At 39.3% G+C, this 72,089-nt stretch overlaps 1 protein-coding gene across 1 annotated transcript; it reads right to left on the reverse strand.

Annotated features, from left to right (window-relative positions):
* Positions 1-8,493: 8,493 nt before the first annotated feature.
* On the reverse strand, positions 8,494-46,730 carry LOC126418700 (coiled-coil domain-containing protein 86). Its single transcript, XM_050085596.1, has 3 exons — positions 46,475-46,730; positions 8,883-9,087; positions 8,494-8,798 (listed from the first exon to the last, which is right to left on the reverse strand). The coding sequence occupies exons 1-3, from the start codon at positions 46,654-46,656 to the stop codon at positions 8,709-8,711; spliced, it is 477 nt and encodes a 158-aa protein (XP_049941553.1). The 5' UTR covers positions 46,657-46,730; the 3' UTR covers positions 8,494-8,708.
* Between the last annotated feature and the right edge of the window lie 25,359 nt (positions 46,731-72,089).

Below are 72,089 nucleotides of genomic sequence, written 5' to 3' on the forward strand. Positions count from 1 at the left end.
GTTGGTTCTATTTTCAGTAAAATTATTGGAGCCAAACTACTTTCAATCAAACACGTTTTGTGTTTTCTCCTACAATCTAACAATAAGGCAAAGTGCAGATGCGTAAAACTATAGAGCTATATCTCTGACGTCGATCTGTTGTAGAATTTTAGAACATGTTTTTTGTTCGCGTATCATGTCATTTCTGGAAACCCAGAATCTACTCTGTAGGAATCAACATGGATTCCGGAAACAGCGATTGTATGAGACCCAACTCGCTTTATTTGTTCATGAGACCCAGAAAATATTAGATACAGGCTCCCAGGTAGAAGCCATTTTCCTTGACTTCCAGAAGGCGTTTGATACAGTTCTGCACTGTCGCCTGATAAACAAAGTAAGAGCCTATGGAATATCAGACCAGCTGTGTGGCCGGGTTGAAGAGTTTTCAGCAAACAGAACAGAGCATGTTGTCCTCAATGGAGAGACGTCTACAGACAAAGTAACCTCTGGCATGCCACAGGGGAGTGTTATGGGACCATAGCTTTTCACAATATATATAAATGACCTAGAAGATAGTGTCGGAAGTTCCATGCGGCTTTTTGCGGATGATGCTGTAGTATACAGAGAAATTGCAGCATTAGAAAATTGTAACAAAATGCAGGAAGATCTGCAGCGGATAGGCACTTGGTGCAGGGAGTTGCAACTGACCTTTAACATAGACAAATGTAATGTATTGCGAATACATAGAAAGAAGGACCCTTTATTGTATGATTATATGATAGCGGAACAAACACTGGTAGCAGTTACTTCTGTAAAATATCTGGGAGTATGCGTGCGGAACAATTTGAAGTGGAATGATCATATAAAATTAATTGTTGGTAAGGTGGGTACCAGGTTGAGATTCATTGGGAGTGTCCTTAGAAAATGGAGTCCATCAACAAATGAGGTGGCTTACAAAACACTCGTTCGACCTATACTTGAGTATTGCTCATCAGTGTGGGATCCGTACCAGGTCGAGTTGACGGAGGAGATAGAGAAGATCCAAAGTCACAGGGTTATTTGGTAAGCGTGATAGCGTTTCGGAGATGTTTAGCAAACTCAAGTGGCAGACTCTGCAAGAGAGACGCTCTGCATCGCGCTGTAGCTTGCTGTCCAGGTTTCAAGAGGGTGCGTTCCTGGATGAGGTATCGAATATATTGCTTCCCCCTACGTATACGTCTCAAGGAGATCACGAATGTAAAATTAGAGAGATTCAAGCGTGCACGGAGGCTTTCCAGCAGTCATTCTTCCCGCGAACCATATGCAACTGGAACAGGAAACAGAGGTAATGACAGTGGCACGTAAAGTGCCCTCCGCCACACACCGTTGGTGACTTGTGGAGTATAAATGTAGATGTAGATGTACTGGTACTTGAGGTAAGTTTCCATTCTTCAGCAAACGTCACAAATTCCTACTATAAGAACAGACCGCTGCATCAAAAAGTTTCTCAGTCTGAATGATAAATGGTTCTACAGAAAATTTGACCAGAAATTCAGGCAAGGAGGGGGGAAAAAAAAAGATATATTTTTGTGAAAACATGAAAGAGCCCTTTAGCACAGCCCATTCCAATGCTTTGGAACAGATGAAAAATGATGAAGATAAGAAATTTTTAACAAATCAGCACCAAAAAGGATGCTCTGGCTACACGGCTGGTGTTAATCATAAACTAAATTGCCAGGAAGAAAAAACACAGAAGTGAACTGCAATTCAAATTACCAGAAGGAAAAGGGCATATGAAGAAATGAAACCTGTTGCTACTTATGACATCACAGTGCCAGAAAGTGATCATTTAACATCAAGAAGGCAAGAAAGTCATAGCAAAGTCAGTGATAGAAATGAGGTTCACACAGTAATGGCTGCATGGCTTTATGGCAGGAAACTGAAAGCTTGGTTATAAATCAAACTTCTTTTCAACATGTAAAGAAGAGAGATGTGCAGAAATTCAACAAAAATTTAACCTAAATGATTGTCAATAACTAATGTTGCGCAGAGATGGAAATTGCTCCCAGCACTTAAAAGATGTTGGAAAGTAGATGGACTGGCAATATATGTAACCTTTTAAGGTAAGGAACAATTGTTGGGAGTCCCTAAAGTCCCGTCACCTGGGGATGATAAAGCCATGGCTGTTTACCAAGCAGTACAGAAGTGGGGTATAGCTGACAGTTCAGGCATTTTGCTAAGATACGACAGCAAGCAATGCAAGTTGAATAAGCTGCTGCTGCACAAATCTAGAAAAATTGTTCCGTCGTGATCTACTGTACCTCCCTTGCATCATTACATTTGTAAACTGGTGTCAAAGACATGTTTCGAATCACTGATGGGGGCAACTTCTGACCCAGGCATGGAACTGAAGCATCCAATGATGTACAGTCTATTATTCTCGGATTTCTTGAAAACCAACTTTCTATGTAGAAACAACCACAAGATGCTTACCAAGAATGGTTGGAGTAAACAATGATCTTTCTTGGTGGCATTCTAAAGAACGGGATATCTTTTCACATCTCAGGAGCTGAAACTTATTGTAGGTGGATGGCAAGCCATATACTCGTATGTATTCAAGTTATACAAGTTTCATAATGATTTTCTCTTATCTGATATGGAGAAGAAATCATTTACAAGAATATGTATTTTTTTCGTATGTGTGCACATTCAGGCCTGGTTTCTCTCAAAGGAAGCAATTAAGGGCATCTTACCATGATTTCCGATTCATGACTTAGTTGATAAATTATCAGATATTTACTCCGATCGTTGCTGGAGACCGTAAAAAATACCCTTAGGAGTAAATAATTTCCAGTGTTCATTCAATCAAAATATATTTTGATTCAACAGAAATGAATATTGTAAAATGACTTGCATAAAGAAAAAGGTTTTTCAAATTGAAAATGTGTGCATTAGCAAAAATAAACTTGATGTTTTATAGATTTCTGGTGGTGTTTTTTGAATGCCTCACATGAACTTTTCAGTAATATGAGTCAAAAATGATTTTAAACGATTGCTTGATCTGCTGGAATGTGCAATGTCCATTGTTTTTAGGAAAAACAAATGTACAGTGAATATCAGGAAGAATACAATGCTTTTTAATGGAAACAGGCGTTATGGATGCTATGTTCCAGCTTCAAGGCATTTGATAGTTATCTACGATTTGTTAAACTGAGATGAAATTTTCCACAAACTGTTTTCTGTCAATTAGAACAACACTAGGGGTGATAAAAGCAAAGTTTTAACTTTCAGAAAATTTATGTATAGCTAAGGGGCATCCTCTTGTGTATTTTACAGACTATAAGACACACCTTAATGTTTAAGCAACTTTAAAAAAAAAATACCATTTTTATTTTTAGACTGCAAATACAGACGTAAGAAAAAAGGAAAGAAAGAAATCTTAGTTTATAAAACCAACTGACCTTTAAAATGCCTGAGAACTGTCATCTGAACTTTCTTCTTTTCTTCCTCCTAGTCATCATCATTGTCCTCTTCATATACAAGATGGTCTTCACTGCCATCAAGAGCATTAATTATGGTGCACATCTTGAAAGATTTAATAATAATGTCTTCTCTCACTCTAGATCACAACTGCTCTATCCACTGACACAATTGTTTGATTGTAGGTTGTTTTATTTAACATGAATTCCATGTTAGGCTTCATCCATCATCCATTTCCTCTCATATACACATTAAATGGTTTAATTATAAACACATCAAGAGTTTGCAATTGTGAATTTATTAAAGTCTTGCCGGAATAACAGCAAGCTCTGTATTTCCCTGTTACAACTCCTCTTTCACAAAATTTTTCAAATGACTACTAAACTGACCTAACACAAGAAGAGAACTATTCTTCAATAAAGCACCTTTCCTTCTCTCTCATACTCTGTTAATCCATAATTTCAAACCAGCGTTGTCCATCGAACCCTGTTAATCCATAATTTCAAATCAGCGTTGTCCATCGAACCCTTGTCATGTACATGAACACCACCTGGCAGTATTTAACAAGGTTTTGCTCATAGAAATGATCACCGGATTAAGTTCAGTACTGTCAGCACAACAGAGAAGGACACCAATGTAGTGGATTTTTTCATGTCCACTTGTTTTTATAGCTGCAGTTTTAGCACCTTTCATGACAATAGTTCTGTTACTCGGCACATCAATAGTCAAAGGAGTTTTGTCCATATTCGCTGCTTGGCTTAGTTCCATACTGGTTTTCTCTCAGTGCTGAATAATAAAGTGATGGAAAGATAATATTGTCTCTTCATACTCTTGCATAATTTTCTGAGATAGTTTGGTTTTCATTCTAAGTCCATGACACTTCATAAACCTGTAGCACCAGCCAACTCCACCCTTAAAGTCTGTTAATTCCACTGTAGTGCTGGCTTACGAGTGTGTATTTGAATCACTTTTGTACTAATTCCAATGCCATTTTGACAGTGACCTTGAATTCGTTTAAATACTTTATCATCTAGTTTTGGCCTTTTTGCACTCAGACCTCTATTTGAACATTTAGTCTTCCTCATTTTTGTCAGTTGTTCTTTACTAGCCGGCCAATCGCGAATGTTTCTTTCTTTTTTTTTTCTGTTGGTGGAGGGCCGAAATGCTGCTAGCTGCTGTGTTTCCATGTTCTTCTGCATATGCTACAACTTTCAGTTTACAGCCTGCATCATATGAATACCTAATGTTTTTTCCATTACAAAACTAGCTACTAAAATATTGTACTGTTACCAATAACACAAATCACTTCCAATTCAAATTCACTGGCACCGTAGACTGTAATGATGCATCATTGGCTAGACAGTGTTCTGGGTTTGTGATGGTGAGATGGATGGGAGACAGTGGTAGCAAGCTAGTGAATGCCCAAAATTCATGTTTGTTGCATCCTGCACTGCTGCTGCCAGTTGAATCTAACGTTGCCAGATAGAGATACGTTTCCCACAGCATGGAATATATGCTATTTTTAAGACTGGTGGGAATTATAAATCAAACACAGGATATTTTTGTATTAATTCTGAGTACAAGATGCACCTGAATTTTGGAAGAAATTTTTCTAAGAAAAAAGTATGTCTTATGGTCTGTAAAATGTAATAATTATTGCTGATTATATTTTATGCACAGATACTACTTACCTGCACCTGGTGGCCGAAATAAAATAGTCACATAGTGTCATTAAATAGTGCTGATTCCACAGGATCCAACTGTGGGCCTCAGGGTGTTGCACATTAATTATTTTAGGCACATTAACTTTATTGAATTTGTTGATCTTGAATTAACTTTAATTATCCAGTGTGTTCTACTGATGGCACCATCTTAACATGATCCAGTTTAAAATTCTGCATCTGATAGTGGTTCTGCATATTACATGACTATTGGTGTTCCCACAATATTAATAACAGTATTCTCGAATTTATGCGTTTTCATCATTTCTGCTATTTGAGAGGTGGCAACGATTGACGCTCCACACCATGTACTAGCTGGGTTTTAGCTACTGGCCACAACAAGTCACATATAATTCATGGCTTTGGCTGCATTCTTAGCAGGCAGGAAAGAGGGACTGCCTCTTGTTGACATTATCAATCTTGCATGTTTACCTTGTTCAGCCCTCTGCCATTGGCTGTCTTTCTACATTGTGTGAGGACTTGTCATGTTACGAGCACAGACCTTGCCTAAAGATGATGGCAGGTTACAGCTTGACAAACTGGATGATTACAAGAATGAGTGCTTGAGATTGGGGTTGCAGCCCCAAAACTGATCACAAAGAATGAGATATATGCAAATAAAATAAAAACTATAAAGTGGAGCTATCCAAATTCTATTATAAAAAAATCTACTACTAAAAGCTTGACGATTATATGATGCTGTGCTTGACACGACTGACATCTGGCTGTTTCAGTAGTGTCAGTAATCAGTTTTTTAAAATTGTTTTAATTACTTTGGGAAGTCACTTATGTAGGTAAAACATATGAATTAGAATATTAAATCTAAGCAATTTTCAAAAAAAATTGCAGGTTTTACTCTTGTGAAAAGTGGATCAACTGATAGGTGTTATTCCTGCACTTTGGTGGTCAATATTTGGAAAAGGCTGGGTGATCAGGAAGATTTCTGCTAGATTACATCATGTCAGACAGCAACTCCGAAATCAGATACTGGATAGTAAGGCATACCCATGAGCAGATATAGACTCAGGTCACAATGTTGTAGTGATGAAGAGTAGGCTGAAGTTTATGAGATTAGTCAGGAAGAATCAATACGCAAAGTGGGATACAGAAGTACTACGGAATGATGACAGAGAATTTCAGGAATACAGAAATACAAGTCCCTGAGGAATGAAATAAATAGGAAGTGCAGGGAAGTTAAGATGGAATGGCTACATGAAAAATATGACAAAATTGAAAAAGACATGATTATCGGAAGGACTGAGTAGCTTATAGGAAAGTCAACACAACCTTCAGTGCAATTAAAAGCAAGGCTGGTCACATCAAGAGTGCAACAGGAATTCCACTGTTGAATGCAGAGGAGAGAGCCGACAGGTGGAAAGAGTGCATTGAAGGCCTCTATGAGGGGGAAGATTTGTCTGATGTGATAGAAGAAGAAACAGGAGTCAATTTAGAAGAGATATGGGATCCAGTATCAGCATCAAAAATTAAGAGAGCCTTGGAGGACTTAAGATCAAATAAGGCAGAAGGGATAGATAACAGTCGATCAAAATTTCTAAAATCATTGGGGGAAGTGCCAACAAAATGGCGTGTAGGATGTATGAGTTGAGAGACATACTATCTGACAATCGGAAAAATATCATCTACACAATTTCGAAGACTGCAAGAGCTGACAAGCGAGAGAATTATCACACAATCAGCTTAATAGCTCATGCATCCAAGTTGCTGACAAGAATAATATACAGAAGAATGGGAAAGACAACTGAAGATGTGTTATATGATGATCAGTTTGATTATAGGAAAGGTAAAGGCACCAGAGAGGCTATTCTGACGTGGTTGATAATGCAAGCAAGACTAGAGAAAAATCACGACAAGTTGCTGACAAGAATAATATACAGAAGAATGGGAAAGACAACTGAAGATGTGTTATATGATGATCAGTTTGATTATAGGAAAGGTAAAGGCACCAGAGAGGCTATTCTGACGTGGTTGATAATGCAAGCAAGACTAGAGAAAAATCAAGACATGTTCATAGGATTTGTCGACCTGGAAAAAGCGTTTGACATGGTCAAATGGTGCAAGATGTTTGAAATTCTGAGAAAAACAGGGGTACGCTATAGGGAGAGACGGGTAATATACAATATGTACAAGAGCCAAAAGGGGATAATAAGAGGGGACGACCAAGAATGAAGTGCTCAGATTAAAAAGGCTGTAAGAGAAGGATGTAGCCTTTTGCCCTTACTGTTCAATCTGTATATCGAAGAAGTAATGGTGAAAATGAAAGAAAGGTCCCGGAGTGGAATTAAAACTCCAGGTGAAAGGATATCAATGATATGATTCACTGATGACATTTACTATCTTGAGTGAAAGTGAAGAAGAACTATACAACCCCCTGAATAGAATGAACAGTCTAATAAGTACATAATTTGGATTGAGAGTAAACTGAAGAAAGTAATGAGAAGTTGCAGGAATGAGAACAGCGAGATACTTAACTTCAGGACTGACGGTCACATAGTACATGAAGTTAAGGAACACTAGTACCTAGGCAGCAAAATAACCAATGAGGGATGGAGCAAGGAGGACATCAAAAGCAGACTAGCAGTGGCAAAAAGGGCATTCCTGGCCAAGAGAAGTCTGTTGCTGTCAAACATACGCCTTATTTCTGTGAATGTACATTTGGAGCACAGCACTGTATGGTAGTGAAACATGGACCGTGGGAAAACCGGAACAGAGAATCAAAACATTTGTGATATGTGCAACAGACATATGTTGAAAATTAGGTGGACTGATAAGGTAAGGAATGAGGATTTGCACTGAATCGGAAAGGAAAAGAGTATGTGGAAAACACTGACAATGAGAAGTGTCAGGATGATAGGACATCTGTTAAGACATCAGGGAATTACTTTCATGATACTAGAGGATCTGTAGAGTGCAAAAACTATAGAGCAATACAGGGATTGGAATACATTAAGCAAACAATTGAGGATGTAGGTTGCAAGCGCAACTCTGAGATGAAGAGGTTGGCACAGGAGAGGAATTCGTGATGGGCCACATCTAACCAGTTAGAAGACAGACGACTCAAAAAAAAGCCTTTGCTGAAGAAAAGAATTTATTAAAATTAAAGCAAATGAAAACAACAACTCAATATGCAATCTATTTTCTGTATCACTAAGATGTGTCATGCTTCTTCAGTTATGCTTCTAGTTATTTTTACTGATTTTTTTTTATTGTTTCATTACCAAATAAAACAAAGATTTTTTAATCCACATACCAAGTACAGCTCACACAGACATTAAAAGTTGTATACTGATGTGAAATTTTATTTTAAAAATGAAACTTTAAATAAAAATATCATTTTATTGAATATAACAACAGGATTTACAACTTAAAAGTATTTGCTGACTCCTCATAGCCAGGCCAACACCCCAATACTTGGAGCACTGCAGACATGTCGTCGCCATCGTCGTCGTCATCATCATCATCATTTTCATCATCATCGTTTATCAGCATCATCTTCATACGCACTACAGCATATAAAAGTTATGGGGAGTATTAATGTTTCATTAACTCTGTTGTGTCTCGTTTTTCTATCTTCCTAAGAAGCTTCTTCTTCATCTTCTTTATTTTAGCTGTGTTCTTGATCTGAAAAATTCGTGTTCCATTAAATTTATTTAAATTACAATAGAAGAGTGCAACTACAAGTTACATCTCAAGTTAGAATCTTACCACTTGGACTACTTCAGATTTCCTTCTGTTTGCCTCCTGTCTTTCAAGATTAAGCTTCCGCCTCAGTTTCTTTGCTTTCTTTTCCTCCAAAAACTGTTCTTTGCGTGCTTTTGACAATTCTCTTGTTTGTTTGATAGACTCTTGTAATGCACGTCTCTTTTCAAGAGACAATTGCAGACCTCTGGTTTTCACAATAGATGAAGCTCTATTGAAACAAGTTAAATCACATTACCATGTGTGTGGTTTTTAAATTTTTTTTAAAGAATTGAAATTAACTTAACCATTGCTGTATGAAAACTGAAGAAAATGAAATATTTATGCATACAAACTGCATTACTAGGAAAAAAATCTTTTTGAAACTTCGGGTCAGATTAAAACCTTATGCTGAGCCATTTCTCGAACCCGACACATTTTAATTCGGTAATACTAATAGCACTAATTGGTCCACAAAATCATTTTTAGTACATTGTTTGTACATATGATATAGGACAAAGGGTAAATGCAATTAAATGATGATTGCAGTAGTCATCGTAACTACATGACACCACATAATCAAAGTACATCATATTATGAAAAGCCCAGGATGCAATAATGACAATATTATGAAAAGGATAAATTGCTACTCACCTTATAGTGGAAATGATAAGTCACAGATAGACGCAACAAAAAGGCTGCTAAAAAATTAAGCTTTTGGCCAAAAAGCCTTCTTCTGAAGTAGACAAAACACACACACACACACACACACACACACACACACACACACACACACACACACACACAAGTACAACTCTCACGTGTCATCAATGTCTCTAGCTACTGTGGCCAGACTATGGACTGAAATTTCACCTGATGGGAGAAGCAGTTTGGTATGGGTAGTTGGGGTAAGGAAGAAAAATGGGGTGGCAAGGGGAAGGAATAACAGAACAGGGGTGGGAAAAGGTGTAGTGCTGCTTGTGGGAGTGTGCAGGAACGTGGTGGAGCTGCCAGGTGTAGCAGCGAGGTTTGGGGGGAGGGGGTGGGGGGTAGAGAATAGGAAAACGACCAAGGTGGAACAGAAGTTGTGTAGCACTGGAGTGTAGCAGATATTGCACAGAGAGTTCTCACATGTGAAATTCAGAAAAGCTGATACTGGTAGGAAAGATCCAGATTGTGTTGACTTTGAAGCAGTCATTGGAGTGAAGTACATCATTTTAGCCAGCATGTTCAATAACTGGGTCATCTAGATGTCTCTCTGCCACAGTTTGGCAGTGGCCATTCATGCAGACAAACAGCTTGTTAGTTGTCATGCTCAAGTAAAAAACAGCACACAGTTTGCAGCTTAGTTTGTAGAGGAAATGATTGCTTTCACAGGTAGCTCTGCATTTGTTGGGATGGGTGCTGCCTGTGGCTGGGCTGGAGTTGGTGGTGGTAGGAAGATGTATGGGACAGGTGATGCATCTAGGTCTATTGAAGGGATATAAGCCATGAGGCAAGGTTTGGGAGCAAGGTTATGGCTTATGTTTGGTGGGCAGTAGAAGACCACTGTGGGTGGGGTGGGAAGGAGGATAGTTGGTATGGTTTTGACTAACTCTTGTGTCCTGAAATGAGGAATCCTACGCACTATCCTTCCTACTTATAACAGCTTTTCTAAACTGCACTGCTGGGAATTCTCCTGGTAATATATCCTATGTTCCCGTAACCCTCTGGTCTCAACTTTCACTAGTCCCGGTCCTTCCCCTCTGCTCAAATCTACCGCCTACATCTAGCAGCCCTACCCTGTGCCCACCGTGTCCCTGTCTGCTTCCACAAGAAGCATTACACCTTCAACCATCCCCATCCAGCTACCCCTTTCCCTACTCACCCCAAGCCTCCTCCTTACCCCCTTCGGCCACACCTTTTTGCTTCTCTCATCAGGCAAAGTTGCAGTCCCTAGTCCAGCCAGAATGGCCAAAGACATTGGTCATGTGTGGATGAGTTGTGCTTGTGCGAATCTGTGTGGTTTCTATTTCAGAAGAATGCCTTTTGGTTGAAAGCTTAAATGTAATGTAGTCTTTTCGTTGTGCCTGCCCCCAACCTAACATCTCTATACAGTGAGTAGCAATCTATTCATTTCATACTATTGTTTTTATAATGTCCTGCACTTTCCATTGCTTGATTTTACATAATAATATAAACTGACATATTACACTGCTTGTACATATGACACCAATACTTATAATATGAGATTCAATGCTTAATACAGTTGAAGCAGGTTAAAATATAAAGTAACATAATACACAATTATTTAATTGGACAGATAAAAAAAAATCTACTCACCAAGTGGCGGCAGAACACACACATAAAACAACCTTCCTCTTCAACCCTTCTGACTGAAGGAGGAGCCACTGACTCCGAAAGCTTGTCTAATTACAACCCCCTTTTATGTGTGTGTTCTGTCGCTGCTTGGAGAGTATAGTTGTTATCTATCAAATTAAATTACTTTGCCAAAAATTGATTGTTTTCATTATTATAATACATAATTAACTATTTTTGATTAATGATATTTACTTATTCAGATATTCCAAAAAATCAGAGACAGTAGAAGCAACAGTCAAGAAAGAACTTTTTAACTTTACCCAAAATGTAGTTCAAGTCAATGTGCATTTTAAGTAAGAGGTCACGTGTGGTTATATAACGGAACTCTAGTACGGTGCACTCTTCTTTCGCATACGTTTGTACTTATTGTGTCGGTGTTAAGCTTATGTCATGTTTATATGAGTGTAAATCATAATTAAGTTTCACAATGTTTTCTTTTTTAAGGTGCTCTCTTCCATAAAAATTAATATTTCAAAACATCTACAGGAACCCCTGATAAATCTTTTTCAGCACTTTAATTTTGTTTTTGAAATTGTGGAACTTCCCCCAAAAAAAATATTCCATGTACCAGTATTGACTGTATACTACCATGGTGCACTGTCATCATCAATAAGCAGCTCATATTTTTAGTGAGAATCCTAACAGCATAAGCACATGTAAGAGTATTGAGTATTTTATTGAGATTGATGAAGTGCATCGTCCACTTTAGACCTTTCTGCAAATGTATGCTTAAAAATTTTTGTAGGACTCACACTTGAGAAATTTTTTTCTTCAATGGTGGAAAAAGGGTTCGCAGGCTGGAAGTTTTGTATGGCGTGAAAGTTAACTGCAACAGTTTTTTCAGAATTTATGATGACACTATTGGTACTGAATCACTCTACTAAACTACACATAAACAATGTTCTATTTTCCTGCAGATTTTCCTCAGTGGGTGATTTACTTAGAATATTAGTGTTATCTGCAAAGACTACTGTGGTTCCATCATGTGTTAGTACACCACTGTATGGGGGCAAATGTTTATTGCTCAGCATATTTTGTGGAGGATAATAATATTTGTCATGACCATTTCACACATATGTGCCAGGGTAGAAAGAGACCACAGTACCATTATCAAATCATTCGGTAGTGTGCTATCACAAAGTTGGACATATGAGCAAAAATTCAAATTTATTGGGATTTATATGCAAAGTGATGAAGCCTTGCATACTACAGAAGCATCCAAAAATAAATGCAACATATGAGAAGTCTGAATGAGGCATTTTAGAAAAGTACCAGGGGGTGGGTGGGTGGGAGGGGTGTATGGGACAAAACTACATGAAGTTGTATTCAGTACTGAACAGCACAACAAAAAGAATGGGAGCCTGCAACAGTATTTTGAAAAGCATGCAAATAAAACAAAGTACTGGGATGAGGGTTTGCCCCAGGCACACATTTTAAGAAGACTAAAAAGTAAGCTGCCCCTACAGATTAGTGACAAAAATGTGAACACGAGATGGAGAAATTTACATTTTTATTTGATGGAGGATGTCTGAAGAGCAGAGAATGTCCTAGTCTGAAAGCCCATGCACCAACAATACTCATGATGATCTGGCGAGTCTGCATACTTGAATTATAGGGGGGGGGGGGGGGGGGGAGTGCAACTCTCACTGCCACTGGTGTACATGGTGGAATGTGCTTTACCAGTCAGTTAGCAATGGAATGACCACTCTAAGACTATATGAAACAGAGAATAAAGCATACATGACTCCACAAACTCGACTGGCAAACAAGTGAAAAAGTTCGGTGTGAAAGTATAAGCTGCAAGCAAGTGGCCCAATGGACTGACCATCAGAAATGAGAGTGGAATAAATTCCGTACATAACTTGGGCAGTTTAATCATGGTAGATCAATGAAAGAAGAGTTATGTGATGAGTAAGCAAGCTGTAAAGTTAAGGAACAGAGGAAATTGACAGTAAACAGGAAAATAGGTGTACTAGCTGTTGTTATTCTGGACACGGGGGGAGGGGGGGGGGGGGCAAAGAAAAGCACTGCCTCATGCAAATTATTCCAGCAAATCAGGAAACTGAGGGAAGAGAGAACCCTTGCTGTGAGCAGGATAAAAATAAATGGCACAGTTGGCACAAGGTCAAAGCCAGTGGTATTATGGACCATTTTAGAAATGAGTAGTGGGTATGTCACAGAGCTCAGGTTTTCAGTCACACTGGACAAGCAATCCATTTATTTAGGAAGTAGATTTTCTTATAGAGAAAGATGCAATAACCTGTTTCTCTTAAGCTGTATTGACTACTTTGACACACGAAATCCTTTATGTTTACAAGTTACTGAGAAAACTGCATGTCTGCTGTACAGTTTCAATATTTGAAGATGCTAATAATGCATCCTACAAAATTAACAGGTGTTTTAGGGCAGAGATGTTATTAGCAGTACCTTCAAACGACGAGGTCCTGGACACCCATGCAGCACAGATGCCCGCCCTAGTGTCGTATTCTAAGGGCAGCGGTGGCAGATAGTACAACTACCATAGCACAGATGAGGGCTTGTGAGCCCAGATGTGTCAACACAAACTATTGCGAACCGGTTATAAATAGTGGGACTACAGGCACACACAGCTCTAACCTGTCTTCCACTGATGCCACAGCACTGACATGCACAGCTCGACTGTGTGTGGTGAGCACTGTCTCATCGAGTGCATTTGTCCAACACACTGGTCCCACCCCAGGCCTCATGGTCTGCAGTGCAATAAGCTACAACTCTCATTCACCTTTAGCGGTTCTGGGGAGGACACTAATCAGCACTCAGTACTGGAAAATGTTGTTAGACCCGTTCTTTTCCTGTTCTTGCAACAAGAAGGTGATGTATTGTTCACTGCCCGTGAAACTCAATGTGCTCCGCAAGACGTGCAGCTCCTTCCCTGGCCAGCAGAATCTCCAGACCTGTCTCCCATTGAGTATGTGTGGAATATGACGGGATGAGAAGTAACTCGGACAACTTGTCAACTGACAATTCTTACAGAACTACATGAGCAGGTTTGGCAGGTGTGGAATAAAGTATCCAAAGACAGTACTCGCCATCTGTACGATTGGGTGGGTGCCAGAGACAATGCCTGCATTGTCCCCCATGGAGGCTACGCCATGTACTAATATGGGTGTTTCGACCCACTTGTGCTACTGATCTGTAAACGTAATCATTTCATGTTCTCCATATGCACTGTTGCAACAATAAATCTTAAGTGAACTAGAAACCTCTAAATGGTATACTAACATTTTTTCCATCTTTATATTATGCTCAAAGCTACACACATATGATCACTTACTTTCAAATTTTTTAATTACCAGCAAAGCAGAACATCCTTGTTCGCATAAATAGCATAATATAGCGCAAGGCAATAACTCAGATCTTAGTGCATGAAAGCGGTTTTTTACACAACTGCTCAAGGGAATCGGATTCAAATGCATCCTTACAGTTTCCATTGAATTAGCTATTTTGGATTTCTTCTGCAACTTCTCCAGCATTGGTGCTAAAAGGGTTGAGAATCAGTTTTTGGTGTATGTTAGCTTCTGTTCTATCCTGGTAAGCAATGAATGAATTCATCAGCCAACATTTGCTGAGGTTTTCTTGTGCCGTTGCCCTAATTGTGTCATACTTTTTGTCATAAATGCGCGCTTTTAATGTAATTAATGCAGAATAGTTTTTTTATCAGTTTTCTCTATCCATAACTTAAGTTTAAATAAAGGCACGAAGTTTATCTTCATAGATAAGTGTATTCGCCACATGTTGTAAATGTCTGTTTCCAGAATCTAGCAATTACAAGTTCCACTTATTCAAGTGTGTGGAAATATCCACAACATAAACCAAATGCGTCTGAGATGGCAGTTTAGAACATTTCTTTAGTAAGTCTTCCACTTTTTTTCTCATCTTGAAACAACTCAACCTCTCCTTTGAGTTAATAATATAATCTTCCCAGCATGTTGACTTTCGACATGCAGCGAACTGCTGTGTAAAAGAGAAGGATCTTAAGGTAGGAGTCAATTTCAGTGCACAGAATGGCGTATATTTAAGGTGCTGCTTTTGACAACATTTACCATATTTATGGCCAAATTCATCGTATTATTGAGGCACGCGGGAAGAGTCTTTGAAGGTAGCGCCTGGCGACGTATGATACAAATGCGTTGTCAATGCCGTTTTATTAGCGCCGCTGGAACGAATATGGTTGTGCTGGAGCGCCATTCGTTCATGTCACAGGCGACGCTACTGATGTTTTCTCCGATGACGCAAATCTTGTACCATGTTTCTTTTTCAGATTATCTAATTTTCCTTTATAGAATTGTGGTGGTCAGTCAAGAGAAATTAGAAAGGACCGCTTCGAAGTGGAATTTTAATTTCGCTGACACTGAGGAATTGTTCGTGAGAACGGCTGCGCATTTAACGTACCGTACTGTTTTATGTCTCCATTAATCCGAATTTAATGTAACTACTATCGTGTTTTCTCTTATGCGCCGTATCCGAAAATAAAACCGAAATACAATCGAATGTAAGCATAACATGCAAAAGTGTACGTATTGTGTATTTCTCGTAACAAAATAAATAACTAATATAATAACAAATAAATATACTTTGACTATGTTTATTTTTAATTGCATATCGCTATGTCATGCGGTACTCTCACTAGGTAGTCAATGAAATATATCTAACTGTTGTGAACTTTTTGTAACACACACACACACACACACAAAGGTATCCTGATGCCTATATTAGCTTTATACTTAGTTTTGATTAAAAGAGTTTAACATAGAAAATGTGTACTTACATCTTTTATGTAAGTCATAAATTGATGGGAATATCACGGGCTGACAGTCAGTGAACCTACAGATGCCGTCGAACCATTAAAGGCCAAACAAAATCACTGACACCACCGAGCAAGATAAAAGAAAGCGTTCGATTGACTGACCGGCTCGTGCCATCCTGTCATATCGATCGTTACCCTCTCCCGGGCCATCAGCACCTGGCACTACTTAACTGGGCCGCGGCTTTGCACCGCCCGCGTAACAAGGAATTTATTATTTAAAACGAATAAAAGCTCGACGTTTTAAATTTTTCGCAGACCATACTTAAGCTCTTGCTGACACTAAACCTACACGTCAAGCTAAGCTACAGATTAGTCTGTCATCAAAACCTTCATTAAAAAGTGTCAATGACGACAAGCGCTGTACCCACCACACCAATATGGACCAAGTAAATAACAAGAGCCAGGCCACTAGTCACAAGAACTAAACATTTTACAAACAAAATGCACAAACTAAATCTATAGCTGAAATATACAAATAAAAAATACTGAACGTGCCATCTGCATAAGGTATGACGTCGAACTTCAAGTTATGTGTTATACTAGACTCCAAGTATACACCCTTTCAACCAAAACATTATGACCACAAGCCACTGCGAGATTGTATGCCACTTGGTGATGCTCCTGGCTTCTGAGGTGGTAACGAAGGTGTGCATACAGAGCAGAGGCAAATGGCAAATCATTCTAGTGATGACATGCGCTACAAAAGGGGAAATCCACTGATGCACGTGACTTCAAAAAAGGTCAGATTGTCGCAGCCCAGTGCCTGGGGGCAAGAAATTTGGAAACAGCGAAGTTAATTGGTTGGTAGTTAATGTGCTACTGACATAAGCATCTATGGAAAGTGGTGGAAGGATTGTGAAATCAATAGTAGATGACAAGTTGTTGGATGTCCACACCTTACCACAGAAACTGGAGGTCACAGTTCACACTCTGTAAAAGCGGGATAGGCATATCTGACAAGATACAGAGTGCCATACTGGTGCAGGCAAAATGTTTCTTAGCACACCATTCATAGAGTTAACATGGAACAGGTAGAGGATTACCTGCTGTTAAACTCATGTTCAACAATGTCTGAACATTGTTGAACACTTGTTCCGCAGCAGATGATCCTCTACGTGTTCATGTTAACCCTATGAAACTGTCAATTACATCTGCACTGGGCGTGGGATCATTGAGATTGGGCTGTAGAACAATGCAATGTGTCGTCTGATCTGAGATATTACATTTCTTGTTATCAATGGTTATTTTTGGATATGCTGTCAATGGTCATGTTTGGATACACTGCCATCCACGTGAATGGCTGCTTGAAACATGCATCATGCAATGACTGCAGGCCAGTTGGGGCATTATTGTGCTATGAGGACATCCACCTAGGCTTCCATGGAACCTGCGGGAGTAATTTAAGTCACCATGACAGCTGTGGACTATGTGGACATTATTGCGTGCCACCTGCACCCCTTCATTTTTGATGTCTTCCATGATGGTGATGCCATCTCCCAAGTGGGACAACTGTCCATGTCAGAAGACGGAAGTGAACTCATAGCAATGTACACATGGGGACGATATCAGGTGGCAGCTCCGCACCCACAGGCCACTAGCCCGTAAATTATGGGAATTGCGTGATCCGTGCATAAACATCTGGTGCCACATACCTGCAGAAACCTTTCAAGGACTTGTTGAGGCCATTCCACATAGAACCCATGCTTCTTTATGTTCCAAGCATGGACAAACACAGTACTAAGCAGATGGTCATAATTGTTTTGGCTCACCAGTGTATAGTATGTGGGTCATTCCATGTGAAATTAACCAATAAAAGAATAAATTTGAACCTTGATGATTCAGACCTTTTTAATTTTTTGTCATTTTATTCTACCTATCAGAATAAACTGATGGAAAAAGGTCACAGCACCAAAATACAATTAATGTAGAGTAATGAAATTTCGGGAATACATTTGTCTGGGTAACAGATTTAAATGATTAACATTGAAAGACAACAGGTTAATCTATTTATTTAATCGTATGGCTAGCCCCCCCCCCCTCCCGTCGAGCAGACCATTCGCCGGGTACCGGTCTTTCAATTTGACGCCACTTCGGCGACCTACAGTCGATGAGGATGATGATGATGACAGCACAACACCTAGTTCCTGAGCAGAGAAAATTCCCCGACCCAGCCAGGAATCGAACCCAGGCCCAGAGGATTGACAATCCATCATGCTGACCATTCAGCTACCGGGGGCGGACAACAGGTTAATGTAAATACAGGATAAATCACTGCAAATGTGAAATGCTGATACAATAATAACCAGTGTAACCACCACCAGCATGCTTACAATACAGCGTGCATACAATGTGTTGTTCAGGTGTCAGAAGTAAGTTTTTGGTATGGAGTTCCATGCCTGTTGCATTAGGTTAGTCAATACAGGGATAATTAAAGCTGTTTGTGGATGACACTGGAGTTAACGTCTGATGATGTCCCATATGTGCTCGATTGGAGACACATCTGGTGATGTCAACACAATGTAGAGCATTATCTTGTTGGAATACACCCCTAAAATATTGTTCACGAATGGCAGCACAACAGGTAGAACCACCAGATTGATGAACAAATTTGCAGTCAGGGTGCATGGGATAACCATACAAGTGCTCCTGGTGTCATACGAAATTGCACCTCAGACCATAGCTTAAGTTCAGTGTGTCTACCACACAGATAGGCTGATTGTAGGCCCCAAACTGGCCACCTCCTAACAAACACACAGCCGTCACTGGCACTGAGGCAAAACCAGCTTTCATCAGAAAGCACATCAGACCTCCACCCTGTCATCTAATGAGCTCTCACACGACACCACTGAAGTCGCAGGTGGCTCAAAATGGCTCTGAGCACTATGGGACTCAACTGCTGAGGTCATTAGTCCCAAGTCGCAGGTGGCAGTGGTATCAGTGGAATGCACACTACACGGCTTCTGGCTCAGAGCTCTCTTTGAAGTAACTGATTTGTAACAGTCCATTGTTTCACTGTGGTGCCAACTGCTGTTCGAATTGCTGCTGCAGATTCAGCACGATGTGCCAGAACCACATGCCAAACAAGACAGTCTTCTCTCTCAGTAGAGTCACATGGCCGTCTGTGGCCTGGTATTGTGACCTACATTCTCGTGACCATCACTGCCAGCAATCATGTGCAGTAGCAACTTTCGTGCCATGTCTTTTAGCAATTCACAGAAGGAACATACAGCTTCTCATAGCCTTATTACATGACCTCAGTCAAACTGAGTGAGGTGTTGATAATGGTGTCTTTCTTGCCTTAAAGGCATTCTTGATTATTGTCAACTCACTACATCGAATCTCAGAGGTAACTAACACTTACGATAGTTTACGGCATGTATTTAAAGCAAATCTGATTTGCAACCTCACAGTGGTGTTACTAGCGTCACTCTTGTGCGACTGGTGCAAATTTGTTTCGATGTCCATTTTCATGTAGGAACACACCCACCACCTTTCATTTATGTCGCATAACTCCTTCTTGGTGTTGCGATTTTTTTTCTCGTAAGTGGGAGATAAAATCCAAAGTTAAAAATCATTGGGCATTTCACTTGTGAGTTAGTAACTTTTAAAGTTCCTGAAATTGTGTACTTTTTCCCCACATTTCAAAACCTTAAAATGGCCATGTCTCAAAAAGCATTTGACACACAGACTTGAAATTTATACCATTTTATTCAGTTTATTATAGGTTTTAAAAATGTGTGCTGCTTGACCAAATTAATTAAAATGCTAACTTTTTCCAAACTAAAACCTTTTTAAATTTTGAAAATTTCTAAATTGGAATAATGTTTTGTTTTGGAAAAAAATTATGTTAGTCATACACTATTTGTTAAGGTGTGTGACTAATTTCATGATGGTATTCTAAAGGGATCATATGGAAATTTATTTTACTGCTATTTGTATTGCTGACTATATCTCAACTGCAGTTGGTTTGCAAGCTGGTTCATTACACCATTGTTAAAATGATATTATTAAGTACTAATTAAGCACATTTCGCTTTACCATTTTAAAATCGTACTAAACTATGCCATATAACAATTAAGATAAATAATGAAAGGGATAGTATGCATTTTCCATTTTATACAATGTTCAACTTACAGTAGTTTTAGTTCAATTCTATTGGCAATAATTTAATTCAGTAGAGATAAATTGTTGAGATAAAATTAGGAAAGCATTTGCAAGGGAAAGTGGACCACGCTGCTTTGTGCATTACTCTTTAAGCACATGTGCTCAGGGGATAAAGTGGCAGTCATGGTTTAAAATGCTTAATCACCAAATAAAATGTTGAAAGACACACAGAGGAATGTGACATGCACCAAGTGCAAGCCACAGAGTGGAATATTGTACCTGTCATATTCTGACATGAATGGTTCAACGTTTTATTGGGAATTTAAGCATTTCAAACCAGGACACTGGCACATTTTTGTCACTTTGTCATCTCAGGATGTTCATATAGACCAACTGCTTAATAAATGCAGATAAAATAAGTCAAAGTGGTTTTCTTAACACACACATTAATCAGTTGTGGAAGCACAACACGATCAAACATTAACTTCATTCCAACTATTTGCGTAGGGTAAAGCATATATGCCCACTTCTATGTGAGAAATGATAAGCGTGGAGCATAAAAAAAGGAGCTTGGCAAATATTTCTTATAAAGCCACGGCAGTCACAGGGACACAGAAGTATCGCACATTTATTTCTATGAGCAAAGCAAAGGGTAAAGCAAAAATTGTTTCTGATTTTTAAGGATTTTGATGTTTGTAAAATTCAAGAGGATACTGATACTTCCGAACAGATTACAGGACTTGCTGCTTGTGCCTACGACAGCAAATGGTGGATGGCTTCTGTGCTATCCAGACATGAGAAAGGAGATGTAAACCTTTTGTTACACATCACTGGGGACCAGCTCTTTCTTTTTCATAATCAAGAAGACCAGATACATTAACTGTAATAAAAAATTCACACTTCTAAATTAAATTCCTCAGCTGCCACTGGAGGAAAACAAGACTATCAGATGAAGAGCTGCAACAAGCCTCAGATTATATAGGAAATGAAGGTGTTCTTACATCAATTATGGCATTCCTGCTTGGGAGAACAAGGTACTGTAATTGAAAAGAAAAATGCAACACAAAATTTTAGATTTTAATAAGATAGTTAGTGGATCACCATAACATCTTCCTTGCTGAAGATGACCACAAACTTTCTCTTTATAAGGCACTCAAACAACACCATGTTATATAAGAACAGCTACACCACTATTAATGATATTGACTAAATATCAACGCATCTGTAAAATGAATGCATCTGCAATTAAGTAAATCATTCATAGTGTTTTTTGAGCACAAGTCATCGTGGTGTATGTTAAAGCATCTTCACAGTTAACATAGAAAATCCAAATGTGAATTTAAGTGTGTAATTCTAATAAAGTAATAAATTGACTGGCACTAAATAAAAAATAATGATTTGACAGCCTTAATTGGTTTTTGACATATTACTTCTCAGAAACAAGTCCAATGTCCTGCAGACTATGCACAAGGTGCTGCACTTACAAGTGAAATAAAACTTATTTTATTAATATGTTCCACCTGAAATGATGTCCTGAAATTTGACACACACATTAACAAACAATGTGCGAGTAACATACATTCTCCCCAAAACAAAATTTCAGTTTTGAAATTTTCAAAATTAAAAAATAACATCATCTGGGAAAATTCAGTTAGGAATATCATTAACTATACTTTTAAAGCTTATAAGAAACTGAATAAAATGGTACACATTTTAGGTCTGTAAGTCAAACAGCTTTTGAGATACGGTGATTTTAAGATTTCAGAATGAAACAAAAATTGCATAATTTTGGAAGTTTTAAAAATTACCTAATAACTCATATGTGAAAGGATAAAAAAATTAATTTGGGAATTTCACGCCAACGGCTATTACTATAAGTGTACAAAAAATTATAAAAAATCTGAGATGTCAAGAACCAGACCACTGGCTGACTTCACATGGACTGACTCATGTTGTTAAATGAACTGCAGCCTGAGGACCTTAATGAAAGCATGAATGGTAAAGTGTAGGGGAGGGGTAGGGTGTGGTAACATTTCAGTAAATTTCAGGTTACAAATTTTGCCTATGGAATATTTTTTTAATTACCACTTCTAATTTTCTAGCGCAGTCCATTTCAGCTTTTTCATTTACAGTCCAACTGCTTTGCAAGCTTGAGCCCAGCCGTTGGGCATACATCTAAGCAAGCTGTCATTTTTATTTGCAAATCAATCCAGTTCATATTTTTTTACTTCTAATAAAGTAATCATAATGCCTACATCCCTCTTCTGCAGTGAAAACTTGTGGCTTTATACTTTGAGTGATAATTTAGTGATGTCTGATAACTGGGGCTAGGATTTTTATGAGCTAAAAATTACCATAACATGCACAAAAAAAGCTGTTATGATCAAAAATTTTCAAAAATGTGTACAATATCATGAAAATTATGCCGTAAAAAACATTAATGTCAGGTAAAATTTCTGTTGTAAAATAAATTAATAGGTCACTTGACGTAAAATTTGAAATTTTCCCGGCAAACAGGTCACTTGATGTTAATGAAGCACAGATTTAACAACAAAATGCACAGGAGAAGCAAGCTAAACTGCGGACTTTAGCCTATTGTCAACCAACAAAACTTCTTTTTATTTCAGCTGACACAAGAACAGCATATATGAAATGGATAATTTCATTTGAATTTACATCTATAAGGATAAGAGAGAACTTTTTGCCCTACAAAATCAGTGAGATGAAACACAGTGCATGAGACGCTTCAATTTTTGCAACACCTTCCGTTCTCTTAGAAACATCTGTTCCCTCTTTAACACAAACAACTTCTAATTTATTCACAACTGTTTTCACTTACTCTACCTGCTTCACTAGTAGCACTTCTGATTGCTCCAAAACAGTTTCTGCAGGAAGAGTAAATCCAAAATTTTATTTTATGTATGAAAGTTTGCCTCAAATTGATTCACTGTTATCAAATGAATCAACAATGCTGGTTGAAGTTCTCATAGTAACAGTAGCAGGCATTAATCCAGGAGTTGCCAGCATGTCGAAATGGAAAATGATGGTAACATGTCATGAGCTAGAAACTGTGATGCTGCAACACGTGAAGGGGTGTTCCAAAAATACCTTTCTGGCACCCTCAATAAATTTGTCAGCATCACTGAATTTACTTAGAATCTTTTCTGCAATGCTGTGTAAGGCCTGAGCTAAACAAGCCACAAACACTATTTTACTGTACAACACTTTTAGTGAATCAGCAGCTTCACTATACAGGGTGAGTCACTTACTATTGCCACCTAGAATAGCTCCAAAAGTATGATAGGAGCTGAAAAGTTTGTGAGACAAATGTTGCATGGGACAACGGGGACCATAATACGAGGTGTAATTGGAAAGTTTTAAGAGTGGATCCGCTACTACTTACTAGTTTGACGGGCATCTATATGGAGGGTGGGGAGTAAGTCATTGCCTTGTCCAGTTAACACTCTGTGACAGGAAACTGTGTTTCCTTTATTCAATTTGTTGTGGCAGATGGTTGAGTGCAGATCTGTTAGGGCTTGATGATGAATTCTGTCTGCATGAAAATGGGATGCAAAAACGGAGCAATGAGTTTGTATGAAATTTTGTTTTAAAACTGGGAAATCAGCTTCTGAGGCTTTTGGAGATAATTGTATGAGCCAGTCCAATGCTTTTGTTCAAATGTTTTTGTCTCGTTCAACAGATTTAAAAATGGTCACAAATCATTTGAAGATGAACCACTGTCCTGCCTTCCTTCCACCTCAAAAACAAATGAAAACATTGTGAAAGTATACGACTTAGTGCACTCTGATTGTAGACTTACACTTACGATTAGGGAGATGGCTGATGAAGTTAATTTACGTTTCTATTAAGTTCAGTCAATTTTAACTGAAAATCTGAACATGTGTTGAGTGTGGGCAAAATTCATTCCAAAAGTGTTGTCAAGTGACCAGAGACAATACAAACTTGAAGTGTGCCAAGAACTGACTCATCAGACTAAAAATGACCCAAATTTGTTAAAAAGAGTAATTACAGGAGACGAATCGTGAATATATGGATGTGATCCTGAAAGTGCAGTATTCACAGTGGTAGACTCCAAGTTCACTACGACCGAAAAAAAAAGCACAGCAAAGTCGGTCAAAGGTGAAGACAATGTTTTTTCGATTCTACCGCTATTGTGCATCATGAATTTACCCCTGGAGGACAGACAATTAACCAGGAATACAACAAATGTGTTTGCACGAAAAGGTGCAGAAGAAAAGGCCTGCATTGTGGAAAGACAGGACTGGGTGCTATACCATGACAATGATCCAACTCATCGTACCTTCTCCATTGATGAATTTTTTACCAAATTCAAAATTCCTGGGCTTCCACAACCACCATATTCCCCTGACTTGGCCCCTGCGGACTTCTACCTGTTTCCTAAACTGAAATTTTCACTGAAAGGGAAGCGATTTGGCTCGATTGAAGACATCCAGGCAAACACAGAGCATCCTTAACACACTTCAGGAAAAAAAATTCTAGGAATGTTTCCAAAAGTGGAAACACTGTTGGAGTTAGTGTGTTCAGTCAGACGGGGACTATTTTGAAGGAGACGCATCACAGTAGCATGTAAGTACCACCACAGTACAATTACAAGCCCATTCTTAAAACTTTTCAATTACACTTCGTATGACGTTGGTTTTTTGTTGCTAGGTGGGGTCGCATCAGAGATATGGAGGTCAGTTTTTTTTTTTTTATGGGATGCTATAGTTTGGTACTTATTTTCTGATAGCAGCTATCGAGATGAATCCAATGATGTGTAAGAGTAACGTCTTTGAAGATCAACGAAGGTCAAAAAGGTGGCACAAACGTCCATTTACAGAAGTGATGACCACTGGTACCAATACAGCGCTGCAATCTTCTTATAATGGATTGAGCAGTATTCCTTATCACTTTGGCACTTATCGAAGCACAGGCTCTGACAATGCTCTCTCATATATCATGCAAATGATAAATACGAGGCCTGTTCAGAAAGTAAGCTCCGATTGATTGCCAAATTGAAACCACAGTGAACATCAGAAATGTTTTAGTTGTAACAATTAGCTACACCTTTCAGATACTTCTCTACGTAGTCGCCGTTCTGACTTAGACTTTCGTCATAGCGTTGTACCAACTTTTCAATAGCCTCATCATAGAAGGCAGCCGCCAGTGCTTTCCGCCAATTCTCCACGCTGGCCTACACCTCGTTGTCTGTGTCAAAATGTTGTCTTCAAAGACAGCGGTTCATGTGACCAGAGATGAAACTCAGGGGGAGACAATTGCGGACTGTATTGTGGCTAATCTCACATTTCCATTTGAAAACGATGCAGGAGCATCTTCATTGCCCCTGCAGAATGCGGCTGAGAATTGTCTTGAAGAAGAAACAGCACGACAGTTATGTAATGTTAGCTGCATAGCTTCAGGCGAAATTTCTCACCAGGCCCTCGTACTTGGCGGCAGACACTATTTTCTAGACATCTTTACGCACTCACTGCGAGCTCAGAAATGAGAAGAGCGACGTGATGCTAGCTGGGGTTATACTAGAGACACTACTCAACACATCTGTGCAAAGCTTTATCGGATTTTCATAGTCGTTTCCATTTCGCGACCGATCGGAGCTTACTTTCTGAACGCCCCTCGTATTTGCCGACTATGGCATATCTGTCTAATGTGCCACTGACTTGTAAACACCATTCGACAGTTTTGCAGTACAACACTAATAGGAATTGTAAGACTACTATCATTGAGTCAAGCAAATGTGAATGATGTATTCCTTTGAAGAACAAGTCAATATGCTTCTCATTTACAGAGAATGCCAACGAAATTCAGTGAGAGCTAGACTTATACGCTAAAAGATAGACTTATACGCTGAAAGATATCCTCAATGTACTCACCCTACACGTCGAATATTTAAACATGTGTATGATAAATTGAGAACAAATGTGTCTTTAAGGAATCGGAAACATATCCGGCAAAGGAAAGTTACTAATGAGGAAACAGAAGTTGGTATTCTTGCCACTGTGGTTCGAGATCCTTGTGTTAAGTCGTTTCAAATTGCACGGGAATCTGGCATGAGCCAGAGTAGTGTTGCTTGTGTTCTGCATCACCATAAATATCATCCTTCCCATATCAGTTTCCACCAAGAATTAACTCGTACGGATTGTATGAGCCGCATTGAATTCTGCCGATGGGCTCAACTTCAGATTCAGAGGGATGACTCATTTATTTGATTTTATTTACTGACGGGGCTACATTCATGAACCATGGAAATGTTAATTTGGATAACATGCATTATTGGACAACTGAAAATCCATGTTGGCTGCGGCAAGTTGCACGCCAAAAACCGTATTCGGTGAATGTATGGTGTGGGATTCTGGAGGACAGAATTATAGCCCCTATTTCATCGAAGGAAATCTTAATGGTAGGAACTACACCATATTCCTGCAAGAAACATTAGGTCTGTTATTGGGAGAAATATCTTTAGGAACAAGGAACAGAATGTGGTATCAACACGATGGGTGTCCGGCACATTTTTCGCTGATGGCTAGAAATCAGTTGCAGAGACAATTCCCAAATCGTTGGATCGGACGCGGAGATGTGTCATGGCTGGCTTGTTCGCAAGACTCGATGCCTCTGGATTTTTTTCTTGTGGGGATTCGTAAAAGAAATTGTTTGTGAAGACGTTCCAACAACACCTGAAGATATGCGAGAGAGAATTGTCAAAGCATGTGCTTCGATAAGTGCTGATGTGATTAGGTATAGCACTCAGTCCATGATAAGAAGATTGAAACACTGCATTGACACCAATGGTCATCACTTCGAACACCTTCTGTAAATGGTCATTCACGCCACCTTTGTGCCCTTCGTTGACCTTCGAAGACTTTACTATTACACATCAATGGATCTGTCTCGATAGCCGCTATCAGAAAATAAGTACCAAACTACAGCACCCCATTTAAAAAAAAAACAAAATTCACCTTCACACCTCTGAAGTGACACCACCTAGCAACAAAAAACCAACCTCATATTGTGCCCCCCCCCCCCCCTGCCCCCGCAACTTTTGTTCCACAAACTTTTCAACTCCTAGCCTACTTTCGGAGTTATTCTTGGTGGCAATTGTTAGTGATTCACCCCTCACCCCATATAAGGTGAAGCACCCATTACAAAGAGTACTACATTTTCATGCATAATGTCTTCAGCCTGTATTACACCCACAGATCTGTTGGACAATTTATTAACGGTGGAAAAATGTACGTGTGTAAATGTTCACACAGTTTATTACAAACTTTTTTTTGTCTGGGCCATCTTGTTTCAAGGTTCCCACAATGACATCAGCAATACATATTTGAACAGAATCTGCTTTCATCAATTGAGAGGCTTTTTTTAGCTGTACACACTATCTAATTTGTTGCATTTACTTCCTTTTGTAGCTTCAGCTGATGGTCCTTTCTTAATGTGGAAGAATCAGGAAAATATTTGCCTGTTCTTTTTTCCTATTCCTTTTTTTATGTTTTTAAGAACTCACAAAATTTTGTATGGTTCAGGTTCCTTAATGTCATCACAAAGTAAAGCTGTATGAAGTTCTTCACAGAATATCGAATAAAACTGGTGTGTGTGTGTGTGTGTGTGTGTGTGTGTGTGTGTGTGAGGGGTCCTCTAGGACCATTTTCTGTAGCTTTTTCCTATTACCAGACCATGAAGTTTGTGTTTTTCTGTTGCCTCATTGTGCTAAGCATTAAATGACTTCTCCGCTGTTACCCTTACATCACACAGTTTTCAATACAGCAATGTTTCATCAGTCAATAATACTTTCACCATATTGAGACATGAACTGTTGTAATTTCACTTCAATACTTTGCTTGAATTAGGCTTTTTTCTGAACTATACTGCACACACACTTCCAACTTCAACAAGATTGAATAAGACAATGAGACACTGTTTCCATTCCAGCATTCAATACGAGTTAAGCAAATACTTGCTCACAGAGTAATAATAGGCTGCACAAATTCACTGTTGAGTAATGTTTAAGCCCATACTGTTAACTCAAATGCACCAGGGGAGGAAGATAGATACTTGCCATTTTCTGGGAAACAAAATGTTATGCTGATTCTGAGAAATGTACCACAGAAGATAGAAACTGCATGAGAAAAGTTCTTTACTTCCTGTAAGAGCGAAAATATAATGAATGTGACCATTTACTTACTAAAGTGTGTTCAGTTGGATACAAATGACCATAAATACGAGTTAAATTACAGTAATTCATTTAGTTTTTCATAAGAAGCATTTAGATGCAATTAAGGAACATGTAAGTCTTAGTGAAAATTGCGTGTCCTATCACAAAACTCTTGAATATTACAACCCTTATAGATCTGTGTTAGTTCTATCAGACATGCCATCTTTTACTGCTTTCATGGCCTTTGCAGTTTCTTCCTCAGCCACATCTAAAAAGCATGATAAAAAATGTGAAACATCCAGAATGGGGGAGGGGGTGGGTGGAGAGGGAACTAAATGAAACTTTTCAGTCGAGGTATGTGGTGTTATTTCAGTGATTACAAATTGAGTCAGATTTACAATGAGCTTGGAAGTATGAGCCCACTTACCAGTATGACACTGCAGACGCCTGGCCAGGATGCAAGAACTGGTTTGGTTGGGAAGCAGGCAATAAAGCCTTTGTATCCTCTCCTGAAGCAAACTAGCTCACAACTGTTGTAACTGGTTCTTGATATCCTGGATACTGGCATTGGGATGGAGTTGATATCTGAGCTGGGCCCACGCATTCAACTGGGGTCTGATCTGGAGAGCTATCTGGGCATAGGGGTACCTCAACATTGTACTGACAGTTAACAGATGCATGCCATATATGGCTGAGCATCATCCTGTTGAAAAATGACACCACGGTACTGTCACACGAGAGGTAACATGTGAGATCGCAGGATGTCCGTGACGTACTATTGTGTCATATAAGAGTATCGTATCTCACAATCACCCGTGACTTGAATGTAAGCCAAATGCTTCGTCATATCATGATGGCAGGAGCGATGGAACTGTGATTCCATGCCTCCTGCTCATGGCATTACTCCAAATACAGCCCTCTGTATTAGGGTGTCAACAGTAGCCTACAAACTGGGTGGTAATTCTCTAGTCCGACTGCTGCTAGTATCTGATCAATTGTGTAGGATCACGAAGACTGGTGCAAGGAGTCCATTATTTGCTCTTGGATGGCAGGTGCAAATGTGAAGTAGCTATTATGTACTTGGTGCACAATACGGCGATCCTGCCTCGCGGTCAGATGTTGTCAAATGGAACTTAGACACGTACACCTTCCCTCACGTTCTCACACAGTCCATTATCAAACCACTGTCTCATGTGAATAGCCCACAAATCTGGGTACTGCATGATTTGCTCAGCTGGCTAAATGGACACCAACAATGAGACACTTTCAAGTTCTGTCAGGTGCTGATAACACTGTCTCACATGAGCATGCATCACCTGTATGTCCTTCACAGTGATCACTCAATATCTGACACTGTTCACACTCCTTTACACACTGGAATAGGCCTGGAACAACTCTAAATATGAGCAACACTAATGCACTCTGGTGGACATTCTACCTGTCACAGAGAATTGCAACTCTAATCATTTATATACCCGCCAATGGTGTGTACGTGTGCAACACTGCATTGACATAAAACCATGTCTTCCGAGTATTTCACTTTTCTGTTTGTTGGCCATTTAAACATAGGATCCAGTCATGAGAAATTCAAACTGTTGAAAGGCACCCATAGTTGAAATGTGTCCCTTCCCCTCATATACTTCAGGCAATACACACCAGCTGCAGTGGGACCATTCTTCTTACTTCACAGTTTTCTTTTTAATTATGATCTGTTGCATGATCATAAAGTGCAAAATTTGTTTTCACTCTTCTGCAATCATTTACAATTCTGAGCAGGATGTCTGTGAAATTCCTCCTCACCTTCTTCAGACTCTCTTTCCTGGCAGTTTCATGAACATATGGATTTGTGTCATTGCCATGTCCTGTACTGTATGTACAGGACATGTCAATGACACAACTCCATGTGTTCATGAAACTGTTTGCAGCTGTCCATAACAAACATTACAAAGAATATAAAAAAAGTGAAATTACGTGTAGTGAGACACTGTATTTTCTGTCCCTACTAATGGTTAAGGTATGATAGGGCACTCCCCACAAACAAAAATAATCATAGTTGTGGTGTAGCCTGATAGTCTATTTAGGTTGGAAAGTAAAATATGTTGTGAGTTGGTGGTGAGAAAATGAAATAATGGTTCTGTAGAAGATTGAAATGGAGCCCAAAGTCTATGTTAGCCATGGGCATAATTTGTTCAATATTTAATACAAGTTATGTGGTGATGTGCAAACCCTGCTTTGTATTGTTTCACCCATTTCTAATTTTAGAATGAGTTTGCCATAGTCACTCACTCAATATTTAAAGATTTTTTTTGTTTACAGCATCACTTTAGTAGTGTTTGTCCATTTCATTTCTACAAAATACCAATTGATTATAAACAAAAAATAATTATAAATATATTGTATTATGTCAGCAACTGAAGCAAATGCTTATGTCAACTCACTTCGTGAGTTTCTGCTTATCCTGTGACTAGGTGGTATATTAATTTACATGGCATGCCATGCATGTACCAGAAGTAGTCTACTCAGACACGAAAGCAGCTAATGTAAAATAGATTTTACACCTCAAGAGACTTGTGTCTGGACTACTAACATTTAAAACAGAGCAGTGTTTGGTATGCAAGGTGTATCCTGTTTCCTGCTCTGGATGTATTTGGATATGGAATGAATGTTGGTGATTTAAGCAGCTTGCAGTTTATCGTTTCACTAACCTCTCATCTTCCTATTTCTATTACACCTACTACGCCCTTTTGCGCATACACGGTACAAGAATATTAAGCAATAATATTAAGTTTGAATTGCCATATAGTTCTGTTAATATGTTTTATGGTCCTATTCAGTTCATTTTGCTGCTGTCAATGTTGGGGCATTTGAGACGTAGATGTTGCAATAAGAAAATATATGTATTTTAATTGCTTGGCAAACTATAAATAATTTTGGAATATAGAAAACTGGTTTCCTTTACAAACTGCCTTTACCTCTTTTCAAAATGAGAAACATATTCTGGGAAGCAATCTGTCTTTTGTTACGATGTCCACTGACTTTTTCAAAGGAAATAACCATGCCTTTGGTTGTTGTTGATACTTCTTAGCAGGCTGTTCTCATTACTGATCTGGTTTAAATGCTGTTTGATGGATATAATGAAGTTAACATGAGCAACCAGGGAATAAATCAATTCACTTAAGCAGAACATTTGTATGATTTGCAAAGCTCAATAAAACTATGGTGTGGTAGGAGCTTGAGAGATTACTGCTGATGACTTTTGTGTCAGGCTTGTGTCTGGTTTTTTCTGTTCTTCTGATGCAAGAAGTCTAAAGACAAAAATTAACTGACTGAATTGCATAACATTCCACTGTTATGCATAATACTGGTCACTGCAACAAATACCACTCATTACTGACTGACCTTATTGAGTGGCTCCCCTTGGCATTAGATCACAGAGCTTCTGTAATGCTATTCCTCCATTTCCTGGTGGAGCAAAGATAACTGTCATTCTTTGGTGACATCTTCAGGGCTTGACACCTATGCTACAGAGATTGGAGTGGATGAACACCACCACCAAGATAAGTATGAAAAGGACCACACTGATCTGATAAAGAAATCATAGGCTCGGCATAAAATAATGAGTTGAGGGGAATACTGGTTGGTTGGTTTGGAGTATAAAGGGACCAAACACAGGGTCATCAGTCTCTTTTCCTGATGCAAGCAAGGCTCAAAGTACAAAATCAATGGAATGAACAAAAAACAGGGAAAACATGCACAACAAGGAAAAGTAGAAAATGGTATTAGAACCATAGAGCAGATTGTCTGGGCTGGCTGACCACAATAATAAAAGAGGATGAGCCAGCCACTCTGCAACACATTAAAATGTCCACCCCAAAAAGACAAGGCGAGATGAGCACATGCAGAGAAAAGACAACAAACAAGACAAACAAATGCAAAGATAGTGCGACAGAGTTAAAATTGAGGGAGAGTGGCGGCCTTAAAGAGAAGGCTAAATGCCCACCCGTAGACGGTACAAAAAAAAAAAAAAAAAAAAAAAAAAAAAAAAAAAAAAAAAAAAAAAAAAAAAAAAATCCTCACAAATATAAAACTAAATCTGCTGTTGAGGCATTGTTGTCCAACACTGAAGGTAGGGTGCTGGGAAGGTTAAAAGTCCTAACGCAGAGGGGCTAAAAGTGGGCAGTCCAGCAAGATGTGGATGAAAGTCATATGTGAGCCACAGTGACACCAAGGTGGGTCCTCGCGAAGGAGGAGGTAGCCATGTGTTAGCCACATATGGCCAATGCGGAGCCGGCAGAGAACCACAGAGTCCCTGCAAGAGGCCCGCATGGAGGACTTCTACACATTCGTAGTCTCCTTAATGGCATGCAGTTTGTTGTGCGGCCTGAGATTATGCCATTCCATCTCCCAAAGCTGAAAAACCTTGTAGTGTAATAATGATTGCATGTCAGTTACAGGGATGCCGATCTCCAGAAGAGATTTCTCTGTAGCCTGTTTGGTCAGCCTGTCGGAAAGTTCATTTCCTGAGATTCTGACATGGTCTGGAGTCCACACAAACACCATGGAACGGCTGGACCATTCCAGGGCATAGATGGACTCCTGGATGGTCGCTACCAAAGGATGGTGGTGGGGGATAGCAATGGTCGATAGCTTGTATGCTGCTCAAGGAGTCAGTACAGAGAAGAGACAACTCGCCAAGGCATGTGTGGATGCACTCAAGAGCACAACAAATGGCCGCCAGCTCTGCAGTGAAAACACTGCAGCCATCTGGCAAGTAGTGCTGTTCAATATGTCCTCCACAAACGTATGTGAAGCCAATATGACCATCAGCCATCAAGCTGTTGGGTGTAAACCACTTCATGGTCCCAGTACACGTCCAGAATCGAGAGGAAGTGACAGTGGAGAGCCATGGCTTTAACTGAGTCCTTAGGACCATGTTGAAGGCCCAGGTGAAGCTTCAGCTTAGGTGTACACCTTGGAGGTGTACTGAATGGACCTTTAGTATAGGCGGTGAAGGCAACGACTCCACTTCAGACAGAAGAGATTGGACGCGAACTGCAATCTTAAGCCCTGATGTGGGCCTCCGGTGTGAGAGTTGAACCACCGTGGGTGGGAAAAGGAGACAGTAATTGCCAGGAGTCCTGATGCCCCAGGAAGACAGACCCCTTGGCATATGTGGGGAGTTTACAGTTCAGGCATCAGCACTGCGATCCCTGTGTTGTCAGGGGGCTACCACCAAATGGGTACATGATGGCCCCGTCACAATGAACTAGCTACTGTGCTGGATATTGAGTACAGAGAAATCCAATATTGTCATGGGGGTGAAAGAGGACAGGAGACGGCAGAAGAAGATGAAATACCACAGAAAGTGCCCTCGCCCAAATAGCTGAATTGCAAGGGGAGATGCAAAGCCATGACACGAGGTTCTGGAGATCAAATCTAAGGGCAGTGTGGATAACTCATGCAGCACTTAAGGTGTCCTTTCCCATAAGGCCTGCACTTCTGTAGAATTTGGGAAGTGGCTGGTCAAATCATAAAATGGGACCTGAACTTATAGGGCCGAAAAGTGAGAGACTCCTTTTAGTCGCTTCTTACAACAGGCGGGGATACCTCGGGCCTATTCTAGGTATTCCCGCAGGGGGAGGGGAATACTGTTGCCTTAGTTTAATGTATTGTTGCCAAGAACCCACGTTACCTCAGACATCCAACCAATTCAAGGAAGCGAAAGAATTGATAACAGTGTGATTAGAGCCTGCGTCGTATTCCCTCTGGCTGGAAAGTCGGAGACTCTGAGGGAAAACAAAGTTGAACACATCCGCTGCGGCATCGGTGCAGGCGCGCAACTCTCCAGTGCGGCCCAGCAACATGCGAGTGTTAGCCGGTAACACTCTGAAATGGCAGGTACCGCTTGGAGCCGATGCTCCTAAGCACACCTGAGCCACAGGCTGACATCAAGGCCTTGTAGGATCATGTTCTATACTGACTTAATGATGACACCTTAGATGGATTACTTCAAATAAGCGTTGACTGTATTGTGGTCATGTTTTAAAGTCTGTTTGCTCCTTGACACCTATAGTGGCCACAGGCGTCATTCAAATGTTCATGATTTGCTGATAATGTAACAAAAAATACAATTCAAACAAGCAACAAATCCACTGCATTCAGTAAAAATTTGGATTCCAAAACGCAAATTCTTAAGAAGGAAATAAAAGGAAACTGGATTCATTTGAAATTGTATTTACTTCAAATGCGCATTTTTAAGATCGAATCTGATAGAGGTCGTCAATTTAGTAGCAAGTTCGCTCCTGGTATGAGAGAATTAGCAGCTACATTTATCATAGATGCCTAGGGGACGCCCGGATGTGTAGAAATTAGTACACCCTATGTGGAGGCTTCTCTCATGTGCCCCATTACTTCAATTGCGGTGCTATTAAAACAAATTTAGCACAACACATTCTTTCGCAAAAAACTGAAGTGAACACTTTACAATGCAATAAGTTGACTTAACACACAAGAAAACATTTTCCGAGTACTCGTGAAAAAAAGTTCTAACCTTTCACGTCATGAAAAGAAACCGTGCAATGTCAAAAGAAATATAAGAAGTTGTCTTTGATAATCAGAATCAGATTTGTTTTTTTATGTATTGCCTAAATGACAATCTTCCCCTCCAAAGAATCATAGCTTCATCTATTGATAAATATCTTCAGGGGTAATACACTTGAGACATTTTCATGTTAAAATAACCCAATATAAGAACTATTAACATTGCAGCACGTCAGCAATCATGAATAATTTAATGATTATAAAGAATCCGCCTCAATTGCAGATAGAAACCGGATGTTGACCTAGGTTTTGGCGTGGAAAACCACGCCTTCTTCTGAACACACTAAAACTACAAACTGCCTAAAGAGGCATGGTCCAACATTAATACAGAACACCCAAAAGGGCAAAAGACTCACATAAAATGTAAAACAAATGGTATGTGTATACCATGCCAATAGCTGTACTTAGCTCAAACGTTAGAAGTGTGCTTCCTCACCCCTTCATCGTCCTTAATATCTAATGACTGACAGTGGTCATTTTGAATAGTGCTATCACATATGTACCAAAATACTGTAAAAAGAACCTAAAACTAAACTAGTTTCTTAAAATCAGGTACTTGAGGTACTGAACCATGAAGCTTAATCAAGTGAGGTCTGTGAAAGCATATAGCGTGGAACAGACAAACTACCTTTATGTTCTAATCGCTATTGACTTGAAAAGGTCAAATAATGTAATGGGCTTAATATACATGCGTCAAAGGATGTACATCACTTTCATCGCCCTTATTATCTATTGACCGACAGAGATCAAAGTGATTGGTGCTATCAGGTGTTACCAGAATGGTATGCAAAGTTATGTGTGTATGCATGATGAGACGTATGATGTCACTTTAACGTTTTTATGGCCGTGAGCCATTTGTTCAAGATGTTCAGCGAAGGTGGAACCTCACGTACCGTCGCCACTTCTGGTGGGAATATGTTCCTTTTATCTAGTAGCTAGAGCTCGACCTGTTTGACCGATATAATATTTCGGACAGTCACCGCAGGTAATTTTGTAAATTCCAGACAGAGAAAGTTTATCACCAGCAAATTGTAAAGAGTGGATTAGGTTCTTTATCAAATTATTAGTGGAGAAGGCTACCCTAAATCCATAGGTTTTAAGTAAATGTCCTAATTTGTAACTTATTTTACTTATGAAAGGAACAGATATAATTGCATCACCTAATGTGGAAGCCACATTATTATTTTTATTTATTTTCTTACTGTACATTCGTCTTACTAAGTGTGAATTTAGCGATAGTTTCCCGCATAACTAATTCCATTTCTAGCGCCTCTGGGGAAAGGGGGCTAGCCATGGCACAATGTAGACTTGAATGAAAGAAAGCCACTTTTTGGGCTTGTGGATGTGCAGAGTCAGCAGGAATAATGTTATCAGAATACGTATTTTTTCCATTCTGGTAACATCTGATAGTACTAATCACTTTCACCTCTGTCGGTCAATAGATAATAAGGGTGATGAAAGTGATGTTGTACATCCTTTCACGCAATTACATTAAACCTGTCATACTAATTTGACCCTTTTCTGGTCAATAGCGCTTAGAACTTAATATAGTAACTTTACAGGCTTATCCAAGCGTAGTTATCACCGACCCCAAGTAATTGAAAAATGGGTTATTCATCCCCATGTTTTTAGCCTGCTTCTAGCTGATGGTATTTTGTCTGTCCTGTATGCATGCATTTTGACCATCCGTGGAATTTGCTACCCCACATATACAGGGTGTCCCAGCTATCTTGTCCACCCAAAATATCTCTGGAACAACAACAGCTATTGGAAAACGACTTTCACCGGTATCAATGTAGGGCTGGGGCCCACGAATGTACATATTTGGAAACATTCTAAAGCGAAAGCATATGTGTTTTTTAACACAAACTTATGTTTTTTTTAAATGGACCTCCTATATTTTTTCTTCAGCAATCCATAGCATGACAAAGCACATACACAATGGTGTTGATTGCATCGCAATATTCCCATTACATCCCGAGATATTAAGATGCGAAGTTGACACTTGAAACACCCGACATGCGCTGCTAGCGCACGTCCTGAGGCTCAAGGTGTGAACCCCATACTGCCCATAATCGCAGCAGACCGTATTACTCGTTTTGGACCTCTTGATAAGTATGGAGGTGTGATTACACATGTCAATCACATCGCGATTACGGGCAGCATGGGGTTCACACCTGAGCCTTAGGACGTGCGCTAGCAGCGCATGTCGGGTGTTTCAAGCGTCAACTTCACGTCTCAATATCTCGGGATGTAATGGGAATATTGCGATGCAATCAACGCCATTGTGTATGTGCTTTGTCATGCTATGGATTGCTGAAGAAAAAATATAGGAGGTCCATTTAGAAAAACATAAGTTTGTGTTAAAAAACACATATGCTTTCACTTTAGAATGTTTCCAAATATGTACATTCATGGGCCCCAGCCCTACATTGATACCGGTGAAAGTCATTTCCCAATAGCTGTTATTGTTCCAGAGATATTTTGGGTGGACAAGATAGCTGGGACACCCTGTATAGTTTCAGCCTATCCATGTTCTATAGTTCTATAAAATCATCCTTGAGCTAGGACATTATACATACACATGCATTAACTTCCTGTGCCTTCAACCCGGTCATCGGATCACCTTCGTAACACATTTTATGCCAATCACATGGAAGAAGACGATTTCTCAATTTGCGCATGTGCGTTCCTTTCCGACATTCTCACAACCTAGCCACCGGCGTCACCTCAGTTGACCTGAGAGCCCGTGGCCCACCAAACGTTGGCTGGGGTGAGGAAGCACACTTCTGACGTTTGAGCTAAGTACAGCTATTGACATGGTACAAACATACCATTTATTTTACATTTTATGTGAGTCTTTTGCCCTTTTCGGTGTTCTGTATTAATGTTGGACCATGCCTCTTCAGGCAGTTTGTAGTTTTAATGTATTCTGAAGAAGGCGTGGTTATCCGCGCCGAAACCTAGGTCAACATCCGGTTTCTATTTGCAGTCGAGGCAGATTCTTTATAGTCATTAATCCAATATAGGTCGTATCTTATATAAACGATCGTCTGGTTTCGGGTTTCCTGGAAGTGGATTTTTTGAAAAATGCGGAGAGCGTAATATGCTCAAATACTGGTCTCTGCTTATACTCATCGCTACTCCTCTATTCCCAAACAGCGGTTCTTTCTTCCAGTAGCATGAAACGAAATTTTTTTTTTCATTGATTACACACAAAGAAGTGCCCACATGGGTGAAGGGTTGCAGGGTGTCATTCTTTGGACCTTAACCTACAGCACTGTATAGATTGTTTCTGAAAATCGATCCCACCGCTGGGCATTGGTCATTTTGGGAAACAAATGAAACTTGAATCTGGATGATGCGACACGGATATGAGATAGACTGCAAATCCAGCTGGTAGTTAACCACTTCATTTCGTCAGTGGATTTAACATTGAATGGTAACATTTGATTAAATGATTATACTGTTATTTATCAGTAGGTTTAATATATGCAGAAGTAAGAATATAGTACCCAGAGACCTTTACATACCTAGTATTATTATAAAATTTGCACAGTACATTCCATTCGCATTTGCATACTTCAGCCCCAACATTGGAAAGTTAACCATTAAGAGGGTAAATTGGACATACTCTGTCAACAAGTATTGAATATGCACAAAATTTTAGGTTGGCATAATGACCAACAAACTTTAATTAGGAATGGCTATTCCCATAAGAACTGTTTCCAATGGAATAACTTTCAAATTTGCATCCTGAATGATTATTGGAATAATCTGTGAACTTTGCATTTTCTCTTTCAATACCAATGCTTCTGAACCCCAAAGATGGAAACTCATCAGTCAACAGCATGCATTTCTCTCTAACTATCTACTTCTCTATTATGATGATGATGAAATGACATATGATGTTTAACATTCATGCGACATACAGCTTGGGACTAACAGTTAAAAAAACTGTCACTTTCAGTAACCACTGTGTCAATAATACTGCCAGAATGCAATGATGAGTATGGATGAGAGTTTTAATAGTAAAGGATTAGTGTGGAGAAACAACACTTGAACAGAAAATGGACTTTAAACAATTATCACTTTCAATAGTGATCAAATTATGGTTGAGGCAGCTGAATATAAAGTACTATATGTTGAATATAATAGAGGAAAACATTCCACGTGGGAAAAATATATCGAAAAACAAAGATGATGTGACTTACCAAACGAAAGCACTGGCACGTCGATAGACACACAAACAAACACAAACATACACACAAACTTCTAGCTTTCGCAACCAACGGTTGCTTTGTCAGGAAAGAGGGAAGGAGAGGGAAAGACGAAAGGATGTGGGTTTTAAGGGAGAGGGTAAGGAGTCATTCCAATCCCGGGAGCGGAAAGACTTACCTTGTTGTTGTTGTTGTGGTCTTCAGTCCTGAGACTGGTTTGATGCAGCTCTCCATGCTACTCTATCCTGTGCAAGCTTTTTCATCTCCCAGTACCTACTGCAACCTACATCCTTCTGAATCTGCTTAGTGTATTCATCTCTTGGTCTCCCTCTACGATTTTTACCCTCCACGCTGCCCTCCAATACTAAATTGGTGATCCCTTGATGCCTCAGAACATGTCCTACCAACCGATCCCTTCTTCTGGTCAAGTTGTGCCACAAACTTCTCTTCTCCCCAATCCTATTCAATACTTCCTCATTAGTTATGTGATCTACCAATCTAATCTTCAGCATTCTTCTATAGCACCACATTTCGAAAGCTTCTATTCTCTTCTTGTCCAAACTATTTATTGTCCATGTTTCACTTCCATACATGGCTACACTCCATACGAATACTTTCAGAAACGACTTCCTGACACTTAAATCAATACTGGATGTTAACAAATTTATCTTCTTCAGAAACGCTTTCCTTGCCATTGCCAGCCTACATTTTATATCCTCTCTACTTCGACCATCATCAGTTATTTTGCTCCCCAAATAGCAAAACTCCTTTACTACTTTAAGTGCCTCCTTTCCTAATCTAATTCCCTCAGCATCACCCGACTTAATTAGACTACATTCCATTATCCTTGTTTTGCTTTTGTTGATGTTCATCTTATATCCTCCTTTCAAGACACTGTCCATTCCATTCAACTGCTCTTCCAAGTCCTTTGCTGTCTCTGACAGAATTACAATGTCATCGGCGAACCTCAAAGTTTTTATTTCTTCTCCATGAATTTTAATACCCACTCCTAATTTTTCTTTTGTTTCCTTTACTGCTTGCTCAATATACAGATTGAACAACATCGGGGAGAGGCTACAACCTTGTCTTACTCCCTTCCCGACCACTGCTTCCCTTTCATGTCCCTCGACTCTTATAACTGCCATCTGGTTTCTGTACAAATTGTAAATAGCCTTTCGCTCCCTGTATTTTACCCCTGCCACCTTTAGAATTTGAAAGAGAGAATTCCAGTCAACATTGTCAAAAGCTTTCTCTAAGTCTACAAATGCTAGAAACGTAGGTTTGCCCTTCCTTAATCTAGCTTCTAAGATAAGTCGTAGGGTCAGTATTGATTCACGTGTTCCAACATTTCTACGGAATCCAAACTGATCTTCCCCGAGGTTGGCTTCTACTACTTTTTCCATTCGTCTGTACAGAATTCGTGTTAGTATTTTGCAGCTGTGACTTATTAAGCTGATAGTTCGATAATTTTCACATCTGTCAACACCTGCTTTCTTTGGGATTGGAATTATTATATTCTTCTTAAAATCTGAGGGTATTTCGCCTGTTTCATACATCTTGCTCACCAGATGGTAGAGTTTTGTCAGGACTGGCTCTCCCAAGGCTGTCAGTAGTTCTACTGGAATGTTGTCTACTCCGCGAGCCTTGTTTCGATTTAGATCTCTCAGTGCTCTGTCAAACTCTTCACGCAGTATCATATCTCCCATTTCATCTTCATCTACATTTTCTTCCTTTTCTATAATATTGTCCTCAAGAACATCGCCCTTGCAGAGACCCTCTATATACTCCCTCCACCTTTCTGCTTTCCCTTCTTTGCTTAGAACTGGGTTTCCATCTGAGCTCTTGATATTCATACAAGTCGTTCTCTTATCTCCAAAGGTCTCTTTAATTTTCCTGTAGGCGGTATCTATCTTACCCCTAGTGAGATATGCCTCTACATCCTTACATTTGTCCTCTAGCCATCTCTGCTTAGCCATTTTGCACTTCCTGTCGATTTCATTTTTGAGACGTTTGTATTCCTTTTTGCCTGTTTCAGTTACTGCATTTTTATATTTTCTCCTTTCATCAATTAAATTCAATATTTCTTCTGTTACCCAAGGGGGAAAAAAGGATGGGTATACACTCGCACACACACACACACACATATCCATCCACACATATACAGACATAAGCAGACATATTCAAAGGCAAAGAGTTTGAATATCTCTGCTTGTGTCTGTATATGTGTGGATGGATATGTGTATGTGTGCAGTGTATACCCGTCCTTTTTTCCCCCTAAGGTAAGTCTTTCTGCTCCCGGGATTGGAATGACTCCTTACCCTCTCCCTTAAAACCCACATCCTTTCGTCTTTCCCTCTTTCCTGACGAAGCAACCGTTGGTTGCGAAAGCTAGAATTTTGTGTGTATGTTTGTGTTTGTTTGTGTGTCTATCGACGTGCCAGCGCTTTCGTTTGGTAAGTCACATCATCTTTGTTTTTAGATGTACTATATGTTGATGTAAATAAGAAAAAGAAACTATCCTATTACCTCAGCATAAAATGATACCAGTACCAAGTTTGCTATGCACAGACGTAAGAGTAATTACGCACAATAAGTGGAACTGGGGAAAAAAAGCAACTGAAACATCTTTACTGTGACAAAAGGTGACCAGGACTGTTCAATATTAGAGATGTAACTGCAATTCCTCTATAGAGAATAAGGGTGAATCAAACCGTTCATTATCAAAAGTTGGCTTTGACCCCTGATATAATGGTGATAGGGTATTATTACTTTACATATGGACAATGTAACTGATGGTGTTGGTTGAGGTGGCACTATCCAGCGGGAAACTTCAATGTCAGGAGTGTTGTTGGAAGTGCTGTTACATTTGCAAAAGGTCACTACGTGTGCCAAATGTGTGATGGCTACAATTGTGCAGTTTAACAGCCATTTGTTGACAAATGAGATGCGTGAGACGATGTGCACCATCACTTTACTCCAGAGATATTGTACATTGGTGGAATGGGTTGAGTTTGAAAATTGTAGAAAAGGTATAAAAATGATTAATGTGGCTCCTTCCTGTACCAGCAAAAGTTTTATGTGGCACTGTTGGGAGGATAATTTGAGAAGATCAATTCAGTGGGAAAGCTGGTTCAAATAATTGAGGCAGGCATTACTGTTTATTTGACAACTTATTTTTGGTATCATTCAGCTGAATTGTTTTGTGCCCACAAAATCGGCATCCTGTTGATTGGGGTGGGGGAAGTAAAGTTATATGTTCTTAAGACTTTTCTGTTGGTTATGGTTTATTTGGAAAGTGTGTTTGATGGTGGGGTTTTTTAAATTTCTTTTTAGGGGACTGGTTTGTACATATCTTTTTTTTTTTTTTTTTTTTTTTTTTTGTGGGGGGGGGGGGGGGGGGGAGATAGAAGGGATCAAGGGTGTGTGTTTTTTTTTTTTTTTTTTTTTCCTGGTAGGTATTGTGGGTTTCACTTTCGCTAAATACTTAAAGTGCAGATAATAAAACTGATCTTTTTCATAACTGGCTTGTTATTTTTCAGATACTGTTTCATGCCTGTTTGGTAATCCATAAAGTTAATTTTAGCTATTGGAGTCCCATGGTTAAATGCAAATAACAACCCTGAGACAACCAAAGCCGTGGGATAATGATATGCATGTACACAGACGGCAGAACAATCATAACACAGGCAGCAGTAGAATCACATACACAAGATACAACAGCCTAGTGCATTGGTGGAGCTGTCATTTGTACTCATGTGCTCCACATGAAAAGTTGTCAGACATGATTATGGTTGCACAACTGGAATTAATTGACTTTGAATGTGGAATGGTAGTTGGAACTAGATGCATGGGGCATTCCAGTTTGGAAATCATTGGGGAATTCAATATTCTGAGATTTACAGTATGATGAGTGTGCCAAAAATACCAAATTTCAGACATTACTTCTCACTATGCACAATGCAGCAGCCAATGACCTTTACTTACTGACTGTTGGACCTAGACGACTGGAAAACCGTTCCCTGGACAGATGAGTCCCAATTTCACTTGGTAAGAGCTGGTTGTAAGGTTTGAGTGTGGCGTAGATCCCATAAAGCCACAGACCCAAACTGTCAACAATGTACTGTGAAAGCTGGTGGTGGCTCCATTAGCTGTGGGCTGTGTTTACATGGAATGAACCAGGCCTTTTGGCCCAACTGAACCGATCATTGACTGGAAATGGTTATGTTCAGCTACTTGGAGACGGTTTTCAGTCATTCATGGACTTCAGGTTCCCAATCATGTCACAGGGTCACAATTGTTTGTAACTGGTTTCAAGACCATTCTGGGCAATTCGAGAGAATGACTGGGCCACCCAGATTGCCCATAACAAATACCACGGAACATATATGGGACCTAATCAAGAGGTCAGTTCAAGTGCAAAATTCTGGAATGGCCACACTTTTGCAATTAAGGATGGCTAAAGAGGCGGTATGGCTCAATATTTCTGTGGGGACTTCCAACAACTTGTGGAATCCATGCCACATCGAGCTGCTGCACTACACCAGGCAAAAGCAGGTCTGACACAATATTAGGAGATATCCCATTACTTTCTGTCACCTCAGTGTATATCAGATTCACATAGTACATGACTTGTTATGTTTTGGGTGCCATCCTTTCACACTTGGTGAGTATGAGAGTTCATTTTAACTTAATTTATCAAAACCAGTATTCATGTTATTTTTCCCCCTGCGTGGATATCTCACTGCTTTTTCAACTAAAAAAAAAAACTGTTACATTTCAACTTGAGGCTACAGCTATGCTGCAGATCACTCTGACACCACTACCTAGATCCCAAAAAACCAATATAGATGCATAAGAAATATCGTTAAGTGTTCTGCTCCCTGTCTCTCTCTGTGCGTGTGCACATATGTTATCACATGACACATCATCAGCATGTCATGGAATGAGGCCGAAGTCAGGAATTGGTAGGTTCCGTTATTACCGACATTAACAACTGATTTTAACGTCAAATGACTAAATGTATATGTGAGTTTTGTGTATGTAGAAAACATAATATTTACTTTTAGGTGCTACTGATTACATACAGCAGACTAGCTACCAAGTCTACCCACATTAATGTGGATATTTTTTTCCAAGAAACTCATATCAGAAGTTACTGAAAGACAAATACACCCATTCTTAGCCTATAATACATATTTCTGAATTATCATTCTTACCCTTTGTATTCTGAAAAGTTAATGGTTGTTCACCGTGAATGGCTCACGCAAACCTGAGGCACACCACATCGAAATAGAGCCCGCCCCCCCCCCCCCCCAAATGACACACTTGTCACAAGTTTGTGACACTATGGTTTGATTTTTAGTGTCAGACCTTTCAGTAGCTGAATGTTCATTGGTGGTGTTTGTTTTTGTTGTGTAAACAGTAGCACAGTTCTGTTTCCCTTCTACAGTTTGTAAGAAATATATTATCTCTACAAAAATTTCAAAATGCAAAATGCCAGACGATGGAGACTACAAAAGGTGCGACTGTTGTTCTACAGTTACTTGAGGAGAAAGAGGAGTTAGAGGTGTGATCTGATTAAAATGATAAAGAAATTGGTTGATTGCAAGTTCCCATAATATTGAGTAAGTCCAAGAGGTGAGTGATAGGGAAATAGATTGTTTGTCTCAAATGAGTGATAAGGACACAGCCAGTTCATCTAAATTTATTATGGAAAAGGTTGTAAAACAAGATGGGACATATAAGTTGCCCGATAAAATGTGTGTATTCCAGCAAGAAACATAATTATTCATCTTCCCAAAAGCAAAAGTTGGGTTTGTTCGGTCAAGGTTGCAATATACGACATAATGCACATTATTGTTTCCAGATCTAATATGTACACTGAAAACATTTGTTCAATTACCAGAGCAGCAGATGCGTGTTTCACAGACAGCATAGAAATTAGATCTCTCATCAGCATCCTTTATGCCACTGACTGCATTGTTCAAGATAGCTCCAATCAGAGACGTACTTGAAGTTATTGTTTGTAAGTTTAGCGATTCTCTCTTTCGTAATGTGTAACCAGACTCTGTTTATCAGGGAGAACTGCTGCCATGGGCAGTACATACCCAATAAGCCTGCAAAATACACATTAAAATATATTCTCTTGTTCGTGCTAAAACTGGCTAAACTATTAATTTGGAACAACTTATTGGATGACAGCCTGCAGGAAAGTTTTGTGTCAGTAATGCTGCTAGTGATGATGTGTTGAGATAAGTGGAACCCACTTCTGGAACAGGAATGTAACAGATGACAATTTGTTCAGCAATGTGAAGTTGGCTCAGAGACTGTTGGAAGAAAAGAAATGCCTGTACATGAGGTCAATGACAAAGGCAAGAAGAGAGGTTCCAAAATAAACACTCCCAATAAGAGTGTAGGCATATACTACTTGGTGCTTTCAGTAACAAATGGTCCAATGTCATGTCATCCAATGAAAAATAAAACTGTCGCTATATCCACCACGAGCCACGATGATGCAACTGATGACAGTACTGACAGTATGTGGAAACCTCAATTTGTCACATTTTGTAATTTCACGAAAATTGGACTCAATCTGCGTGGTTCAGTTGTGTTATACATCTGGTGTTGCTAGGACAAAACGAGATGATGGCTCAGGGTTTTGTTTTTTAATCTTCTGAATATATGTGCAATAGTGAAAACAAACACCAGCTTATCTCAGTTGTCACAAAGATTTTTTTTTTTTTTTTTTTCGTGGGAGTGGTATCACCTGGGAAATGATTAAACCTATAACAAGTTGGTCTTGTGGAAGAGGGTATTGTCTATCTTAAGAACCATTGGGCTGCAGATGGGATTGCCGTGTCTGTGGAAGATGAAAACGACAAGGAAGTGGTGCTTGAAATTTAAGAATACGAACCATCTGAAAGATATTTGTGTAACTTTCTTGTAATCTGTCTCGTGGTTATGAATAAAAAAATCCGTTATATTCAGTACAACGCCGTGTACAATCTAAAGTATAACATGTTGTTACTATTTTAGCAAATTAATGCAAACATTATCACTTAAAAATGTTTTTCTTTATTCTAGCTTCATTTTAATTGGTGGGCGACACCTGCCACCAACGCGCTTAATTACGTAACAGAAACTTACTTCTTTATTACCGTCTCACGCTGGATTAATTCTGTTAAACCGGTGTTGCATATATCGCGCTGTTCAACGGTAAGTTATACGTCGGGGCCCTATATCTAGATTAAATGTGTTGACGAAAGTACAAAAAATAGTAATTATTCGTGCTGCAGACCTTTTCTTTTGCGTTTTCCACACTCTGCCAGACTTTGGGCGTCCTCTGACAACTTTAGGAACATCAACCTCGTTCTCGGAGCTGGAGTCTTCTGATGCACCGTTATTTCTTTTACCACCTAGTTCACTGGACGATAGTACATCTTCCACTTTTAACACTTTTTCAACGGATTCTACACCCATGATGTCAGCAACCCAAACATAAACAACAAATTGAACTCACGTGCAACAATTTAGATTAATCAAAGATACAAGACTAACCAGAGATGATGGCGTCAGTGAGGGACTATTCGCGCCAGTAAAACGCCTGGCTGCGCGGCGTTCCGAACCGGAGAAGGGTTGTAAGTTTGCACGGCAGAGTACTGTGGAGAGCTGCATCAAACCAGTCTTCGCACTGAAGTTCACAATAACAACATTGTTATGAAACTTTCATATCAGCGCACACTCAGCTGCAGAGTGAAAATCTCATTCTGGAAACATTGTTATGGTTGCTAAATATTCTATTAAAAATTCTATTAAATATTCTATTGCTTGCTTATTATATTAGTTTTAAAAAACGGGTCTCCATAACATATTAAACGAGTGCTTACAGGAGTTTCAAAGTTTACATTCTTTATGATTCTAATGGGCTTTTTTTGTATTCTGAAAACTCGTTTAGCAGCTGCCAAATTGCTGCAGAATATGACACCATATTTAAGGTGGGAAAGAAAGGTGGCGTGAATGGTACTCTTAATTGTTCTTTCACATGACATCCATATTTTAAATAACATGGAATCTGATGCTGCTTACATTTTCCATCGCAAATGCAGTGACGGGCAGCTAGTTATATACCTGCATCTTAAAATGACATGGTAGTCACACCTTCATTAGGTATATAGCAGGCTATTAAAAGTGGTTTTATCATTCATAAATCAGGAACCACTGTAAGTAAAAAAACAGTTGCTTATATGTTTCACTTTTTTCTATTAAAATTTTCTTGTTTGTATTAGTCTCTTTGGATACTATACTATACTTGCTTACAAGTTTCACTTTTTTCTATTAAAACTGTCTTCTTTGTATTAGTCTATGCTGTACACTAACAGTATTCTTGTGGAAAAGTGAAACAGCGAGAATTATCAAAGGAATACTGAATAGGTGACTGACTCACATAGGTCACCGTATTCAGTGATTTACAACATTAACTGTAAGACCATTGTAAGCTAAAAAAATGTCTTAGTCCAAAAGCAAACAAAAGTTGCGTGAGTTATTATCAGAACGACGTGATGTAGTCTGGCTTGACACAACTTATGGTAGAAATCTAGATTTCGCTTTTAAAGTTAATAAATCCCAATAGTTTTAACTTCGCTGGGATGTGGATGTCAGTGATCTATCTTTACCAGTTACATAGATGCCAAGAAAAATATGAGTTTCATGACTTACATTAAACGCTAACAGAGAAGTGTTTAGGCAATTTTAAAGTTTTTTAATTGATTTACAAAAAAAATTGCTCGACATTTGTGGGCAGGGAGTAGAACCTACATTCAACCCATTAATGCCTGAGTAAAGTTCTAAATGGAAGATAAAAAGCTCATGATAATACAGGGCTTCTCCAAAGTGTTGGTAGCTTCATGAAGAATCAGCACATAATGGCACTGCCATTCAAAAACAATTAACCATCCAGCTATTAGCACAGCATTGGTATGATGCGAATTCACGACACCCGGCATTAAGGGCTTAAAATACCTACATCAATGTATTTAAAATAATCCCCAGCGTACCAGCGGTGTATGCATGGTCTTCTTGTATTAACTGTGCAGAAAATCTTCAACACCATAGTACATTTCTCAATATTTACTGCACAATGATATTTAACTTAATAGCAAATCACACTCTTTCCTTTTTGCCACGCGAAAGTTCTTAAGCACAACTGAAATGAAATTAGCACAATATTTTTCCGTTTTATAGCAGTCAGCCATTTTAGTACACTCGCTTATTTGCTTAGAGCATATGAGTAACTGGGGGATCAAAATGAAGAAAATTACACGAATTTTATAGCTATGAGTACACAATTACATTCCACTCGAGCATAGAGTTCTGTGTCAGTTGTTCATCTGTAATTGCAGCCAGGCAGATATGGTGTACAGCAGTTAGTCATGTGGTGCTGGTTCCCAGTCCAACATGTCATCATAGCCAGGTATTTTACTGGCGCGAGACACTCCTGTGTCAGTGACATGTGCTTTTTGGGGGAGACTGGCATTGGACCCTTGACTACTGAATGCACCAATAGATGTGTCTGCAGTCAAAGTATCGAGCACAGTATTGTTATCCTACATGATGGCAGCACAGACAAGGTAGAGCTTTCAATATAACAACATCATACAACTGCCAAATAAACACCTGGTCTTCCAGAATGGATATCTCGCTATGCTGTAAAAAGAAAGCTGTTTTCGTCTATATGCAATTGTATGTTCAACTCGTGCACATATGAACGAATCACTGATATATTTCCATTTAAATAAATAGAAATGGAATTTTAACAAATGTCATAAATTGTTGTTGTTGTGGTCTTCAGTCCTGAGACTGGTTTGATGCAGCTCTCCATGCTACTCTATCCTGTGCAAGCTTTTTCATCTCCCAGTACCTACTGCAACCTACATCCTTCTGAATCTGCTTAGTGTATTCATCTCTTGGTCTCCCTCTACGATTTTTACCCTCCACGCTGCCCTCCAATACTAAATTGGTGATCCCTTGATGCCTCAGAACATGTCCTACCAACCGATCCCTTCTTCTGGTCAAGTTGTGCCACAAACTTCTCTTCTCCCCAATCCTATTCAATACTTCCTCATTAGTTATGTGATCTACCAATCTAATCTTCAGCATTCTTCTATAGCACCACATTTCGAAAGCTTCTATTCTCTTCTTGTCCAAACTATTTATTGTCCATGTTTCACTTCCATACATGGCTACACTCCATACGAATACTTTCAGAAACGACTTCCTGACACTTAAATCAATACTGGATGTTAACAAATTTATCTTCTTCAGAAACGCTTTCCTTGCCATTGCCAGCCTACATTTTATATCCTCTCTACTTCGACCATCATCAGTTATTTTGCTCCCCAAATAGCAAAACTCCTTTACTACTTTAAGTGCCTCCTTTCCTAATCTAATTCCCTCAGCATCACCCGACTTAATTAGACTACATTCCATTATCCTTGTTTTGCTTTTGTTGATGTTCATCTTATATCCTCCTTTCAAGACACTGTCCATTCCATTCAACTGCTCTTCCAAGTCCTTTGCTGTCTCTGACAGAATTACAATGTCATCGGCGAACCTCAAAGTTTTTATTTCTTCTCCATGAATTTTAATACCTACTCCGAATTTTTCTTTTGTTTCCTTTACTGCTTGCTCAATATACAGATTGAACAACATTGGGGAGAGGCTACAACCCTGTCTTACTCCCTTCCCAACCACTGCTCCCCTTTCATGTCCATGTCCCTCGACTCTTATAACTGCCATCTGGTTTCTGTACAAATTGTAAATAGCCTTTCGCTCCCTGTATTTTACCCCTGCCACCTTTAGAATTTGAAAGAGAGTATTCCAGTCAACATTGTCAAAAGCTTTCTCTAAGTATACAAATGCTAGAAACGTAGGTTTGCCTTTCCTTAATCTTTCTTCTAAGATAAGTCGTAAGGTCAGTATTGCCTCACGTGTTCCAGTGTTTCTACGGAATCCAAACTGATCTTCCCCGAGGTTGGCTTCTACTAGTTTTTCCATTCGTCTGTAAAGAATTCGTGTTAGTATTTTGCAGCTGTGACTTATTAAGCTGATAGTTCGATAATTTTCACATCTGTCAACACCTGCTTTCTTTGGGATTGGAATTATTATATTCTTCTTAAAATCTGAGGGTATTTCGCCTGTTTCATACATCTTGCTCACCAGATGGTAGAGTTTTGTCAGGACTGGCTCTCCCAAGGCTGTCAGTAGTTCTACTGGAATGTTGTCTACTCCGCGAGCCTTGTTTCGATTTAGATCTCTCAGTGCTCTGTCAAACTCTTCACGCAGTATCATATCTCCCATTTCATCTTCATCTACATTTTCTTCCTTTTCTATAATATTGTCCTCAAGAACATCGCCCTTGCAGAGACCCTCTATATACTCCCTCCACCTTTCTGCTTTCCCTTCTTTGCTTAGAACTGGGTTTCCATCTGAGCTCTTGATATTCATACAAGTCGTTCTCTTATCTCCAAAGGTCTCTTTAATTTTCCTGTAGGCGGTATCTATCTTACCCCTAGTGAGATATGCCTCTACATCCTTACATTTGTCCTCTAGCCATCTCTGCTTAGCCATTTTGCACTTCCTGTCGATTTCATTTTTGAGACGTTTGTATTCCTTTTTGCCTGTTTCAGTTACTGCATTTTTATATTTTCTCCTTTCATCAATTAAATTCAATATTTCTTCTGTTACCCAAGGATTTCTACTAGCCCTCGTCTTTTTACCTACTTGATCCTCTGCTGCCTTCACTACTTCATCCCTCAAAGCTACCCATTCTTCTTCTACTGTGTTTATTTCCCCCATTCCTGTCAATTGCTCCCTTATGCTCTCCCTGAATCTCTGTACAACCTCTGGTTCTTTTAGTTTATCCAGGTCTCATCTCCTTAGATTCCCACCTTTTTGCAGTTTCTTCAGTTTCAATCTACAGGTCATAACCAATAGATTGTGGTCAGAGTCCACATCTGCCCCTGGAAATGTCTTACAATTTAAAACCTGGTTCCTAAATCTCTGTCTTACCATTATATAATCTATCTGATACCTTTTAGTATCTCCAGGGTTCTTCCATGTATACAACCTTCTTTCATGATTCTTAAACCAAGTGTTAGTTATGATTATGTTGTGCTCTGTGCAAAATTCGACCAGGCGGCTTCCTCTTTCATTTCTGTCCCCCAATCCATATTCACCTACTATGTTTCCTTCTCTCCCTTTTCCTACACTCGAATTCCAGTCACCCATGACTATTAAATTTTCGTCTCCCTTCACAATCTGAATAATTTCTTTTATTTCATCATACATTTCTTCAATGTCTTCGTCATCTGCAGAGCTAGTTGGCATATAAACTTGTACTACTGTACTAGGCGTGGGCTTCGTATCTATCTTGGCCACAATAATGCGTTCACTATGCTGTTTGTAGTAGCTTACCCGCATTCCTATTTTCCTATTCATTATTAAACCTACTCCTGCATTACCCCTATTTGATTTTGTGTTTATAACCCTGTAGTCACCTGACCAGAAGTCTTGTTCCTCCTGCCACCGAACTTCACTAATTCCCACTATATCTAACTTCAACCTATCCATTTCCCTTTTTAAATTTTCTAACCTACCTGCCCGATTAAGGGATCTGACATTCCACGCTCCGATCCGTAGAACGCCAGTTTTCTTTCTCCTGATAACGACATCCTCTTGAGTAGTCCCCGCCCGGAGATCCGAATGGGGGACTATTTTACCTCCGGAATATTTTACCCAAGAGGACGCCATCATCATGTAATCATACAGTAAAGCTGCATGCCCTCGGGAAAAATTACGGCTGTAGTTTCCCCTTGCTTTCAGCCATTCGCAGTACCAGCACAACAAGGCCGTTTTGGTTATTGTTACAAGGCCAGATCAGTCAATCATCCAGACTGTTGCCCTTGCAACTACTGAAAAGGCTGCTGCCCCTCTTCAGGAACCACACGTTTGTCTGGCCTCTCAACAGATACCCCTCCGTTGTGGTTGCACCTACGGTACGGCTATCTGTATCGCTGAGGCACGCAAGCCTCCCCACCAACGGCAAGGTCCATGGTTCATGGGGGGGGGGGGTGTCATAAATTATGAAATACAAAATTGGAACATTGTGCAGAAGTCAAATATATGGTAGGATGCAGCATAGCTGCATGCAGATGGACAATGCTATGATCATCAGATCTGTACAAGAGTGAACCAGTAATTCTACTCCTTTTTAAATAACCATAAATAGAAATATAATAAATGACTAAAACAAAAAAGTTGTGCAACTGTCAACTATCGTACATCATGTACATGCACATATATAACACATCAAAAAACAATTTTTCCACGAAAAGAAATGTAAAAAAGGATGGCAAATTTCTATTGTGCATATTAACTGTAACAGGCGCTAAATGGTTTGTGATGTTATTAAACAGCCCCTTAATTCAAAATAAGTTCATTGTCATTTTACTCATCACAAACAATGAGACACAGTGAGATATCTGGTTTGACAAACAATGTACTTCTGATGAGCTGTTTTGATAAATTCATTTCTACTATCTGAATACACAAAGGAAATTACTCGAGGGAACGTAAAATACTAGGAAATACTGGAGAAATATCCAAACTTGTTTGTACGTTATGTGGTGAGGTAAGATTTTGCATGGTGTTTTTTGAAATTGGTGTATACTTTACACTCTTATCACCACAGATTTTTCATCTGAGAAACCAACAGATAAGGTTATTTGACTTATTTCCAACTGAACAACATAAGGAAGCAATACACTTTTCCATCTTTATAGTAGTTTGAATTTTTGGAATTTTATCCACTGACAGTGTGTAGAAAAAGAGTTAATCATTTATCAAAATATGCTGTAATTTGTTACTTTCTGCAAAGCCACCTACATGTTTTCACCTGATAGAAAAGCTTTTAATCACATTTTCTGCAAGACACTCTTCATTTTTCTTACATATGTCTTCCAATCTCCGCAGTCTTCTTCTGTTTTAATTCATCACAGATACAGATTTAGTTTGTTTACTTAAATAACGCTGACTGGGAAAAATTCTTGGAATCTCATCTTCACCTAATTTTTGTAGAGTCTGTGGGTACTTCCATTTTCTTGCAGATCTTTGAAAGTATAAATTTTTATTATGTCCTCTTTTTCAAAATTCTTTTGTAGACCACAGATCTCTCGGAAATTATCCAGCCTATTCTCAGAATTGCTCTGTGTGTGTCCACTTATGTGTTTGAACAAGAATAGTGTGGTGTAGCTCTTGCTTGCAAATCCTGAGCATCCTGGAATTTGAAATTTTTATCTTCTTAATAGCAATGAACATCTGGTATAAGTAACAATACTACCACTATGAAGGGCCATAGTATTGTCAGCAAATTGCAAAGACTGCAGAGACATACATTGGTTCATGTACATTGCGAGACCGAAGTTGGTGGATTCTCAGTTATGAAGGCACCAACAGTTTCCAAACTTGCAGTGAAAGTGCCGCTTGAGGATAATGATCTGCTGCTTTACTTCACCTGGAATGTACGATCATTATACCAAAAGAACCTGTCTTCTAATGATACTTACAGAACCTATATACAAAGAGACACTGGCCAACACTCCTTGAACCATAGATAATATGCACAAGCGGTTGCCATTTTTGGCTAGAATTTGTGCAGGAAATACTGTCATATGTAGGCTATCACAAGAAATGGATTTGAAACTCACAGTATAGCAGAAATTCTAGTGTGTTATTTACTGTGTGACTACTATACATTTAATGTGGAGTAAATTGAAGTATGGCATGATGCAGTGTATTAGCCATTTCTTGCAATGTTTTGCAAAAAATGGGAAGTGGCCAGAAAAAAAGAGTTTCATTTGTATTATTTTAGATGCCTTGAAGCGATATCAGTTTCCATCTAGGATATTTATTGTTGAAAATAGTAGCTTCTAAACTTTATATAGGTTTTCCCCTCTAAACTCAATATATTTTAGATGAGATCATTGTGGACCTAGAAACTGTATCTTATATCAGAAAATTCCAATGTCACACTTTCATAGTGATGGTTAGAAATGCTAACGAATGAAACCATGGAAAATCAGTTTCACAGTAGCCGATTTTCAAAAACGAAAAATCTTTTACTACACGTAATTGCATTTTCATGTGATTAGTAATGAAACATAAACAGATACTATACAGGATTTGTTATTTGACATTTAAATTCGATAGATGCAATTCAAATGGAAATTAAAAAAAGTAATCTGGTAAGCGAGATCCGAAGTGCCGATGGCATGATTTGTGACCTGGAATACTGCTTACTGAGCTAAATGTGACATTATGACAAGCAGGAAAAATATTTTGTAGATAATTGTGGCCGGAAATTTTCGAAGCCGATTTTTTTCTTGCCAAGGACCAAGACAAAAAAATCTGTAGACAGGATATGATATAGACAAACATTTTTCCTAAAGTCTTCAAAATAATAATTCAACTTCAGAAAGCGCTGCAAACATAGGAGTTGAGAGAGACCCATGGCAAAAAAGAGTTGGTGTCACAGCTGATCATTTAGTCAAGTTCGATTTCTCTCTCTCTCTCCCTCTCTCTCGATGTATATAGGCTCTCTAACGATACTCTGACGCCAGAGACATCTATTGGTGCATTCGTTGTTCCAGAATATAACGTTAGTCTCTCCTGAAAGGAAGTTCAGTGATCGTGAGGTTGGATTGGAATCATACAGTAGGAATATCTATGGGGTAAGCATTCAAAAGAGCAGAACAGGATTTTTATCACCAACATACATAGACTCCAAAATGGTACAGTGTAAGTTTTATCTGTAAGCCTTCTGCAGATTTTGAATGTCAATATATTGCCAATACAGGTATACCCTGCTCGAAAGTACTGTGGATTATGTAAAGGCGTTTTATGGGCGTCTGAATCATTTACATTCTATATCTGGAATGAACTTGCCCTAAAGCTATTGCAGGATAAATGCTGGGGCACTGTGCTTGTTTGCAACATGTGTCACAGCTCAGATGACGTAAATAGTTTTCTGTAGGAGTTAAGTGTTGTATTGCAGTTGATTGTATGGTGGGTGTCTCTGTTTTGATAAAGTTTGCTGGCACACCAAAGTGGAAATGTCCCTAAATCAATGAATTTCGAATAATGACATGCAGCAAATTAGCAACACTGCCGCGAAAAAGTTGAGGATGAAAGTAACTTTCGCAAGATGTGTCACTGGCAAGTAACATAGCTCCATGAAACTTGTGCCTTGTATAGAAAGAACTGCAACAATATAGTACAAAAGGTAACTGGAAGAAATACGCAATGAGACGAACAGAAATGGCAGTTTTATTAAAAATCAATAATTATACCAAAGACACTGTGATTCCTGATGGTCCCCTGGATACTAAAAAACTTAGGACATGGTTATTAATAGGGTGTGTCGTCACCACAGACAGTAATACAACGTGTTCCCATGCTGCCCACAGGGTTGAAAAGCAGTTCTGGGGATAAGGAGTTCCATTCCTCCACAAGTACGATTGACAACTGCTGTATGGTCATTGGTACACGTGGACATGCTGAAATGCGCCTTTAAGATGGATCCCACATGTGCTTAATAGGATTTAAGTCTGAGCATGGGCAGGCCAGTCTTTTCACTGAATATCCTTTCATTCCAAGACTTCCTCTACCTGTGCTGTTTGACATGGTCACTCTTTGTCATCCATAAAAATGAAGTGACAGCCAAATGTACCCCTGGAAAGATGGACATGGGGAATGCTCCCATGAAAATTATTGAATATAATAATCTTGCTGGTCCAGGTGTGGTGTCTTGAGGCATAATGTTGCTTCAGCACACTGACCACTGACCTCCGCCGCATGGGGTAGCCATGCAGTCTGAAGGGACCTGCCACAGTTCAAAGTTCACACCACCCCGTCCTCCCCCCCCCCCCCCCCGCCTCAGACTCTCGAGTCCTCTGGTGGGCATGGGTGTGTGTATTGTCCTTAACATGAGTTAGTTTAAGCTAGATTAAGTAGTGTGTAAGTCGAGGGACTGATGACATCAGCAGTTTGGTCCCATAGGAACTTGGCACCACCACAAAGACCTCCAAATCTTTGCAAATCTTTGAACATAGTACACCCACTCACTGGCCAATGTTATTGTGACAATGTACTCCTTCCCCATGTGCGTCTTCTCAGATGCATTTGGCCCTGCCTTAGTTTTTATGGATGACAATGGTAGGAGGGGAAAGCAGTTTCTGGGACACTTTTGATATCAAATTGATCTGTAATTAATTAAATTGTGTCAGCTGATTGATTTATGATCTTAACATATTGTTCTGATAAGTGGTTTTCTGTATAACACCTACCTCTTCCCATGACCTATTGTTAATTGATTTATGACCCCCTGGGATAGATTTATGATGCCCTGGAAACTGGCAGAAAAAAGACTCAGTCTGTGCTGGAGATGAAGGATCTCATGACACGAAATTGAAGTCAATGTAAAATACATAGCTTAGAATATAATGTTTATTTATAAAATTCAATTTTAAGAAGTTGGATGTCTTTATTTGGGGGGAAAAGCTCACATCCAGCAAATACATTTCTTAGTTACATAATTACACTGCTGCAGATTGTAGTTGTTGTCTTGATGGAAAATTTTTATGTGTGCACTCACATTGTAGTGTAGGGATCGACTGAGTTAGTGCACAATGCGACCACCAGGAGACATCCCACCTACCCACTTATTGGCCCCTCCCCCCCATCTCTCCCACATAGGCCCCTCCGTCCCCATCTCTCCCAGAAAAAATTGCCAGGAAAAAAAACTCAATCTGTCCTGAAGGGGTAGGATCTCACGAAATCCAAATCAGTGTCAATAATATATTGATGCATATTCTTTATTTAACCAGTTTGTGGGACACAGGACTCCCCCACTTGGGTAGAGCATACATCTGCACTCTCTATCCCCACTTCCCATGATTTAATAACTGTAAACACTAAGGAATGGAATTAAATGAAGTATAGCAGCAGCCATTTGGGGTCCCCTACATGTGTGTCTGTCGCCCAGGCGCTGCTGCAGACGTCAAAACCCGCCCAATGCCTTAATTGCAGATGACAATACTAAATATCAACGACCACGAACTGGATGTCTGCCTCTTTTGATCTCATGACCCTGAACAAATGATCAAGTGGCGGCATTCTGTTGATAGGGAAATTCCATACTGTGTTCCTGTCTCTGTCTCTCTCAAGTGGCTACTTCCTCTATGTGTGTCAATCAATGTCTCCAAACACACCGACAGAGCTTTCCATCTCTTCTCACAATACCATGTTCCTGTTGGCTAATACTGGGGACAAAGGGAGGGCTGACAAAATTTCGTTATCAAAAATAGAGCGAAATAGTCAATTGGCACTACCCTATCAAATCAACTGTTTAACAATTTACAGGAGTGTGATCTTACCTTGTGTGTGAACCAATGTCTCCAAACACACACAGAGCTTTTCACCACATCTCAAAACACTGTGTTCCTGTTGGCTAATGCTGGGGACAAAGGGAGAGCTGACCGAATTTCGATATCCAAAATAGAGCGAAATAGTCCACTATCAAATTAACTGCTTAACAGTTTACAGGAGGCAAATAGATCACTTAGAATACACAGTACTACCTTACGATGATATGTCATCATAAAAAAAAACATTTTTAATGTTTGAGAATCGCACAAAAGCATTTTGCAAATCAGCCAATACACAATATCGGGAAAATTACGAAAACTGTCGGAAAATAGTATAATTTGAGGGAAAGTACCCCAAAATTTGAGGAAATCGAGAGAGAATGTTGAGGTACTTATTTGTTTGCTTGGTGCGGGAAAATTCTTGTATATCGGAATGAGCATGTGACAGCAAGACTAATATGAGAAAAAGTTTACATGAAAGCATTGGGAAGCAGGGAAACACACTTTTTAGACTTTTTCGTGGGCAATGATAGAACAGCTGGAATAAATTTTATAACATGGATGACTACCAAATGTAGGGTAATAAATTTATGTATGTTGGATCACAAGCTGAGGTGTGACCCTAAAGATATTGGCAACAACTTCATAGATTTTTATAAAATGTCCTTAGCTGAAGAGCATTATATTATCAGCTTTGGGAGGGGGGCTGCAATATACCACCACAGAATGTATTGCAATTTTCACTCTGTACAAGACTGTTTACATAATTTAAACTTCAACAAATATTATTTACAATGTGCTACTCTGGACTCTCTACCAATCACAGCCATGTTGTGTCTCCTAACAAATATTTTCCAGAACAGTTGCTGCATGGTTTTCAATAACATTCTGCTGAATGTCTATTGAGGCAACAGGGATACATACAAGTTGAGAGCTGTCTTTGCTGCCTTCCTGGAAAGATAATGTTGTGTCTCCTAACAAATATTTTCCAGAACAGTTGCTGCATGGTTTTCAATAACATTCTGCTGAATGTCTATTGAGGCAACAGGGATACATACAAGTTGAGAGCTGTCTTTGCTGCCTTCCTGGAAAGATAACCATCTGCCTCTAAATTGACATGGATATGTGTTAAAGGATTATAGAAAGTAGATGGAGTAATTCGTTGAGACGAGTTGTAATGACCTATGATTTATTGGTAGACTGGTGATGCATTCTAGAGGGATGGAGATGTTGTGGCAGGTCATTTATCACGCACTTAATATTATTTTTGTTCTCTCAGGGTGTATCAGTTGTGTAGTATAACCTGCATTCGACTCATATACAATCGTGTGTCCTGTGTGTGACTTCGAGTACTGTCTACCTGTGATCGTTAACCTCTGCATGGTGCAGTCAGCAGAGGACGTCCAATGCATGTGTGGTGAATCATGTCCACCAAACCAATGGAAACCTATTTCAGCACCCTCGTCTAGGCAGATGAAGATACATGCGAAGTACTTCGTTTCCCTACCACATCTTGGAGATAGAGCGAATCTTCAGTTTCATAACTGCAGTCATAGTAAGTTAGGGAGATGTGAGGTACTGTACTCCTCTTACATACATTAGCTTGACAGATGTCATGTGTGGAAGGGACTGTGTTCTGTTCATGGAGTTAGAGCAGCATGGCGAGTAACAACACATATCAAACACTGCTGCTATGTGTTTGTATATTTCCTCATAAGATGTCAATGCTTCATGCATTTTCCTTTGCTGACAATCATTTTATAAGGCTGATGTGAGCATAGCATAATTTCTGAACTTTAATCGGTTGTGAAAAGTGGGTGCTATGTACCTCTGGAAAGCTGCATGGATCACAAAAAATCTGTCTTTTTTTTCCTTTGGTGTAGGAGCTAGTAGTTTTGTCATCTTAAAGTTTCTCAGCATGACTAATATATCTCAAACCACACCGCTTCAACGTTACAGCATGGTTAAGTGCTGAACTTTGTGGCCTTAGGAGTGTGTGTCTATGTTCTATGACCATTTATCTCTCCCCTCTACCTTCTTGTATGGGTGCGATGAGAGCTGGTGGATCAAAACGTGTTAAACCCAGTTTGGCACTTGGTACATACCTCAAAGTAATGAAAAAACAAAATGCATATCAGTGTACAAAGCTGTAGTCATACATCGCTTGGATGAGTTACAGCTGGAGAACAATGTGACAACTGCATTTGAAAGAACTACACAGGAACTTTTCTTGTTGTATGGGTTGCTTTGGGGAGAACAACATAGATTCATATGGAATTATGAAGAGTGCAGTGAATTAATACTTTCAGGTTTCTTGTGAGTCATATGTATAAATGTTCAGAAAAAATATTTATCATTCAACATAACTGTATTTAAAAACAATACCGATTTATTATGTATATTATTCTTAGATCTATGTTAAAATATTAATAACTGTGAAACAGTTGAATGAAGTTATGTAATAACTCACTTAGGTCTTGATCTTGAATGAGGATAGATGCGAAAGACATTACAACCATAAGTATGTTACATTTTGATTAAATATATGAGTTTATTTGCTCTTAAATCCTTTATATATGTATCTTTAGCATCGCTACCATTTTATGAAACTAGTGGCTTATTTTTTTACAGTATCAGAATGCACAATACAACATGAGACTATGACTGATTGTTGTCGGCCATTTCCATGGACGCAACCTTTTTTTTAAATATTGACAATATGAAACAGCACAGAGCCATGGAAATAACTTACAAAGTACATAATTTAATTATATTATTTAGCTTCAGTGTCATTTTAATTTATTTGCAAAGATTATAAAATTTTTCATTAGATTATTGTGATTGTCGCATAACGGCTATGTTTTGTCTCAACTACACTATGTGACCAAAAGTATCTGGACATCCCCAAAATCATACGTTTTTCATATTAGGTGCATTGTGCTGCCACCTATTGCCAGGTACTCCATACCAGCGACCTCAGTAGTCATTAGACATCGGGAGAGGGCAGAATGGGGTGGTCTGCAGAAGTCATGGACTTCGAACGTGGTCAGGTGATTGGGTGTCACTTGTGTCATACATCTGTACACGAAGTTCCACACTCCTAAACATCACTAGGTCCACTGTTTCCGATGTGATAGTGAAGTGGAAACGTGAAGGGACACATACAGCACAAAAGTTTACAGGCCGACCTCGTCTGTTGATTGACTGAGACCGTCGTCAGTTGAAGAGGACCGTAATGTGTAATAGGCAGACATCTAACCAGACTATCAAATAGGAACTCCAAACTGTATCAGGATCCACTGCAAGTAATATTATAGTTAGGTGGGAGGTGAGAAAACTTAGATTTAATGGTAGAGTGGCTGCTCATGAGCCACACATCACGCCAGTAAATGCCAAACGACACCTCGCTTGGTGTAAGGAGCATAAACATTGGACGATTTAACAGTTTAGAAACGGTGTGTGGAGTGACGAATCATGGTACACAATGTGGCGATCCGATGGCATGGTGTGGGTATGGTGACTGCCCTGTGAATGTCATCTGCCAGTGTGTGTAGTGCCAACAGTAAAATTCGGAGGCAGTGGTGTTATGGTGTGGTCATATTTTTCATTGAGGGGGCTTGCAACCCTTGTTGTTTTGAGTGACACTGTCACAGCACAGGCCTACATTGATGTTTTAAGCACCTTCTTGCTTCCCAATGTTGATGAGCAATTCAAGGATGGTGATTGCATCTTTCAACATGATCGAGTACCTCTTCATAATGCACAGCCTGTGGTGGAGTGGTTACACGACAGTAACATCACTGTAATGGACTGGCCTGTACAGAATCCTGATCTGAATTCTATAGAACAACAGAAGACCTTTGAGATGTTTTGCAACACTGACTTCATGCCAGGCCTCACCAACCAACATCAATAACTCTCCTCAGTGCAGCAATCCATGAAGAATGGGCTGCCAATCCCCAAGGAACCTTCCAGCACATGATTAAACGTATGCCTGCGAGAGTGGAAGCTGTCATCAAGGCTAAGGGTGGGCCAACACCATACTGAATTCCAGCATTGCCGATGGAGGGCGCCACGAACTTCTAAGTCATTTACAGCCAAGTGTCCGGATACTTTTGATCATATAGTGTACATAAATTCACAGAAATTAATTTACTCTGAAATGATCAGTTATAAATATGCCACGCAATAATATGTCTCTACACAAACCCATGACATTAAAGTAGTATGAATCTCAATGACACTGCAATGCAACGTGAACCTGAGACATTTTGTTAATCTATGAGCTAGTACAGTGCTTCAGACCACTCTTTACATGATTCATATTGTGGGTATTAACCCTTCAAATAATATTTCAATAAAAATGTGTCATTTGCATATGATAAGTTGTGTGTACACTTTAGTGTATTTGGCATCATTTGATGTGTAACTATACATATACGAAGTCTGTTTGGAAAATTCCAGAATTTGGTCTAAAACATTTTTCTACACTTACCTTTTACTTATTGTGCAGGGTCTCCTTCAAAATACTCTCCTTCACGACTGATACACCGCTCACAACGCCATTTCGACTTCCAAGCAGGCTTGGTATGCCCTTTGCAAGATCGTGCAAAGCACTGTCTGTGAATTTTCATTTATCTCGTCTATCACCTTCGTCCTTTCAATGGGGTTTCCAATTTTGGAAATAAAAAAAGGTCCGCAGACGATCAGGTCTGTAGAGTGCGGAGGATGAGGCAGCACAGTGATTTGGTTTTTTGTGCAGTACTCATACACCATCAGGAATGAATGTGCAAGTGCATTATTGTGATGCAAGAGTCATGAATTGTCTCGCCACATTTCAGGCCGTTTCCTTCCTACATTTTCTCGCAGCTATTGCAACATGTTCCAATAGTACCATCGGTTAACAGTTTGTCCCTGTGCCACGAATTCATGATTAAATAATCCTTCAAAATCAAAGATAACTACCTGCATAGCTTTGACATTTGATCTTGGAGAACCTCCCCAGCCCTTTGTGAAGATTGAACCTTGGTCTCAACATCGTAACAGTACACTCTTGTTTCATCACCAGTGATGACTCTCGTAAGGAACATCTCGTTCTCATTTACATGATCCAAAAGCTTTTCGCAGATTGTGAGTTGAAGGTCTTTCTTCTCTTGACCCATAAGCCGTGGGACAAACTAAGCAGCAACACGATACATCCCAAGATGCTGTGTCAGGATTTCATGACGTGATCCAATTGAAATGTTACATTCTTTTGCAATCTCTCGGTCAGTCTGGCACACACAATTTCGTTGATGTTCCTGACATGAATGTCGTCCGTAGACGTCGAAGGGTGTCCTGAACGAGGTTCGTATTTAACTTATGTCTAGTTTTTTTTAAACCATGTGAACCATTCGCAACATTGAGTAGGACTTAAGCACTCATCACTTTGGCTTACTGCTTCATTTGGTGTGTCTCGATAAAGGTCTTCTTGATTTTCATGGCAAATTTAATGTAGATGTGTTGCTCCTCTAACTCTTCCATCTTGAATTCGCAAACTGTGTGAGTCATAGTTCTACTCAGTACATCACTGAACAATAACTAACAGACATACAACAATAAAGTATCTGGCAGCTACACATTAAACACAGGCTTAACCTAACCTAACCTGTTTCATTCCAACACACCATAGGCGAGAAATTACGAATGTATGCGCCTACAAACCTTCGGTTTAATGAACTGCACTGTACACACAATTAGAACATACCATTTGAAGTACAGAACCGAACACAACAACTCACATACTAAAGACAACACATTGTTATTAATACTCCAGGTTATATGGTCCTCCTACATCATGGGCGGCAGAACTTTACACAGGTCCGTGCAAGCGAATTCGTTCACTGGCCAGTGGACCAATACATGTATATTTAATATACTCTATTACAACACACAGACAGTGTTTTGTTTTCGATGTGCTGGAAGAGAGAGAAGCACTAATATCTTATCGAGTTCTCTACCAGGAGGCATTAGTGAAGTTTTTATAGTTCGTAGTTTTACTCCACAGGATGTTATAAGAATAACACTGAGGCAGAGAGAGAGAGAGAGAGAGAGAGATAGAGAGAGAGAGAGAGAGAGAGAGAGAGGGAGAGAGACTGTGGCATCAGCGAAGTCTGTGGCACCAATGCACTGTCATATTTCTCACGTAATAATCATAGGAATATGATAAAGGAGATAAGAACGTGTAGAGGGTGATATTCGCAGACTGTCATTCGATATCAACGAATTGTAGGCGTTATGAATCTGAATTTCTTTGTGCAGTCCACGTAGACTTTGCATTGTTGCTAATTTCCACCTGTACGTTACTGTGCTATTTTTCTTTTTGTGATAGCTCTCTACCTGGTCAGTGACAGATGGAGAACTAGACAGCCTTCTAATTAATGGAACAGTGCTGTTGGAACATGATGGAACTTTGAGAGAATTATCAGGGTCTGTGACTTGGTGGGGTACATATCTTTCTCGTGGAAACCATGTGGATTCAAATGCTATATAGCAAAGACTGGAAGATTAGTGAGAATACGGCGTATAAACAATACTCTGATGAAGGGGGAGTTGAGAAGTGAGCTTATAACACCACAACTCTGTGGATGATCATACATTTTCTACACGTTTTACGAAGTTTGTTTTATTAGTTGTTGTCACTGGTTGTGTGTAATCGTCGGTGTGGCTATACAAAATTGCGGAGATAAAAAGTCTGTCTCCAAAGTGCAGAGCAGTGAAAAAGGAAATGGTTGTTTTGGCGGATGTTTAATATGGGCAAGCTATGTGTATGGCATTTATTGGACACAGTACAAATGCAGCATAATTCTCATAAAATCAAGAGTACGATGGGCCCTTGTTATTGGCTATGGTATGGCAAGAAGATCAGCCTGTGCCCTATTTTACCACTAAATGAAGCAGTTGCCAAACCAATGGCATCATAAAGTGAAGTAAAATGTAGAGTTTTTATAAATAGATGTGTAATAGGCTGACCAGCATAGTCGGAAATTTATTGCTTAAATAACATTGTTTTCGTGTATATTGTCAAGTAAATAATTTTCCTAACCCATTATCCAAGTATTGACCTTCATATCCCTTTGTACGAACTGAGATAATTAGAAAATGAAGTGAAAGTTAATTTATTAGATTATCAGAACTTAATTTTTCCAACTTTTGGACAACTACATAATAATGATATCTTTGACTGTGGTATGAATAATGTCAGAAATAGAATGATGCAAAAGTCACTTGCTAAAAACAGAGTAAGTTTCATAATAAAAAATTGGTAGTAAAACTTTATTTAACTTGGACACTGAATTTCAGTGTCAAAGAAGAGTTTCTAATTTACAGCTTGTGGCATAATTTACAGCTTTTATTACAAAGATATATGAGAGTAACTGCTAGCTAAATGACAGTCCTTACCAATGAGTAAATTCAAACAAACTTTCTGCTTGCTACAATTATGACTCTGTCCACAGTCAGAAAACAATCTTAGTTTAATTGATCTTTGAAAATTAATATAATATTTTGTATGTGTTTACTATTGATTATTATCTGACTACTGTGACATGTGTGCTGTGAAGTACTTGAAAGTGTGCATTAGGTACAGTTCCTACCTCAGGAAGCCACCTAACTATTCTTACATAAGATTGCTTACGAGTATAAAGTTCCATTTCAATTTAATTAGTCTTGTTCTAGTGAGCAACTGGCGAATGTTGGTTATTTTCATTAATGCCATACTTTGAAAACCATTTTCCAAATGTTCCACTAACTACTGTTACTTAAAAATTTGTTTAGATAATAAAAGCATATAAAGTTAACCGAACTTCATTTCTAATCGTCGTTGCTAAAGTACTGAACAGTGGTGATTCAGTTATAACTTCATCTGCTACTCTCGGTTTTGCATTATTCTTCGGAGTAGATGCCTTTTTCCCATAGATTAGAAACACAGTAATATAGAAAAGCCTAATTAACCTTAGAGGTAGGAGGGTTATAAGCTCTACACCACTTTTTCTAAGTATTGTTGGCAATGCGAAGAAAATTAGGAACTAATACAAAGATTTTTACTGAGACACAATCAGCAGGAGAAATTCAGTCTTTTGTGTTCTCGATAAATAAGAGACAACATTCTTCCATGAGTTTAGTGTGCCTATAAATGGACTGAATGACATCTTAATACGTAGACCAAATTTTAATTTACATTATATACTTACTTTGAAAGCCATCATACAATGTGTGGTGGAGGGCACCCTGTACCACTAGTAGTCATTCCCTTTCCTAATCCAGTCACAAAGAGATTGACAGAAAAGGACTGCCAACACATCACATTATGAGTGCTGATTTCTCGTATCTGATCTTGATGTTCTTTATGTGAAATGAATGTTGGCAGTGGTTGAATCCTTCTGTGGACAGCTTCAAATGTCAATTCTCAATAGTTTTCTTCGAGAAGAACACAGTCTTCCCGTCAAGGATTCCCAATTGAGCTATTTGGCGAGCATAATCCGACTGTTGGAAAAAAATTACTCACTGTGCAAAGTGACTCTCATGATCAGTATAATTAATTACCTGATCAGTTTGTGTTTAATGATGCACTGCCAGATGCATGGAGGCAAGGAGTAGAGTACCATGGATATGATTCGGGAATTGGAGTGGTAATCAGGTGTTTTTCATTGCAGCAATATCTTTTAACGAAATTTCAATCTCCCACCTACATAGGGAGAGATGACCACCGTAATAAGATCAGCTATATTACCGAATTTTTATAAGTGCTACGTAGCAGAAACCTGAAATTTACAACTTCTCTGTGCTGTTACCCTAAGCGACTTCTTGTGTGATGAAGCATTTGATTACCTTAACAGAGTTAAAGTAAAGAGTAGGTTCAAATACAAATAGGATGTAGTCATTTGAGAGAGACAGAAACAGGACGGGAGTCTGATACTTTGTTCAGGGTCACGAGATCAAAGGAGGCAGACACTCAGTCAATGGTCGGTGATATTTAGTATTGTGATCTGCAGTTAGACATTGGGGAGGTTTTGACCTCTGTGGCAGCGCCCAGACGGCAGACATGCGCAGGGGATCCCAAATTGCAGCTACTACACTGCAGTTCAATCCATTCCTCAGTGCTTACAGTTATTAAATCATGGGAAGTGGGGATGGGGAGTGCAAACATGAGATATACCCAAGTGGTTATATAATTACAACACAAACTTTGTAAGTTATTTCCACAGCTCTGTGCCATTTCATATTGGCAACATTCAAATAATAGGTTGCGCCTGTGGAAATGGCTAACAACAATCAGTCATAGGCTCGTGCTGTATTGCACATCCTGATACTCTGAAAAAATAAGCCATTAGTTCCATACAATGATAGGGATGCTAAAGATACATAAATAAACGTTTTAAGAGCAAATAAACTCATATATTTAATCAAAATGAAACACAAGTATGGTCAGAATGTCTCTCACATCAATCCTCATCCAAGATCAAGACCTAAGTAAGTTATTATATAAACTCATTCAACTGTTTCACAGTTATTAATATTTTTAACATACAACTAAAATAATATACATAATAAATCGATATTTTTTTTAAATACAATTATGTTGAATGATAAATATTTTTTCTGAACATTTTTACATATGTCTCTCATGAATCCTGAAAGTCTTAATTCACTAAACTCTTCATAATTCCATATGAATCTATATTGTTCTCCCCAGAGCAACCCGTACAACAAGAAAGAGTTCCTGTGTTGTTCTTTCATATGCAGTTGCCACATTGTTCCCCTGCTGTAACACATCCAAGCAATATATGACTACAGCTTTGTATACTGCCATGCATTTTGTTTTTTCATTACTTTGAGGTATGTGTCAAGTGCTAAACGGGCATTAGCACGTTTTGATCCATCAGCTCTCACATAAAGCTGGACATCTCATGGTGTAAGTTAAGCTACTCCCACAGTACACAAGATGATTGAAATAAAAGAGAGAGGTGGCGTTTCTTACAGAGAAAAATGTGGAAGAGATCACAAAATATGGAATCCTGAAGAATCTGCAGCACTGTGGAGCATCTCCAAACAGCTCTCCAAAAAGGTGATGGACTTTACATTTAAACTCACGCTCCAAAGTGACAGGGTAGCAGAAGACTCAGTGTTCCATTTTCTCAGAGACCAATGGCATTGATTCCTCATATTGGTTGGGCATACTGCACCCATTTGTAAGTTTACCTTTTGGTGTCTTAGTTGGTGGTCATCATGACTGGCAAATCTTTGGATACTGCGTCTTCCATTTTTATCACTTACAACTCCATGTGACAAGAGGGGGGCTTCTTCAGGACTTAAACCACAGACCACTGATAGTATGGACCATCAGCTGTCAATCACACTCATAGAGGGATGGAATGATTTTCACACATGTAGGTGGACATATTAGTACCCTCATTCATCCGCATTTTTGTCGAATTTACCTTAGCTTAACGTATTCTCCATCGATTTTCATAGTTTGCCATGTTTCCCGTAATTAAAAAGCATTTTACTGAATTACTCGAGTTTCAGACCACCACTCTCGATGACTTTTCATCTCAAGAAAACGTCTCATCACATCGATCTCGTGATGCTGTCAGCCAATGACAGTGCTACAGGATTCTCAATTTCTGTATCATTGCTAAACCATTCCATTCCATTACTTTGTGAGGGCTATATACCCTGTTACGCTACATACACCACATGACGCAAATACTGTTTCTTAGTGCAGGAAGAGACATCAGCAGAGAGGAGGTGCAAAAACTACATTCCTTAGTCGAAACATTTTTTAAATTTGGTAAGAATTTATTACCATTTCCCATCTCCCCCTACGTGGAAGGGAGTCACACAGTATTCTCACATTCATGGGCTAAAGCTGGAGTTTCAAAGATCTAGCACTCTGCCTTCTATTTTGAAATGAGCTATCCCTTTGTTGAACCTATTGAATAAGGACCCTGAGCAGAACTCTAGGTGGTCTCTCTCTGGGCATCACGTAACTCTTCCTCTGTCTTTAATCAACTCTCCCTGCAACATTGTTTCCCATTTAATTTGGAACTGACGAGAAGTATGAGGGTACTATTTCCGCTACATTCGATATCTCATAAAGGAACAGAACAAACTGAGCTCAACATAATCAATACACTTCGATATTTTGCTTTCACAAAGAGTATAACACGTGTTCCAAACCTGTACTGACTGACGCTAGTGATATATACTGGTACTCTCATTTCAATACTGCAACCGCCATTCTGCCAAAACTGTTCCATACCAATTTTACTCATGTCATGATTCATGATCACTCTAGATGCTTGCATGCTGAGGAGTTTAGCACTCTTTATTGGTGAATAGTAGATATGACACTGATACATTTGAGAGTATTGTGGTGATGTGACAGATGAATAAGAAGAAGAAGAAGAAACATAATTTATGCATATTGGAGCTCCAGATGGAAGGGGTTCGGAACATTTTAAGTAAATAATCTGAAGAATTGTAGTGTTTGGGTTCCATACCAAGAAGGTAGAGGGAAGAGAGAAATGGTCATAGAACATAAATGCACACACCTAAAGATACACAGTTCAGCTGTAATGTTGAAGTAGTGTGGTTTGTAATATATTAGTCATATGGAATGAAATGCTGTTAATACTCCAATGCAGGTAATATGTCCCCAACACATGACATACATTCACCCTGCAAGTTTTCAGAATGGTGAAAAACTTTAAGATGACAAAACTACTACCTCCTACACCAAAGGAAAAAAAGACAGATTTTTGTGATCTATGCAGCTTTCCAGAGGTACATAGTTCCCACTGTTCACAACCGATTACAGTTCGGAAATTATGCTATGCTCACATCAGCCTTATCAAATGATTGTCAGCAAAGGAAAATGCATGAAGCAACGACATCATATGAGGAAATATACAAACACATAGCAGCAGTATTTGATGTGTGATAATACACGCCATGCTGCTCTAACTCCATGAAGAGAACACAGTCCCTTCCACACATGACATCTGTCAAGCTAATGTATGTACAAGGATTACCGTACCTCACAACCCCCTGTCACTAATTTATACAATCACTGCAGTTATGTCACTGAAGATTCGATGTGTCTCCAAGATGTGGTAGGGGAATTAAATACTTCGCATGTATCTTCATTTGCCTAGACGAGGGTGCTGAAATAGGTTTTCCATTGATTTGGTGGACGTGATTCACCACACATGCGTTGGACGTCCTCTGCTGACTGCGGTATGGAGAAGTTAACGATCACAGGTAGACAGTACTCGAACATAAATTTATTACTCTACATTTAGTGGTAATCCATGTTATAAAATTTGTTCCAGCTGTCCTATCATTGTCCACGAAAAAGTCTATTTCCCTGCTTCCCAATGCTTCCATGTAAGCTTTTTCTCATATTAGTCTTGCTGTCACATACTCATTCCAATGTACAAGAATTTTCCTGCACCAAGCAAACAAATAAGTACCCCAACATCCTCTCTCGATTTCCTCATATTTTGGCGTATTTTCCCTCAACTTACACTATTTTCCGACAATTTTCGTAATTTTACCGATTTTATGTACTGGCTGATTTGCTAAATGATTGTGTGCGATTCTCAAGCGTTCAAAATATGTTTTTATTATGAAGAAGTATGGTACTATGTATTTTAAGTGATCTATTAGACTCCTGTAAACTGTTAAACAGTTAATTTGAAAGGGTAGTGCCAATGGACTACTTCGCTCTATTTTAGATATCGAAATTGGGTCAGCTCTCCCTTTATCCCCAGCATTAGCCAACAGGAATAGACTGTTTTGAGAAGAGATGGAAAGCTCTGTGTGTGTTTGGAGACATTGGTTCACACACAAACAGGAAGTAGCCACTTGAGAGAGACAGAGACAGGAAGGGACTCTGGAATTTCTCTATCAACAGAATGCCGCCACTTGATCATTTGTTCAGGGTCGTGAGATCAAAAGAGGCCGACATCCAGTTCATGATCATTGATATTTAGTATTGTCATCTGCAATTAAGATATGGGGCGGGTTTTGACCTCTTTGCAATGCCTGGACGACAGAAACACGTGTAGAGGATTTCAAACGGCGGCTGCTATGCTTCACTTCATTCCATTCCTCGGTGCTTACAGTTATTAAAGTATGGGAAGTGGGGGTGGAGAGTGCAGATGTATGCTCTACCCAAGTGGAGGAGCCCTGTCTCTCAGAAAAAATATGCATAAATATAATACTGACATTGATTTTAATTTCGTGTTGTGAGATCGTACCTCTGAGTCTCTTTCCTGCCAACTTTTTCCGTTAGGGGCGGGGAGGGAGGGAGCGAGGGATGGCGAAATGTGGAATCCTCATGTGGTGGCATTGTGCACCAGCTCAGTCGATCCCTGCACGTCAAGCTGAGTGCACACACAAAATTTTCCATCAGGACAACACTAAAATGTGTGGCAGTTGGCAGTTTAATTATGTAATTAGGGCATGTAGTTGCTGGATGTGAGCTCCCCCTTCCCCCCACCTCTTCCTTGTAATAAAGACATCCAAACTCTGCAAATTGAATTTTATAGATAAACAGTATATCCTCTGCTATGTAATTGACATTGACTTCAATTTTGTATCGTGAGATCCTTTGTCTCCAGCAAAGACTGAGTCTTGCCCGCCAGTTTCCAGATGGGAGAGGGGGGGAGTGAGAGAGGAGAGGGGAGGGTTGGTGGTTTGCCTGAGGGGGAGAGGATAATAAATTTATTGATTTAATTATAAGAGGTGTTCAAAAAGAAACGAGCCGGAAGCATAATCACAAAAACCAGTACCCATATGTTAGCCAGCCACCAGTTGCCATGCGGTTCTAGGCGCTTCAGCCTGGAACCGCGTGACCGCTACGGTCGCAGGTTCGAATCCTGCCTCGGGCATGGCTGTGTGTGATGTCCTTAGGTTAGTTAGGTTTAAGTAGTTCTAAGTTCTAGGGGACTGATGACCTCAGATGTTAAGTCCCATAGTGCTCAGAGCCATTTGAACCCGTATGTTAGAAGTATTGACCCAGGCTGTTGAGGCACTTGTCCCTCTGTGACACAAGCGGTGAATGGCTGTCTCATAAACTTTCCGGGGCTGTGATGTGAACCAGTTCCACATGTACAGCTGGACGTCGTCGTCCAAGGAGAATCATTTTCTCATCAGAGCCTTTTTAAGGTGACCAAAAATGGCGTGATCACAGGAAGAGAGGTCCGGACATGGCCGAGAACCTTCCATTTGAACTTCTGCAGGAGAGACACGGCTGTGTTGGCCATATGAGGCTTTGCATTGTTGTGGAGAAGAATGACCCCGCAGGTGAGATTGCCTGGTCGTTTTGATTTGATTGCTTGGTGAAGGGGGGTCAAGGACTGTGAGTAATGCTGGGCCTTCACCATT

This window comes from Schistocerca serialis, chromosome 9 (genome assembly GCF_023864345.2).
Source record: "Schistocerca serialis cubense isolate TAMUIC-IGC-003099 chromosome 9, iqSchSeri2.2, whole genome shotgun sequence".
In the NCBI taxonomy this organism is placed as follows: Eukaryota; Metazoa; Arthropoda; class Insecta; order Orthoptera; family Acrididae; genus Schistocerca; species Schistocerca serialis.

Excerpts from the sequence above, each read along its gene's own strand:
- LOC126418700 (XM_050085596.1), bottom strand. The coding sequence starts at position 46,656 with ATGGGTGTAGAATCCGTTGAAAAAGTGTTAAAAGTGGAAGATGTACTA. Across the intron at positions 9,088-46,474 it reads TGGAAAACGCAAAAGAAAAG|AGCTTCATCTATTGTGAAAA; the intron begins GTCTGCAGCACG and ends TTGTTTCAATAG. Across the intron at positions 8,799-8,882 it reads AATCTGAAGTAGTCCAAGTG|ATCAAGAACACAGCTAAAAT; the intron begins GTAAGATTCTAA and ends CGAATTTTTCAG.